Below are 71,010 nucleotides of genomic sequence, written 5' to 3'. Positions count from 1 at the left end.
AACACTGAAGAAGGGAAACAAAACCGAAGAGGACATTGTGCAAAGATGGCAGTCTGACCACTGGGCCTTTACCTGTTCATCGAGTCAACGAACCTAACAAAACAAACTGGATTTTATAAGCGAAGTTCCGTAGTAAGTTTTGCCTGTTGACTAACACATAGTTTAAAAACTACAACCAGAGAAGGAAAAAATTCTTCAATGCAATTCAGGTTTCTTATTTTGGGCACATAGTTTAGAATCAGCACCTACATTTTTTTTTGCTGGGCCTGAATGAAGCACCATGACACTATCACTTCAAGTGTCACCGACACTCCCCGCACTGTCCCACCATCAACATGGGATGAGACCGGTGCTCCAGAGGGGCGGGGAAGCACACGCTCTACACGACAGCCTCGATACAAAGCTGTAATATTTCACGAATGAGACTGAAATTTTTGGCTGCATGTTTTTAAGAATGCTATTAGACAACAAACACTTGGGCTGAAGTGACTGCTGGGGAATGCCAGGGCGAGCCTATTTCGCTGGGGGATGTGGGGGGGCCTAGAAGGGGCCAGATGGATGCATTTGGAAGAGACTTAGATATAAAGTAAGTTGTAACTTGCTTTGATGGCTTATCACAAAGAATAAATGCATATGTGCTAAATCCGGCAGTATTTATTTATTTTTTTAAAAAATGCTTTCTCTACCAAGAAAACTCTCATGGGAAAAATCTGAATACGGCGCACAACTTCTTCGTGTAACGTAAGTTCTTGAATCCTGCTATTCTTTTAAGCCAACTACCTTTTAATTAAATTTACATTTTATACTGGTCTTTGTGTTTTAAAACCAGAAATTACTTCCATTAGCTATTACGGCTTACAATTTTTATTTCAAGGCAAAACCATGTCAATGAACCACCATAACAACAGTACAATGTACAGGTTTGAGAAATTTATTTTCCAATGCAAATGGAAATTCTTTCTTGAAGGGGGGAATTGACAGACAAGCACTGTAAACATCACCATTAATGTCAAAGTTATTTATTTTTTTGTATACTGGCTGTCCAATGGCTAACAGATTTCAAATTGTAAATAGGCAAGGGATGAGGCAGGAATTTGTTAGGTCAGAACAAGGAAGAAAAATGCCAACTGATTCATCTGGTAACTGAACCTTAACCAAGAGCCTCCCTTCTGGGTGAACAAGGACACTTGGTGAGGGTCACTTTATGGAAGTGCCACAGGGACTCGCCCCATACGCGCCACGGATCAAAGCCAGGAGGAAGCTGTTCTGGGACTAAGCCTGTTTTGCTAACGTCAGATATGCAGCAGCCACGGCTTCAAGCCGGGCGCCTGTACTTACTGCTGAATCTGTTTTCCTGAATGCACTCAGGAGGACCAAAGAGAATAGAGGCTGAAAAAAAGAAAGCTGTTTCAGCTTAAGAGAGGAAATGTATAATTAGTTTACAGCTATCTCCACACTTGCTATTTTATACATAAGATTTCCAAGGTTTCTAACTCCACCACCGTTCAAACCTTCTGGAGCAAGTTCTGGTATGTTTCTCAGTTTTGCAAATGAGGGGGAAACTGGTCCCACAGCCTTGCTGAGAAAGACACTAACAAAAGGACAGCTACAAGGGCAGTCTTAAAAACACACGGATTTTTTTTCTTCCCACTAATAAAACACACAGAGAATGTTTAACAAAATGTTCCTGTTGTTAGGATCAACTCTCAGTGTGAAAGGAGGCCTCCAAAACCGCTTCACTTTTCTCTCAGCATAATTCCTGGTCTATTATATAATATACGTGCCTCATGTTTCACCGTCTGTAAAAGCGCATTATGATCTACAGAAAGATGTGGCAGAAGACGGGCAGAATATTTACACTCACGATGACCTTTTTAAAGCCACACATGAAAAGCACTGTTGCAATATACATATATATGAATGTCTGAGGCATAAACACGTTTCTAAAACATTTCAAACTGCAGTACTTAGTGAGGCTTTATCATTTTCTCTTTTAAGCAGTACAGTGCCTCGTACATAAGCTGACCAATTGCAAAAAAGCAGTAAATAGGTATTTTATAATTTTGCTTACCAACCTCTAAAGCTCACCTTTATTCTGCTACATTGCTACCTATCTTTAATTCCTTCTAATTAACAAAAGGATATGTAAAACTTGTTCAGTATATGGGAAAAGGGATGTTAACTTCTCCACTTTAATTAGCAACTTTAAAATGCCACGTGGGTTTTTGAGGAAAGGAAAATGTACTTTCTGCTTTGCCCTAACTATCCCTTAAAAATCTAGAAAGCATTTTTCAAGTTTTCCTAAATTGTTCGGAGACACTTATTTTCTTGCAAATTAATTCTTTTTAACTCCTTATGATAGCTTTGAATCCCATAAAGAAAGATGAATTATCACACACTGAGCCCAAGCTGTGAAACAGGAGGAGACAAATAGAGACCCCTACTGTGTTTAACAATGTAGAAGAAATTCCAGACGCAATAGAAAAATTTTGTCCTTTTCCCTAGACCTCCAAGCGTGTGAGCCCCGAGCTGGCCAGTGGAGGGCACTCGCGCGATGCTGAACGCCGGCACTGACCCTGACTCCAGCCCTCGTCGACTCAGTGGCCCACATCTCAAATTGGTTAAGCAACGACCACCTGTGGCCTAGTCACCAAAATGTCTTCTGTTGAAAACATTTGCAGTTTTTAGTCTGTGTGGTGAAGCACCAGGGAGGAAAACACTGTTTCCTTTATGGACACTCACAGACGGAGAGCTGCCACAGCGCTCACACTTGTTTTAACTCTCTGCCTCGATGCTGTATCAAATAATAAGATGTTTGTTACACTCAAGGCTGCACAGTACTTCTTTCATTTAGATGTTATGCTGTCATCATGCCTACGATACCTACACATGTATGGCTACACCGAACAAAAAACACAGGAACCTGAAAGGTGTCCACCAATGCAAACAATTTCAATCGAGATTCGGTGAGGGGAGAAAACAAGGTCGGTGCAGGGTCGTTTTTGGTTAAGATGCTGATGGCCGAAGCTCAGATCGAACACATGGGATTGACTGTGCTTCCATGACGTGCCTACTAAAAGTTCCCACACTACTACCCAACCCTGTCATTTTCAAACTCACTAAGGGTAAGAACTAAAATAGGCAAAACCATTATCACACATACAAACACCTGGATCTAAATAGTTCTGAAATGTACAAACTACATCGTGTCCAGGAACAAGGCTCCCAATGCGCTGTGACCATCTTGCATGAAGGGTTATTAAATCATTTCCATTATTTGTCAGCACTTCATACTGCTCCATTTCTGTGGGCAAAGTTTACACAGATGCCAAAAATCACCCTGGAAAAGCCACCGCCCTGGGCCCCTGGGCCCCTGAAGCCAGGGGCTCTGCACGGTCGCAAGTCACAAACCAAACCGTCAGACGTTGCTGCGAGGAGTCCCTCTCAAAGAGGACCAGGAATGCCAATAAGTAAGACAAAGTGGCACGGCGCCTGCAGGGTTAATTACGCAGTTCAAGATGTAATAGCCGCACAAAAGAAAACCCTTTTCTCTTCTTCTGTAAGAACTATAAACACTTGTGCTGAACCAGACGTGCATTTGATAAGCTGAGCAGAACGGAGCACACTCGTGGGTCCCTAGTTAACACCCAGATTCAGCGTTAACACTTAATGCAACAGTGCTGACTCCTGTTGCCAAGGTCAACAGCACAGATGCACTAATTGTATTATGAGCTTGACATCTAGTGGCCACCCCGGGCAGGGCAGGGCAGGCAAAGGTTAAGTCAGCAAGCTCCTCACCGCACCAACTGCCCACCTTCAGGGAGAGCGCCTGGAAGCTGCCAACACGGCGACCCACCTGCTCATGGAACCCAGACAGCAAGGCTGGATGCGGTGCTGGCCCGAGGGCTTTCTGGGAACGCAGTGGGGGTTGGGATCCTAGATGGTAAGCGTTAACTAATTTGGGGGTGACTGGAAAAGACAGGCCCACGGAGGGCAGGATTCAGACACCACGCCGCGTCATCAGGTCTTGGTGGACAACGATTCAGCCGCGAGAATGCTTCCCTTTAATTGACAGGCAAATCCACCTTCGTTTCTAACATAAATAGAGCCCATTACATTATTTTATTATTTCCATTAATGTTGCACGCTTTCTGTAACATGACTTGCCTTATTACTTTGCTTGGAAATCACAGCCAACTACATTTTAAATCATAAAGGTGTTCAAATTATAAGAGAAAAACCTGAGGACAGGACTTTTTAATATGTGGTTTATTTAAAGTAATACTGAAACATTTGGCTTTTTAGATAGATTTTATTTATGCCTGATTTTTATATGAAATGTGTAGCAAGGTAACATGTTACACATGTTAGGATGTCAAACATGTCCCACCAGAAGTAGAATTAGCTCTCATCTTCATGAGACAAGTCTAAGATACGGTGGTCTTATTCCAGCAACTAGTCAAGAAACGTAGGAACTAAAAAATGACAAAATAAAAAAACCTTCCCTGTTTTAAATATTACTCAAATACCATCCTCAAAACTCTCTTGCAGCATTAAAAGAGGCTGCACACCTCACTAGCAGCTGAAAATATTGTTGTTTTCCTTAAATATAGATCCGGTGCTAATACCTTATACTTCAGAATGCTGAATTCCACCTGAGGTTCAGTACCCAGAACTCAAACTGCTGAATTCCCCCCAAAAGGAAATGCTCTTAGAGCTACCTTGAGATGAATGACAAAGCCTCTTAGAGACTGCAGTGGAAAATGAAATCTGACCCACTTTGGCCCGCTTTTGCCATCATCTTGTATACAAAAAATAATCAGCTTGCTAAGTAATTCCTGCTGTTGGTCCCTACCTTCTTCTTTCTCTAGCTCTGAGCAGATCTGAAAATACTGGATCATGCATATGCAGTGGGAGTTTAAAATGTACATAAAAATACCGTTACATAATCAGCTCCTTCTCTGTAAGGTGGGAATTAACCGTCATGCTTTTTGTCGACCACCCAATCATACATTTTTAAATAGGTGAAGTTTTTTAAATGTCACTTTTAAAATAAATGTTTGCAGATTCTTCTTTTTCCTTTTTTCCCCCCTTACTTAAGTTACCTACTTTTCACCTTTCTTGTTTCAGAGAAAACAATCTGCCAGCTAATGTTAGAAAGTGGCTTCTGCATTGTTTCCTTTTGGAATGCTGAATTGTAAATGTGTGGTGTGTGTGTGTGCTGGGGGAGTACTCAAGGCAAACCATGCATAGACAGATAAAAGAGAAAAGCTCTTCACTGAGGGCTGGTGGCCTTCTTCCCCTTAATTTAAACACAGACAGTCTGTGAATACCACTGCTAAATTCTTAAATCACATGCTCACCACATTTAAAAGGATTTTTAAGATAGCCATAGGACTGTGAAGTTGGCAGAAAATAAAAACACACTTTGAAGCAATTAGCACTAACAGTGCAGGATGGCAAATTGTTTTAGATTACAATATTGTTTTGTTCTTCCTTAAATACATACTTCTTTTCTAAGGACAGTAAAAATGCATCTTTCTTAAGCGTATTTTATAGGGTGAAGGACAGCAGCATTACACCTTTAAAGTTCTTAGAGTACGAGTGTTGTTCTGGCATTAGAAGTTTTAATTTTTTCTTAGAACAAAAATATTCAGCTGGCTCAAGGGATTTCATTACTGGTGACATATTTAACTGAGTCATAAAGCCGCATCACATTTATTTCTGAATTTTCAGAAATAGGAGTGAAATAATTTGCAGTTTTAAAAGATAATTTCTAGCGGGAATGTCACAGTCATCCTTAAAATACATTTCCACAACAGGAATAACTTCAGAACTTTACGTAAATCATTATAATTTTCATCCTAGACACACCATCATATTTCATTCCTGCAAGGATAAGGTTTTGGTAGCAGTGAAGCAATTTTTGGATAGCTATCTTTTTATGGCTTGCCTAAAAACCAACCCTGAAAAATAAGTCATATTTCTTTTTAAGGAAACAGTCTTTTTACTGTAAGTCAACATGACTGTGCATCTTTGACTCTACCATATTTTGCTAAAAATTTTGTGTATTTTGTTTTTCTTGGCATTCTCGACAGCCTTCAATTTTACTCTGTGCAGCTGCATTAATTAATGTCATACCCAAAGTGATACAAAGGAATTATTTACTTCATTCCTAAAACACAGTAAACTTAGCTCACTTATACCTTCATGCATGAGGCTGTTTATTTGCATTGCATCTAACAAAATTTAAATGTTGGGACTATCTGATTCATGTTGTAGTAATTTAGTTTTCACAACCATTTATCTTTAAAAAATATTTTACTTTGTTGTCTTACTAATGATCAGTAGACCCAGTAACATACACATGAGCATTCCCTGGGTGAACAGACAACACTATCTTTTATGTTCCAAGAACAATCAGCTTCAGAATAATTAAATCAGAAAGAACTATTTTTTAAAATAGTTTGCCTAAACTATCCTTAACACAGGCTGAGGAAACAGAAACACAGCACTTCACTAAGGCTCAGCCCCAGACAGACTATTTTTGGCCTGTTGCAAAATATGATCAGGAACCGTGGCAATATCTTGATTACAACTTGGAATGAATCTGAAAAAACACAGGCTTGACAAAAACTTTAATCCTCCGTGGGGTAAAAAAACCTAACTATGTTTCACCTCTAAACAAATTCAGTAACAACAAGGAGAATTCAAAAGGGAACTCGTAAATAATTTACTCCATCCTAGGTTTTCAAATACAGGCGATACACCCCTCAACATGCTCACCACGCTCACATTTCTGAAGTGAAATTAAAAATGAATAGCAGTGCCTCAGCTTGTTAATTGTTAAATACAAGGGGTTTTACTCTAGTAATTAAAATATGCTTTAATAAAGGGAGACATTGCACATTTTGATAACGACCCTACAAAGCTGAGAAGTATTTACATTGTTGCATTTTGGGGAGGCTGTGAAAGCCGATTTTAAGCTATTCAGGAGCCACAATAATGCAGCTTTAAAATTCCTCACTGGGATGCAATGTAGTTCTTTTGAAGGGAAGACTGTCTTTCTCATTCGGCAGAAATAAACCCATTCATTTGATCATGTAGTCATTGAGGGCAATACAAAACAAACCAAGTGTGAGAAATTCTATGTGATGAAGTAAACAAAACAAAAAAATCCATTTCCATGACAAAAAGATTCTTTGTCCTTAATCTACCCACCATATGCAAGCGTTTCTTTTTTGCGTATCTCCTGTTCTAATCTTGGGCGACCGGACTCCGCACAGAGGACCTCTATACCTCCGCGGCGACAAAAGGCCCAGCGAGCTCACGATTTTAATTCACTAATTCCTGCGGGTCCCAAGCATTTCCCGCTTTCTGCGCGCCGACGCGACTGCGGACCTGCCCCGTCAAACTTTTCGGCACCCGGGGAAAAGCTCCAAACTTCCCGGTTCCGCAGGAAAACGCCGAGGCGCCTCCGCACGGCCCACGCGGCACCCGGGGCCGCCGGCCGCGAGCTCAGGGACCCTCGGCGCCCCGGGACCCGGCCACAGGCGCCCCGCCCGCGGACCCCGAGGAGCCGCCGCGCGCCGGGCCGGGGGCCCAGGACAGCGGCCGCCGTGCGCGGCCACCCCCGGGCGAGTCCCGGGGCGGCCACGAGGAAGGCCGGCGACGCGGGTTTCCCGCCGCCCCGGAACGGCGTCACCGGCCGGCCAGCGCGTCGGGACCTCGCGGCTCGCCGGACGCCCCTCCGTCCGGGGCGGGGGGCGGGCCGGGGTTACTGCCCGGGGCGCCGGGCGCCGAACAAAGCTGCCGGGCGGCGGCCTCCCCGGACGCGTGCCCGCCGCTGCGCCCTCCCGGGGCTCGCCGAGGCCGGTCCGGCGTCCGGGCGCAGGGAGCCCGGGGGGCGGCGCGGAGGCGGCGGCGCGGACCCTCCCGCCACGCCCGCGCGCCGGCCCCATCGGGCTCCGTGCCGCCTCGGGCCGCGGCGCCGACCCCGGCGCGCAGCTCCCCAACTCCAGCCGCCGAGCCAAGTTTACTTGCCGGCAACTCTCCGCGCCGCGCGCTCGGCGGAGGCACCGGACCCGCGCCAGCCTGTCGGGGCCCGCGGCTCGCGGTCGACCTGGCGCGGGTGGGGGGGGTGCCCGGCCGCCTCCCGCCCGCGCTCCCCGACCCGCCACCCGGGTCCGCACCCCTCACCGTGCTCGGGGGCCCCGTCCGGCGGCGGCAGCTCCTCGTCCGACTTGAGGTGCTGGGGCTTGGCCTGCTTGCGCCGAGACATGCTGCTAGCGGCGCGCGGGCCCCGCGCGGGGCAGCGGCATCAGCGGGGCGGCCGGCGGGCGGGCGCGGGGCGCGGGGCGCGGGCGGCGGCGGCTGCGCGGGCCGCGCATGGGGCGGAGCAATTAGGCTGGTGAATAATGCATGGCCATTAGCGGCGGGCCGCGCCGATTGGCCGGCCTCCAGCGGACCCGCGGCCTATGCAAATGAGGCCGCGTTCGCAATTAGCGGCCGCGCGGGGCCGAGGCGCAGGCCGGGGGCGCGGGCCGGGCCGGGGCCGCCGGGCGCCCTCGCATCGCGTGCGCGGGCCGAAGCGGGCGGGCCCGGCCGAGGGCGCAGGCGGCAAACTTTGGCGGCGTCCGCGCGGCGCCGTCTCCGCCGGCGCGCCGGGCTCGCCCCTTTATAGAGTGTCTGCGCCGCCGCCCGCGCCCCGCGCCGCCCCCCCCTCCGCAGCCGCCCGGCCGCCCCTCCCGGAGCGAGCGACCGCGGGCAGGGCTCCGGCCCGGCGCCTTTGTCTGCCGGGCCGCTCGGGCGCCGCGCCTCCTGCGCTCCGGGGCGCGTGGGGCCGACCGGCCGCCTGCGCTCCTCGGCGGCGGGGCTGGCGCGCCGGGCGGCTCGGCTCAGGTGCCCCCGCTGCGGACCTTCTCTCCGGGCTCGCGTCCCTCCGCGGGTCCCCGGCGGCCGGCCCGGCTCGGAGGCTCGCGGCCGGAGCGGAGCGGAGTGCGCACGCCGGGGTGGCGGGACTTCGGCAAGACCAACTTTCCGGTTCGGAAGCGGCGCGGGCCGCGCGGCTCCTCCCCTCCCCACCCCTCGCCCCCTCCCCTCCGCCCCCCGTCTCCCCGCCCCCCCCCGTCCCCTCCGACTCCGGAGCGCCCGCCCCGCCCGCCGCCGCCACCGGGCCGCCTCGGCCCTCCGCCTGCCCTCCCGCAGGGCCTCCCCGCCGCCAGCGGCTCCTTAAATCCTGGAGGAGGGAGGGGGCCCGGGGCTCCGGGGTCCCCCACCCCGTTCCGTTTCCCGACGGGTTGCAGTGCCGGGGCGCCTGCGGAATGGGCAGGGGGCGCAAGGTGCCCCGAGGCCGCGCGACTCAAAGTTCCAAGTCCATGAAAGTCCCCCGCTGGGCCCTCCGTGTTCTAGGACTTTCGGGGGGTGACGTGAGGTGGGGGGGCAAGTGAGGGGGTCGCGCCGGTCCTAACTCGCCCCGCACCCCGCGGCCGCCGGCGCGGCGCGCTCTCCGCACACGCCCCCCCCTTCGCCGGCCGTCACACGCACGCGCCCTGTCACCGCGCGCGCACCCCCACGCGCAGCCGTGCACGCGCGCCCTCGCCCACTCCGGTGCCGGCACTCCGCGCGTGTCCTGCATCCCCGAGCGGCCACCAGGATGTGCCCCAGGCCCCAGTGTGTCCTTTTTCATTGACTACATCTCTTATTTTTGTCTCACGAGTGGCCTTGTCAGGTCGAAGCTCCGGCACAGATGGCCTCGCAGCGCTTCCCCTAGCGTCGTGCGCCGGCGGGAAGCGGGCGACCCCCGCCAGCCCCGAGCGCGAGCGTGCCGAGGGCTGCGAGCCCCTCGCGGGGCGGGCGAGCGCGGGCGGGGCCGTGTGGCTGCGACCCTGCGCCGCTCGCTGGGCTCGCCGCGGGCTTCTTTTCCGTTCTAGAACCTTCCCGCTCGCCAGCCGGCCTTCTCCCGCCTGCCTGTAATTGTGTAAGTTTCACGAAGCAACAGCTTTGGGCTCCAGGAAGAGCCCCGGAAAATGAGAGGAAGGGCGGGCGCGGGTTGCAATCGCTCCGCACAGCCCCCCGCGGCCACTTCTGCCAAAAAGCAAAACATAAATCCGTAAGGTTGGTTTTTGTTTTGCTTTTTGGTGGCGGGCGTATTCATTTAGGTGATTTTGTTTTTGGAAAGAAAACATGGCAAATAAAAGATGTTCGAAACTAGAGTTGTCTCGCGCGTGCACAGTCAAGCTGCGGGGCGGTATCTTCACGTCGCCCTCGCCGGCGAACTTCTTCCCGTGCGGCGGGCGCCTCGGGGACGCGGCCGCATCCCGCGCAGAGGCGCCCTGCAGCGGAAAGTTTGCAGCCGGCGCTTTGGGGCGGCCGGGCCGGGGGCTCTGCGGGGAAGAAGGGCGAGGAGAGGCGGGCCGGTGGGAGAGGAAGGGGCCGCGTGCCGGCGGGGGGTGGGGGGCGCGTGCAGAGCGGGGAGCTGCCTGCAGAACCCGCAGGGGCCGCGGGGGTCCGGGCAAGTGGCGGAGGGCGAGGAAGGCGGCCGGCCCGGGCCCACCCCGGCGGAAGGCGCTCCGTGCGCCTTTTGTGAACTGTAATTCTCTCTTTTCCTTCCTTTTAAAAATTGGACTTTGGGCAGAAGAAGCAAATGTAGGTTTCCGCGGCGTCCGAAGCCTCCCCGAGGAAGCCGGAGGCCGGCGCCCCCGCGGCCCGCGGCCCGGCCGCGCCGACTCCTCCTCCCCGGGCCTCCGTGCGGGCCGATCCCCACCTTTTTTGTTCCTAAGGCCGCCGGTCCGCCTCTCCCCGCCCCCCACCTCGTCTCCAACGCACTGGCACGATTTCCCTGGGTCTTTCTGGGACTTGCAAACGCAACTGTTTAATCCATCGACTGCTTTGCATTTTCTCCGAGGTGAGGTCCTGGGAAGGACCCCAAGTCCCTCCAGTGGAGGCTGATCTGAGACCCGGTCCTTCATCGGAAGGAGCGGCCTTCAGATTGCGTAGGGTGCCCGGCGGGTCAGGCTGTACTTTCCGGCACTGGGCGGCGGTGGACGCAGCAGATCGCGCTCGGTGAGCGGCAGGAACGCAGGACTTGGGGTCCCGGCGCGCTGCCCCGCGTGGGCGCGGTTCTCGTCAGGCGCGGGCGGAGCGGCTAGGGGAGGTGCAGGCTTCCCCGCGCCCGCTGCGAGCACGGCGCTGGGATTTCGTTGAGAACGTGGAGCACACTTGGACTAAAGGGACAGGAAGGCTGAGAACCGGGGACCTGCCCCCACTGAGGAATGTGGGTGCACATCAGTAAATCCTGTGGCGCACCTTTTACAAACTGGCCTGGGTAAACAAGATCAATAAAAAAAACTTAAGCTTGAAAACAAAAGGCGGGTTACCTCCTGACTTACCTGTTCACCCTTCTCGCCCCACTCCACTGGGTTCTGAAACTTTTAATTGCTTTTATTTGGTGCAACAAATTTTATGGAAGCATATGCATCTTAAGCTTGAGTCACGACAATAGATTTATTGCGAGGTGACAACATGTCAACGGAATATTGTCCCGGACGAGGGACAGGATGTGGCCTCCAGTGGCGCCCAGATTAAAGGCATCCGCGGTATGTGCACCAGAGGTGCAGACACCGACTCTCACGCGGCGCGCACACACTTACCGTCACATGACCACTGTCTATTAAAATATTGTAATACCTAAACACTATTGAAAAAACAAAAGTTGCTTTTCTTCCCTGTAATTAAATCTAATTTGTTAATTGTCTTTCCTCTTGCAATGTTGTTTTCATCTTAAGAGGCGACACGTTATTATTTTGTCTGCTTAATAATATTATTTACAAATTAATACTGTATATTTTACATTAGTGGAACGTATAATTAGGTGTTTGATGTAATTTGTATCACTTATTCAGATAAAACAGAAAGCCTGTCTGCAAGATTGATCTGACATGGGGAGGGTGAAGAGTTGGTGCTATTTTGAACGTCCCACTTTACTCGGCTGCTACCTGGCTCCCCGTCCACAAAAGACCGTTTTACATAAGGTGCTTCTGACACTTTATTTACAGTGTGCATATTTCCCTAGCCCTTAATACAGAAGGAGAATTTAAATATTAGAGCTTTGTTTCCTGTCTCCTTTCATTTCTTTCCCCCAAACCAGAGTTTCTTTCTTCTTCTCATTGGCCTTATCTCCCCCTCCCCAAATTTTGTTTTGTGTCCTTACTGTTAAATGCAGCATGATTTTGTGTCTTTAATGCTGTGACAAGTGACCGCTAATTGGTTCTCACTCGGGCAGAGATATTACCATACTAATATTATTATTGGTAAGAAGAGGTAATTGATAACGCCACCTGCCACTCTGGGGCAATCAGGATGATAAATGTTTCCATCAACAGGAAATCTGTGCGTGGTGTGCCACAGCCCAACGCAAACAGCATGTCAAGTGCCAATTATAAAGATGTTGCTTTTCTATTACATGGAGGGGGGAGCTAGGAAACATGTAGCCAAAAATTATATTTACGCCTTTTCCAAGCTCCTTGTCTTCCCACTTGAAGGTAACTTCTCCCATAAAAATAAAACGCTCTACTTAATAAACCAACACGTAGCCAACTACCCTGTCGGCATTCCACACACCTCCTGCTGTCACCTTCTTGGCTTTCCAAGCTATTGAGATAAATACGTCGAAATATTTTTAATAGGTAGGAGCCACAGAGGTCTTTGTGCGGCAGCCCTGCCTGCTCATTCCAGGATGGCTTACAACTTCATGTGTACGCATCACAGGCTTTCCTGTGGCTTTTTATGTCACATAGGCGGTTGTCTTCACCCTTGACGTGGAAGTTCCTTTCGTGTGCCCTTTTGGGCTGTGTATCTGGGCTGCCTGTAGACCCAGGAAGGGTCCTCGGCATGTATGATCACATAAATAATGCTGGCCAGCTAAAACTTTGACTCCCTTGCCTATAGGGAGGCTCAAACGATTATTATTAGCTTGCATTATTAGATGCAGGCCTCAAAAGGCGAAATCAGCTATTGATAATTGCAAGAGGTATACAGCAGCTACTGTATCGATCGGCTTGTCCCTATTCCCCTGGTATGGGAGAGATAAGAAGACTAACTCTTTACTGCAATATAATTTCTTTTGACCTATCTGCTTGCTACAGACTTATGATGAATAGCTGGAGTGGTTAAAGTCCTTTATCACGAAAGTTACCCCTTGATATAATATTGATTCTTTATAACTAGCTCCAAACACAAAAATCAAACTGTCCAGTTGACCACCATCACCATCAATATCATCACAAAGCCTCTGGAATAAAGATCAGCGCCGGCCTGAGAGCGCTTTCTATAATCTTCCCAGCTAATCTTTATTTGCTGATGATGAAAAGAAAAAAAGAGGGATGGGGGAGAGGGAGCGGCTGTCATTCGGAGGAACGCCGCATTTGTGTGTAGACAAGCGGGGCCCAGACCAGGCGGCCGCCCCTCGGAGGAACACGCGGTCAGCGCGGCCGCGCCCCGCGGGGCTGGACTCCCCAGCTCCCGGGGAATGGGGAGCTGGGAGGCCCGGGGGGTCAGGAGAGACAAAAGGGGCTCCACGCGAGCTCCTGCTGGTTCCAAATCTCCGGTCCCACGTTCTTGGCGCTCCCGGGGTCGCAGGCGGAGAGGGGCGCCTGCCGGGTGGGCTCGCGTCTGCAAGGGCCGCTCCCGGTCCCCCCTCCTTCCCCGCTCCCACCGCGCCCCGCCGAGGGGCTCCTCGAAGGCCACCGTGCCCTCGCCTGCTTTCCCCCAATTAAGGGCACTTCCTGCCCCCGGGAAGCCCGCGCGGGCTCGAGCGCCCGCGGCGAGTGTGCGTGCGGGGATGCGGGCGCGCGTGTGCCCTGAAGTGTCCAGGCCTGTGTCCAGGCCGAGTGTCGGGAGGAGAGGCGCCGGGCGGCGTGGCGTGGACACCACGAGGACCCCCGCCCCGGCCTCCTCGAGCCTCCTGGGCCCGGTGGGCGCACCTGCAGGCCTCCCGGTCCCCCGGGCGGCTGCCTCCCGCGACCCCTTCACTTGACACCCCCCCACTCCCTACCCCGCATCGCTGCAGCTCCAGGCGTCGCTGACCAAAGGGGCCAGGGAGGGGCGGGGGCGTAAAGGGAGCGTGGCCGCCCCTCCCCCAGCCTCGCGGCCTCCTCCTTAGCGGGGACGGGGTGCGGTCCCGCGGGGGCTGGGCGCACGAGGGCCTGCGAAGGGACGCTTGGGCTCCACTCTGGGGGCCAAGGCTGTGCTGCCCGCTCCCAGTCGGTGCCGCCTGAGTGAGGTGAGGCCCGGCTCCGAGGGGCTGAGCCGGGGACGCGCGGCCTCTGGCCCCAGGCTGTTCCCGCTCCCTTGCTCCGCGGCACCCCTGCCGCTCTGCCCGAACCCCGGGCAGGAGCGCTCCCCACCTCCACCCAGAGCCCTGACCTCCTCAGGGTCACCGGGGTGCGACCCCGTTGCCTCCACGAGGGGCCACTTGGCTGATCGCAGCCCGGGGGTGAAACCCCACAAGTAAATTCAGATGTGCGCCGCGCCTAGTGGTCCTGGCGCTGGCCCCGCAGTGGGGACGGGTCGTGGGTGCCTTGGGGGCTCTTCTCCCGCTGGGTGAGCGCGCCAATCCTCGGCGACACGCCCTCTGCAGAGAAGGCGGGGCCATTCCCGGCCCAAAGCGACGCAACCAACGCGAAGGAGGTGCCTCCGACCCCTGGCCCGGCTGGAGAGCCCACCTGCTCGTAACCTGTTCAGAGAAGTTTTGGAAAGCAGGCACCCCTTTGAGGTGACAGTCACCATTGGTCTTGGCTTCCTCTTGATCACAACTGTCGTTTGCTTTGGCTGGAAGCTCTGCAGAAACTGGGTCTGTAGGCCGGGGGCTCCCCCAGGGTCCCGAGCCTCGGTGGTGGGGACAAGGGCAACCGGGTGCGGGTCCTGTTCTCCTTCCTTCTGGCCGTCTGACACGGGCTGTTGGCAGGACAGGCCCACGCGGGCTGCCCTGGCAGGTCAGGCATAGGAGGGCTGGAGCAAGCACCAGGCGGCTCAGAGCCAGTCCGCACTCTCCAGAGGTAAGATGGCCTCGTGAGGCAGGAAGAACAGCCTGGTCCTTCAGCCCTGTGGTGTGGTTCCGATAGCTAAGCAATAAGCAGGCACATCCAGACGCCTGGGCTGCCAGCTTGCTAAGGACTACGCCTGGGTGGTGGGGAGACTCTGGGGAGGAGGGGCTTCTCCGGACCTCAGTGAGCCCTGTCCAGGAGGCACCGAAGATCCCGCACGTGCCTGGGAGGCGGCGAAGTCCTCATAAGCACAGTGTTTCCGCTGCTCTTCTGCCCTGCTGGCCGCCGCCAAGCAATTCGCTTAATAACGCATTCTGTTCCTTGAACTGTATGTTTGCGTCTTCCACACTTCTCTGTTTGAAATCAGGCCTGGTGGAGGTGATGTAGAGCTCCCCCGTGCTGGGGTACACTGTTCCCCAAAGACACAGTTTGGCTTGGAATCAGAAAGTCAAAAAAGGAATGATTTATCAAAGTGTTGATCATTGGGTGGAAAGTGGATTTGCCTAAAGTCTTGAAATATTTGCTTGCTATGCTTATGAGCTCTGTTTTAAGAAAACCTATTGAATTAGAATTCACCAAACAGAAGGTTGAGGGGACCAGTATTTGCTTTAAAAAGGATGCTTCACTTTCAGGAGTATTAGTTGCAGGTTTATCTCGGTTGCCAGAGCTGCAGCGTGCTGAGAACCATGCAGCACTCACAGTGACACACCGAGTTCACAGAGCCAGGCTCGCCCACCGCTGGAAGAAGTGTGTGAGTGTCCTCCTCGGGAGTGCCAGCACCGTTGTTTTGTCACGATCTTTTCACCAGAAGGGGCATCTCTGCTTCCCCGGCAGGCAGGCAGCGGTGGTGTTAGGCCTCCTGCGGCCTACTGAGGGAGAGGCGCCCTCCAAGACAGAGATGGGTGGTCGGCTGGAAGGAGGGGTCTGGCATGGGGAAAGGCAAACGATAGTGCAGGTGTTAGTGACAGTCAGGGCCTAGAGCGACTCCGCTGGAAAGAAAGTGGCGAGAAATCTGACCCTGGAAGGCAGGGAGAAAGGGTGGTGTGGGAAGGAGGCCGAGAGACTGCGTGGGTGTGGAAGAAGGGAGAGGAGAGAAGGAGAGAGGAAGGGGCCTCGGGCACCTGGGTCTCAGCACGGTGGGCTTGCTCAGAGGCCCTGAAGGGAAGTGAGGTTGAAAGTGACACATTCACACGAGTCATGTGTAATGTGGCAGATGCCCTCGAACTACAGGGCGCCTCCGCCGTGGACATGCTCAAACCACAGATTCATCCACTTTGCACAGGGTGAGCCCCTTCACCCAGTGTGCCACCTTTAACCGAGGCATCGCCCTGTGTTGCAAGGCATTTCAAGTATGTGTGAAGACAGTGTGGCTCTGAAAGTGTTTGGTGAACACTTTGGCTGTCATCTCATTTTCTCTAGTTGCATCTCTTCAGTGAATCCTGAGATTCTGGTCCTTCCCATACAATTTAGCTCTGATTAGATTTCACATTCTATTTTCCTCGACTTCATTTCACAACCAGCTTTTGTGTACCCAGGTCAGAGGTTCACACTCACATCCTCTGCTGGGACTTCAGGGCCAAGCGGGCCTGTAAGCATTGCTTTGAGTGCCCGCCATGTCTGGCTCTGTGGGCTCCAGGGCGGGCCAGTGTGGTCTAGGATGAAGAAACACAGCCCCATGCTCTGGTCTCTGGATCACCACCCGGTCTCTGTTGGGTCTCCTGGGCTAATTCACACGCACCAGCCTCTGGCCTGCCACCTTTCTGCGCCTCACCATCAGGGCACCTTTGCTGCAAACGTACAGCAGGCCTCCTGTCAGGGGCCTTCAATGCTATTTTGTAATTTCCTTCATTTCTCTGACTGCTCTGCTTGTCAACCCATCTTACAGCTGCATCCATGCAGACTTAGGGCTTTAGTGACACACCCAAGGTCATGTGTTTGTAAAGAAGCCTGCGCTCATTTCTGTCTTTAATTGGGGACCGAGTCAACCCTTTGTGCCTGATTTTAGAGACAAGATGACATTGCAGGAGGGCGATGGGCCCTCAGCAGACGCAGGGTCAGACCCACTCTGTGCATGTCCTTTGCAGTCTGCGTGGGGTGACGTGTGGTCTCGTGCAATGCCCGCTGCTCACGTAGCTGTGGGGGTGCTGTCTTCCACTCTTAGGGGTATGTGTATATTTAAAACATCATGCGGACACATACAGGCCCCGAGAAATAGTCCTACGTCGTCACATGATTGTGGGTGATGCTGTCACTTCATGGGAGGGCTGGGACCTGGGGCTGTGCACCCCCAGAGTGTATCCAAATTATGGGTGTGATGAAGCTCATCTATAATGGAAAGGTGCTAAGGTTCGACAGTCTCAGTGACCAGAACATGGGGGTCAACTCAGCACCCACACTCTCCCTCACTGGGACTCAGAGGCCATGTCGCCCAAAGTAGGGACATGCAGGGCACTTGGAGACCCTCACAGGAAGCATTTTTTGGTCAAGAAATCTGGGAAACGTTGCCACCTATATAACCCTCCTGGCCTCTTCCCAGTGAATCCCAGCATTTAGAGGCCCTGGGATGTCCTACAGTCCAAGGAACCGCTCCTTAGTGTGACTCGTCATTCTCTGTTCTGTCTGGCAGGTTTCACATCTGCCCCCTTGGGCATGCTGCGGAGGCCCGGAGCGGGGGACACTTGTGTTGTGGTGGGAGGGGTCCCTTGAATGCATCCATAGGAAGTCACTCCTTGGCTGCAGAGCCGCTGGTAGGGGGGCCACACTGCTCACAGGCCCTGGGAGCTGGGTTCTCACCTGGGCCTCCTGTGCATCCTGGGGTGTTCAAGGCCCCTGGTCTCTGCTCCCCGGGTGCAGAGGCCCCTCTAAATGGGTGGTATGGGGGGCAGCCCTCTCCCCAGGAGTGAAGGTTCAGGCACGAGGGGCGCCTCAGACCAGCGTGCTGGACCAGCTGAGTTCAGTGTGATGGCAGCTCAGGTGGAGGGAGAGACTGGCAGGTGAGGTTCCACAGAGGCAGGCGGACGGGCCTCATGCAGCACTCACAGTGGGCGCGGGCTGTACTTCCTCCCCCTGGCTCTGCAGCGATGGAGGGCATGGTGGGGCCTCCAGATGGGGCAAAGGTGATCGGCAATGGGCGCATATATATGCAACTTCACACCCAAGTGCTAATTGGATAATAATAAGAATTATTTTTGCTACATGACATTTCACAGATTTTTGAACTTGTTAAAAATTAAAATGCTTTTGGAAAATGTAGCCTGTTTGAAAAATTAGCTTCAAGAAACAGGTTTAAAAAATCACGGAAGAGTAAGGACAGCAGCATGTTTGTGCAAGGCGAAGTGCTCCATCCCCACGTCTGTCCTGCCCTGTGGTCCCTCACATCACCGTCATGGTTACCCGGCTGTGACCTGGCATTTCCTTGTTCCAAGGGCACAATACACACAGAGGACATGTTCAAGGTCGCTGCATAGCAAAGGAAGGTGCTTGGTGGAATGGTTGAAGCACAATGACAGATGACAAGCCGTGGTTAACACAGGGGTGTGTGTGCACGCGTGCCTGTCTTATGCATGTGTGTGCAGGTGTGTGTGTGTTTGGCAATATGAGGATGGGTAGAGCAGGTAAGATTGTTGAAGGTGAATATCAGGTGTCGAGTAAGATAAGTATCTCCAAAGTTATAAGGTGGCTCAATGGGAAAACTTGATTTAACTTACAAAAAATCATTCTACACTTTTGGGACACACATTGATTAAATGGACCACAGTGTCCCCAGCTTGTGCTTTACTCTGGAGAAATCTAACACCTGGGGGAGAAAGGAAAAGCACACTCCTGTTTTTATCGTTTGGAGTGTTAACTGCCTTCCAAGGGCTGCAGGTAGTTTACTCAATGTTCATAAGCATTTTTAAAATTTCAGTTTAGGTGAGTTACATGAAAGAAAAATTGAGGGTTCTAATTTGTATTTTTGTACATGAAACTCCCACTTGTGACTCTTCAAACCAGAAGAGCAACCACTCATCTCAGCTCTTCCTATAACCTTTTTCCTATAGACAGACAAGCACACTCAGGGAAGCGAGCAGCTCAGGTCGGGCTTTGTGAGCATAAGTCCTCTGCCATCGCTGTGCACCAGGACCAGGATCTATTCTGATCATCCTTTACTGACCATTGTTTCTGCCGTGTGTGGGCCTGGCAAGAAACTGGGGGGCATTGAGGAAAACCAGGTGTTATTCATTCGATCACCACTGTCATGTGTCAGTCTGTGCCACTGTGGCCACGCACGAGCTGCGTCCCAGGGCTGCAGAGCAGGGTGGGCCCGAGGAAGAGGGTTCTCTGAGTGTGCAGAGGAAGCATTGTGCGTCGGGGTGAGAGGCAGCTGGCACAGACGGGCTTTCACTGAATCAGCAGGTCCCCTCCAGTCACAGGACTCGGAGACGCGGTCTTCCTGTCCTGGCTTCTTTTCAGTTCCACAGGAGATGGAGTTATTAACACAACCGATGATTAATTTTGGCCAGTGTACATTACCTATTTTGGATATTTTGCAGACATTTATTTGTATCTCGATCTTATACACAAAATTTATTTACTGGTTTATAAGAGGTCTTTTTTTCTTAGTTTTATTGAGGTACAATTGACAAAATCACAAATAAAGTGTACAACATGGTGATTTGGTATATGCACACGTGTAAAATGATCACCCATCCAGTCGACTAACACACCCCCTACCCCACATCATTACCATTTATGTGTGTGCTGGGCAGCTTAAGATCCACTCTCGGCAAATTTCAAGCACACGACACATTTAGTAACTAGTCACCGCGGTCCCAGAACTTGTTCATCTTGCAGCTAGCTGGAAGTTTGTGACCAGCATCTCATTTTCCGCACCCCAGCCCCTGGCAACTGCCGCTCTACCTTCTGCCCCTGCGAGTTTGGTGTTCTCAGAGCTCTCATTCAGGCAAAGCCATGAAGTCCTGGCTTATCGCACTTACATAATGCAGCCCAGTTTTGCCCACGTCACGGTGGCAGCGTCTCCTTCTCTCGCTCCCTCCCAGCCTGAGTGGCAGCGTTGCCTGTTCATCTGTGGGCGCACACCTTGGGCGCGGCCGTGTCCGGGCCGGGGTGAATGACGCTGCCGGCCCATGGCTGTGTGGCGTCTCTGCACCCACCGATGATGCTGATGATGACGCGCCCCTCAGGGGCGCTCAGAGCTGAGATTGCTGACCGCCCGGCAGTTCTATTTTTTGCTTAGTGCCATGAGCAAACGCGTTTAGATTGTAGGCGCATTTGAAGGAAATGCCAAACAGCGAATGTAAGCGCTTGTCTGGGTGTAGGGGCAGGAGAGTGCCTGGAGAAATGCTGAAAACAGAAAAATAAGAATGAGTAAAAATGAAACGACATATAAATTATTCCATAGATCTTGTCTATGTTATCTGATTCCCCAAATCTTTCAGTTTGTCTAGACATTTTTTTACGGTGCTGAGATATATACTCTATCTCAGTATATATTATATATATATATATATATATATATATATATATATATATATATATTTACACATACTTTTTTCTGATGTTTTAAAAATGAAGCCCATTTGGCATGTTTTTATGAAAAGCGAATACATATACTAATATTTTTCTGCAGACTGTACACCCTTATAATTTACTTTTTGGTTGATTACTTCAGTCTTTGAACTTTTAAAAGGCAAGTAATAAGTCTTTTACACAAGGGAAGATGGTAGATGAAGCAGATAAATGAAGAATTGTTAACTGCCTTAAGCCCCAATATATCTTAATCCAAACTCTTGCCTCTAAAAGTAACACAAGATAATATATTTTAAAAATTAGACCATGCCCACATGTGTAAAGTTAAGTGGGAATATAAGACAACTATTCTTACAATTGAGGCATAATATCTCATATCTTTTTGAAAACTATTCCCACCTTACTGACTTTATTCATTCTTTCATTTTGCTGTACTCTGTCCATCAGATTTTGGCTGAAAACCTTCAACATAGAATGTATAATATAAAATACATACAATGTAAATTATATAATTCTAACCATGTCCTATGGATATTCTTTGTGTTTTGTGTTTAATTAAGAACTGTGATATATTTGGGTAATTGCTCTAAAAATCACCGAGCGCCTCCTTGTCGCTGGGCACCTCGCGGCCCGGCTGCATTGTTTTATACTCACCTGTTTCTGCTGTTTCCTGTTCCTGTGTTAACGCGATGAGGCTTCTCCAACATCCCTTTCCAGATTCTAGGTTCCTGCTGAGAACTCTCCTCATGAAGTGTTGTCCTTCCAGTCACGTGGGGCTTGAATTTTACAAAGACTTTATAAACACAAACATACTAATTGCTCATGCTCCGTATCAACACACGTTTCAGTTATGTCAATGCAGAGAGATAACTTAGTTGCTATTATCTTGTCACATGACACCAACTTCAAAGCAAATTAAAATAACACCACATTGTGACTCTTTAAAAATCCCACCAAACCCTCAACACCCAAAAAGAAAATAACCCTATTAAAAATGGGATACAAATCTCCCAAGAAGAAATTCAGATAGCCAACAGGCATGTGAAAAGATGCCTCACATCGCTAATTATCATGGAAATGCAAATTAAAACCACCATGAGACATCACCTCACACCAGTTAGGATGGCAACGTAGAAAAGACTAGGAACAACAAATGCTGGCGAGGATGCGGAGAAAGGGGAACCCTCCTACCCTGCTGGTGGGAATGTAAGTTAGTTCAACCATTGTGGAAAGCAGTATGGAGGCTCCTCAAAAAACTAAAAATAGAAATACCATTTGACCCAGGAATTTCACTCCTAGGAGTTCACCCAAAGAAAATGAGATACCAGATTAAAAAAGACAGATGCACCCCTATGTTTATCGCAGCACTATGTACAATAGCCAAGAAATGGAAGCAACCCAAGTGTCCATCAGGAGATGAATGGCTAAAGAAGATGTGGTACATATGCACAACGGAATACTATTCAGCCATAAGAAGAAAACAAAGCCTACCATTCGTAGCACATGGATGGAGCTGGAGCACATGCTCAGTGAAATAAGCCAGACAGAGAAAGACAAATGCCAGACGATTTCTGGTAGGCTATAAGGGAGAAGCAAGATTAAAGGAACAGAGCAGCGGCAGACTCACGGAGCGCAAGAAGAGACTGGCGGCCACCAAAGGGAGGGTTTGGGGAGGGAAGGGGATTGGGGGGCATCATGATCGGCACACACAATATACGGAGGCCGCGGGGAAGGCAGTACAGCACGGAGAAGACAAGTGGTGACTGTGGCATCTCACTACGCTGACGGACAGTGACTCAGTGGGGTGTGGGGGGGACTTGATAATATGGGTGAATGTAGTAACCACAATGTTTTTCATGTGATACTTTCATAAGAGTGTATATCAATGATACCTTAATAAAAAAAAAATCCCACCGAATTGTCAGGGTGTCCGCCGTCAGCGGCACCTTCCTGAGCCCCGGAGGCCACTTGTGCGCCCGGATGAGGGCCAGGCCCCTACTGCACGACTCCTTTCTCTCCGTATTACTTCTAGGAAGTCGGTGCCAACCGACTGTCTTTAGATGTAATTTCGCCAGGGATTCTGTGAGGCCCTGCCATGTGTGCGAGAGATGCCGGAGAGCCCCCGGGGCCTGGCCTGGAGGTGCTCTTGCTTCTCAGCGCAGAGTACTCCCCAAAGCGGTCCCGCCTTCCCGGCCCCTTCAGGAGCTTGCAGGTGGGCTGTGTCTTAGGTGGAGTGGACCGGGGCAGGATGGTCTCTGGAACTGTTTTCTCACGGAATGAATGCTTCCAGGTGGTGCGGCTGCAGCCGGGCCGTGTCCCCCTGTTCTTGGGACAGAGCCCAGGGGCTGGGTTGGAGGTGTGTGCACTTCATATCATAAATCCCGTCCTGTTCCTGAAGGATCGCAGGCTAGGTGCTTCCTCTTTTACGTACCTCTCAGCGTACCTTCTTTGAGGGAGAAACCTTATTAAAATCCCCAAAAGAAAAGCACCATTTGTGCCTGGGGTGGGGTGGGGGCGGTTCTTTCTGCTCAGTGTGTCCTGGGAGTCTGATGCCCTGAGTGATATTTAAGCACAGTGAGGTTTTCAGCGTTTGCCCCGGGGCAGGATCCTTCCCCCCTCAGAAGTGGCTGTGGTCTCCCATCCCCGGGGTGGTGGGGGGCTGGGGTCAGCCGCAGAGCTACTGCCCCTGGGGAACCTCAAGATTCAGGAGCGAATTCTCCTCATTTAAAAAGTAAACCACACTTATGTTGTTTTGAACACAAACTATTGATTTATATGTGGCCAACTAGACAAAACCTGTATTATTCTACGTCCTCTGAATTTCTTTAGAGATCAAAAGTACATTTATTCTTGGATGTTGTGAGGTCTTTGAACGAGTAAACACGTCACCTTCAGTATTACCAGAAAGGCTCACCTATGTATTGCCACGTTTGACACAAGATGTTACTTAATGAGAAGAAATTGTGGTTGACCTTTGAACCCGTGCCCTGCCCTCTGCTTTGCTGAGCAAACAAGGCAGTAATTACACAGGCGGCAGGGCTCCCACTGCAGGGCGGAGGGTGCAGCCTTGCCCGGGGTGCGTCCAGGTGCTGACGGGGGGCAGTCACCTTCCAGGGACCAAGGGCAGGACGGGTGACATCTGGCTTCAGTGGCCCTCGAGCTAAGCCTGGCACAGGTCCGACTCGGTTCTCTATCAGCAGGAGCGGTAGGTCCGGCTTCTCCTGCCGGGCACCGCAATTGCTCTCGGAGGTGAGCCTGTGCGCAGCTCTCCATCGTCCACTGCTCAGCTCTCAGCCCTGGTCAGCCCCGGGGGGCTTGTGGCTGGGTTTAAGCTGGTGAGTCGCATTCTCTGCTTTACACCTGGGCCCAGGCAGCCCAGTGGGGTCTGCAGGCAGGTGGGCGGGTCCTTGCTGTGCCCTCACCTGAGAGGACAATGACTCTGTCTCCTGCATCGCCTTGGGGCCACACTGCAGCCTACGTCTGGGGCGCAGCCAGCTGGCCTGGGTCGTCAGCATGTGGGTGCCCACCTGATGCCCCACTTGTGGGTGCCTAAGTGCAGGCAGCATTTTGTCAAGTGGACTGAACATGGAGTCCTGGGGGCCAGGACTTGGGTCCTGCCTGGAGTGGCCCAGTAACTGGGAGCCAGCATCCCTTGGGAGTGCCCTCCTGGCCCAAGGGGGCCACACGCCCAGGTGCATGCCCTCCACCTCGGCCGCACCCTCACTCTGGGCGAAGGGCCCCCTTCCTCCGGAGGGTCTTAGAAGAACTGGCTGCGGCTCCCATCAGCGTCTCCTTGCTCCCACTCTCTGCGGGGCACACCGGGGGCCTCAGGCTTTGGAGGAAAGAAGCCTTCCCCAGAGAACACGACCCTCCCGGGGAGGTGGGTGAGGGGGAGTGGGGGCGACGTGCGAGCAGGAGTAACAGCCTCGCCCCGTTTCTCTGGGCTGGGCTGCCGCCCAGTTTGCCCTAACCACAGTCCATGTGGCCATGCTCTTGGGGCCGCCCCGTGCGGGCCTGCAGTCCTGTCGTGGCGTCCCCAGGGGGGGGTTTGCAAACTTCCGTGTCATTTATTCCGCTGCACTTTATTACAGACACAGGTGAGTGGAAACGCCTCACACCACACAGGCAGCTGGAGGGGCCAACTGTCACCATGTCACCATCGAGGCAATAACGATAAAAACCTGGGCCAGGGAGGCATGCGGTCGCGGGTCTGCCTGAGGTCCCGCGCCCTGTAAAGGCCGGACAGCCCAGCCTGTCTCACGGAGGGGGCCTGAGGGGCCGATCTGCCGAGCTACTGCAAGGAGGCTGGGGAACCCCTCGACCCTGCAGCGGGACGCCAGGAGCCTGGGATCCAGGGGCAGGAGAGGCTCCAAATTTGCCAAATCGAACTGCAACCCAAAAGGCGAACTGAATGTAATGTGCACATCATGTCTTGTCCGGGGACACGCTTGTTTTGAGTTTGTGTCCTCACAAGCAGGCCCCTGAGAACCAGTAATTGCACACGCTCCCGGGGTCTTCCGTGTGACCATGTGGGGCCGTGTCGCGGGCCTGCAGCTTTCCGGGAGTGTGGGTCTGTGGTCGCCACGGCGTTGGTGCTGCGCACATTTCGCAAGTGTGTGGTTGACTTTTTATTAGGTAATTTCTCCGCTGAGGTTTTTTTTTTTTTTTTTTTTTTTTTTTTTTTTTTTTTTGAGAGGGCATCTCTCATATTTATTGATCAAATGGTTGTTAACAACAATAAAATTCAGTATAGGGGGGTCAATGCTCAATGTACAATCATTAATCCATCTCAAGCCTAATTCTCGTCAGTCTCCAATCTTCTGAAGCATAACGAACAAGTTCTTACATGGTGAACGAATTCTTACAGAGTGAATAAATTCTTACATGGTGAACAGTACAAGGGCAGTCATCACAGAAACTTTCGGTTTTGATCATGCAATATGACCTATAAACCATCAGGTCAAATATGAATATTCATTTGATTTTTGTACTTGATTTATATGTTGATCCCACATTTCTCCTATTATTATTATTATTTTTATTTTTAATAAAATGCTGAAGTGGTAGGTAGATGCAAGATAAAGGTAGAAAACATAGTTTAGTGCTGTAAGAAGGCAAATGTAGATGATCAGATGATCAGGTGTGTGCCTATGGACTAAGTATTAATCCAGGCTAGACAAGGGCAGCAAGACATCCACGGATGCAGAAGATTTCTCTCAAAGCAGGGGGGGTGAGGTTCTGAGCCTCACCTCTGTTGATCCCCAAATTCTCACCTGATGGCCCCCCTGCGACTGTGCCTGTCTTAGGTTGTTCCTCCCTTGAGGAATCTTACCCGTCTCTGGCTAACCAGTCATCTTCCGGGGCCATACAGGGAAATGTAAAGTTGGTAAGTGAGAGAGAAGCCATATTGTTTGCAAAGGTTAGCTTTTTACTTCTTTGCAGATTTATGCCCTGTGGCTTCTATGCCCAGCACTTGTCTCAAGGTATCTTTACCACCTGGAGGAATTATGATACTCGGTAAATTCGATATGAGGCACGAATTCTATTTAAAGTTTGTAATTAGGAAGGAAGAAGAAAAGCTATAGATGTAGCATATGAAGGAAACTTGGGAGGATTGATTATTTCTTTGACATATCTTCTTGTATAGTACCTTAAGTATGTATAGGTTTTAAACTACTAACTAATTTGCACACACATATTGACATAATAGGAATACGGTGACATAAACAAAGCAAATCTATAATTACCAGCCATCTCCAGTGAAGCCAAGAAAACCATTTAGGCACCCTAGGCATTTGTGAAAATTTATCTATGATATGATGGATATTTTCCAACTGTACTTGAACCATCAGACAAATTAAAGCAGCCCATTTCTGGGATCTGTTCACATCCCATATGTTCTTTTAACCATAGATAGTCTATAGTCATGAGATTTTGGGGTGCTACAACTTGCACCCCTCCCAACTCCTGGTTGAGTTCCAACAGTACAGATCCAGTCAAATTCGTTGTCTCACTGTATGCACATGCCAGCCTAGACATCTCCCTCCTCCTTCTTATGGCAAGTCCAGGAGATGGTGGGCTGGATGCAGCCACAACCGCAGCATCGTCCGGATCCCTGTGGAGGCTTTTTGATGATCTTCCCCCGGCACGAGTCCTCCAGAGAGTGCTGATGCCGGAAGCTCCTCCTCATATCGTATCTTAGTTCATTTTCTGGGTATCCAAGCTAGGCCTTGATCTTCTGCATAGAAACAAACAGACCCTTTGCCCACACTTTGACATGCCCTCTATACCACTGTGCAGAACTCATTGGAGGTCAGCACACAGTAACTGCTTTTTTTTTTTTTTTTTTTAATTAAGAGAAAGGAATATTATCAGAAAAGAGTACCTCCATAGCTGATCATCTGACACCCTTTAAGTGATCAACATTAAGGATATTTAAAGCATGCGTTGATCTTTGATTTACCAATAGTTTTATCCTGTTAAGGAGTAATCCCCCTTTTCTTTCTTTCTTTCTTTTTTTTTTTTTTTTTTTAAATTTTTAATCTACACTTACCTGAAGAATACTATGTTTACTATGCTCTCCCCTATATCAGGTCCCCCCTAACAACCACATTACGGTTACTGTCCATCAGCTTAGCAAAATGTTGTAGAGTCACTACTTGTCCTCTCTGTGTTGTGCAGCCCACCCTCCCCTTTCTCCCTCCCCCCCATGCATGCTAATCTTAATACCCCCCTTCTTCTTCCCCCCCCTTATCCCTCCCTGCCCACCCATCCTCCCCAGTTCCTTTCCCTTTGGTACCTGTTAGTCCATTTTTGGGTTCTGTAATTCTGCTGCTGTTTTGTTCCTTCAGTTTTTCCTTTGTTCCTATACTCCTCAGATGAGTGAAATCATTTGGTATTTCTCTTTCTCCGCTTGGCTTATTTCACTGAGCATAATACTCTCCAGCTCCATCCATGTTGCTGCAAATGGTTGGATTTTTCCACTTCTTATGGCTGAGTAGTATTCCATTGTGTATATGTACCACATCTTCTTTATCCATTCATCTACAGATGGACATTTAGGTTGCTTCCAATTCTTGGCTATTGTAAATAGTGCTGCGATAAACATAGGAGTGCATCTGTCTTTCTCAAACTTGATTGCTGCGTTCTTAGGGTAAATTCCTAGGAGTGGAATTCCTGGGTCAAATGGTAGGTCTGTTTTGAGCATTTTGATGCACTTCCATACTGCTTTCCACAATGGTTGAACTAATTTACATTCCCACCAGCAGTGTAGGAGGGTTCCCCTTTCTCCACAGCCTCGCCAACATTTGTTGTTGTTTGTCTTTTGGATGGCAGCTATCCTTACTGGTGTGAGGTGATACCTCATTGTAGTTTTAATTTGCATTTCTCTGATAATTAGCGATGTGGAGCATCTTTTCATGTGTCTCTTGGCCATCTGTATTTCTTTTTTGGAGAACTGTCTGTTCAGTTCCTCTGCCCATTTTTTAATTGGGTTATTTGTTTTTTGTTTGTTGAGGCGTGTGAGCTCTTTATATATTCTGGACGTCAAGCCTTTATCAGATCTGTCATTTTCAAATATATTCTCCCATACTGTAGGGTTCCTTTTTGTTCTATTGATGGTGTCTTTCGCTGTACAGAAGCTTTTCAGCTTAATGTAGTCCCACTTGCTCATTTTTGCTGTTGTTTTCCTTGCCCGGGGAGATATGTTCAAGAAGAGATCACTCATGTTTATGTCTAAGAGGTTTTTGCCTATGTTTTTTTCCAAGAGTTTAATGGTTTCGTGACTTACATTCAGGTCTTTGATCCATTTTGAGTTTACCTTTGTATATGGGGTTAGACAATGGTCCAGTTTCATTCTCCTACATGTAGCTGTCCAGTTTTGCCAGCACCATCTGTTGAAGAGACTGTCATTTTGCCATTGTATGTCCATGGCTCCTTTATCAAATATTAATTGACCATATATGTTTGGGTTAATTTCTGGGGTCTCTAATCTGTTCCACTGGTCTGTGGCTCTGTTCTTGTGCCAGTACCAAATTGTCTTGATTACTATGGCTTTGTAGTAGAGCTTGAAGTTGGGGAGTGAGATCCCCCCTACTTTATTCTTCTTTTTCAGGATTGCTTTGGCTATTCGGGGTCTTTGGTGTTTCCATATGAATTTTTGAATTATTTGTTCCAATTCATTGAAGAATGTTGCTGGTAATTTGAGAGGGATTGCATCAAATTTGTATATTGCTTTCGGCAGGATGGCCATTTTGACGATATTAATTCTTCCTAGCCATGAGCATGGGATGAGTTTCCATTTATTAGTGTCCCCTTTAATTTCTCTTAAGAGTGACTTGTAGTTTTCAGAGTATAAGTCTTTCACTTCCTTGGTTAGGTTTATTCCTAGGTATTTTATTCTTTTTGATGCAATGGTGAATGGAATTGTTTTCCTGATTTCTCTTTCTATTGATTCGTTGTTAGTGTATAGGAAAGCTACAGATTTCTGTGTGTTGATTTTGTATCCTGCAACTTTGCTGTATTCCGATATCAGTTCTAGTAGTTTTGGAGTGGAGTCTTTAGGGTTTTTTATGTACAGTATCATATCATCTGCAAATAGTGACAGTTTAACTTCTTCTTTACCAATCTGGATTCCTTGTATTTCTTTGTTTTGTCTGATTGCCGTGGCTAGGACCTCCAGTACTATGTTAAATAACAGTGGGGAGAGTGGGCATCCCTGTCTGGTTCCCGATCTCAGTGGAAATGCTTTCAGCTTCTCGCTGTTCAGTATAATGCTGGCTGTGGGTTTATCATATATGGCCTTTATTATGTTGAGGTACTTGCCCTCTATTCCCATTTTGCTGAGAGTTTTTATCATGAATGGATGTTGAATTTTGTCAAATGCTTTTTCAGCATCTATGGAGATGATCATGTGGTTTTTGTCTTTCTTTTTGTTGATGTGGTGGATGATGTTGATGGATTTTCGAATGTTGTACCATCCTTGCATCCCTGGGATGAACCCCACTTGGTCATGGTGTATGATCCTTTTGATATACTGTTGAATTCTGTTTGCTAATATTTTATTGAGTATTTTTGCATCTACGTTCATCAGGGATATTGGTCTGTAATTTTCTTTTTTGGTGGGGTCTTTGCCTGGTTTTGGTATTAGGGTGATGTTGGCTTCATAGAATGAGTTTGGGAGTATTCCCTCTTCTTCTATTTTGTGGAACACTTTAAGGAGAATGGGTATTATGTCTTCTCTGTGTGTCTGATAAAATTCCGAGGTAAATCCGTCCGGCCCCGGGGTTTTGTTCTTGGGTAGTTTTTTGATTACTGTTTCAATTTCTTTGCTTGTAATTGGTTTGTTTAACTTTTGTGTTTCTTCCTTGGTCAGTCTTGGGAGGTTGTATTTTTCTAGGAAGTTGTCCATTTCTTCTAGGTTTTCCAGCTTGTTGGCATATAGGTTTTCATAGTAGTCTTTAATAATTCTTTGTATTTCTGTGGAGTCTGTCGTGATTTTTCCATTCTCATTTCTGATTATGTTGATTTGTGTTGACTCTCTTTTTCTCTTAATAAGTTGGGCTAGAGGCTTATCTATTTTGTTTATTTTCTCAAAGAACCAGCTCTTGGTTTCGTTGATTTTTGCTATTGTTTTATTCTTCTCAATTTTGTTTATTTCTTCTTTGATCTTTATTATGTCCCTCCTTCTGCTGACTTTAGGCCTCATTTGTTCTTCTTTTTCCAGTTTTAATAATTGTGATGTTAGACTATTCATTTGGGATTGTTCTTCCTTCTTCAAGTGTGCCTGGATTGCTATATACTTTCCTCTTAAGACTGCTTTCGCTGCATCCCACAGAAGTTGGGGCTTAGTGTTGTTGTTGTCATTTGTTTCTATATATTCCTTGATCTCTATTTTGATTTGTTCATTGATCCATTGATTATTTAGTAGCATGTTGTTAAGCCTCCATGTGTTTGTGAGCCTTTTTGTTTTCTTTGTAGAATTTATTTCTACTTTCATACCTTTGTGGTCTGAAAAATTGGTTGGTAGAATTTCAATATTGTGGAATTTACTGAGGCTCTTTTTGTGAGCTAGTATGTGGTCTATTCTGGAGAATGTTCCATGTGCACTTGAGAAGAATGTATATCCTGTTGCTTTTGGATGTAAAGTTCTATAGATGTCTATTAGGTCCATCTGTTCTAGTGTGTTGTTCAGTGCCTGTGTGTCTTTACTTATTTTCTGCCCGGTGGATCTATCCTTTGGGGTGAGTGGTGTGTTGAAGTCTCCTACAATGAATGCATTGCAGTCTATTTCCCTCTTTAGTTCTGTTAGTATTTGCTTCACATATGCTGGTGCTCCTGTATTGGGTGCATATATATTTAGAATGGTTATATCCTCTTGTTGGACTAAGCCCTTTATCATTATGTAGTGGCCTTCTTTATCTCTTGTTACTTTCTTTGTTTTGAAGTCTATTTTGTCTGATATTAGTACTGCAACCCCTGCTTTCTTCTCACTGTTGTTTGCCTGAAATATGTTTTTCCATCCCTTGACTTTTAGTCTATGCTTATCTTTGGGTTTAAGGTGAGTTTCTTGTAAGCAGCATATAGATGGGTCTTGCTTTTTTATCCATTCTATTACTCTATGTCTTTTGATTGGTGCATTAAGTCCATTTACATTTAGGGTGACTATTGAAAGATATGTACTTATTGCCATTGCAGGCTTTAGATTCGTGGTTACCAAAGGTTCAAGGTTAGCTTCTTTAGTATCTTACTGCCTAACTTAGCTCGCTTATTGAGCTGTTATATACACTGTCTGGAGAGTCTTTTCTTCTCTCCCTTCTTATTCCTCCTCCTCCCTTCTTCATATGTTGTGTGTTTTGTTCTGTGCTCTTTTTAGGGGTGCTCCCATCTAGAGCAGTCCCTGTAGGATGCCCTGTAGAGGTGGTTTGTGGGAAGCAAATTCCCTCAGCTTTTGCTTGTCTGGGAATTGTTTGATCCCACCATCATATTTAAATGATAGTCGTGCTGGATACAGTATCCTTGGTTCAAGGCCCTTCTGTTTCATTGCATTAAGTATATCATGCCATTCTCTTCTGGCCTGTAGGGTTTCTGTTGAGAAGTCTGATGTTAGCCTGATTGGTTTTCCTTTATAGGTGACCTTTTTCTCTCTAGCTGCCTTTAAAACTCTTTCCTTGTCCTTGATCCTTGCCATTTTAATTATTATGTGTCTTGGTGTTGTCCTCCTTGGATCCTTTCTGTTGGGGGTTCTGTATAATTCCATGGTCTGTTCGATTATTTCCTCCCCCAGTTTGGGGAAGTTTTCAGCAATTATTTCTTCAAAGACACTTTCTATCCCTTTTCCTCTTTCTTCCTCTTCTGGTATCCCTATAATACGAATGTTTTTCCTTTTGTATTGGTCACATATTTCTCTTAGTGTTGTTTCATTCCTGGAGATCCTTTTATCTCTCTCTATGTCAGCTTCTATACGTTCCTGTTCTCTGGCTTCTATTCCTTCAATGGCCTCTTGCATCTTATCCATTCTGCTTATAAATCCTTCCAGGGATTGTTTCACTTCTGTGATCTCTTTCCTGACATCTGTGATCTCCTTCCGGACTTCATCCCACTGCTCTTGCATTTTTCTCTGCATCTCATCCCACTGCTCTTGCATTTTTCTCTGCATCTCATCCCATTGCTCTTGCATTTTTTTCTGCATCTCTGTCAGCATGTTCATGATTTTTATTTTGAATTCTTTTTCAGGAGGACTAGTTAGGTCTGTCTCCTTCTCAGGTGTTGTCTCTGTGATCTTTGTCTGCCTGTAGTTTTGCCTTTTCATGGTGATAGAGATAGTCTGCAGAGCTGGTACAAGTGACCGCTGGAAGAGCTTCCCTTCTTGTTGGTTTGTAGCCTTTTCCTGGGAGAATAGCGACCTCTAGTGGCTTGTGCTGGGCAGCTGTGCGCAGACAGGGCTTCTGCTTCCTGCCCAGTTGCTTTGGGGTTTATCTCCACTGTTGCTGTGGGCTTGGCCTGGCTGGGGCTGTTCTTCCAAAATGGTGGAGCCCCGTTAGAGGGGGAGCAGCCAGGAGACTATTTATCTCCGTAAGGGGCCTCTGTGCTCCCTGCTGCCCAGGGGGTTAGAGTGCCCAGAGATCCCCAGATTCCCTGCTTCTGGTCTAAGTGACCTGTCCTGCCCCTTTAAGATTTCCAAAAAGCACTCTCCAAACCAAAACAACAACAGCAACAATGAGAGAGGGAACAGAAAGGAAAAAAAAAAGAAAAAACACGCGATTTTTTTTTTTTTTTTTTTCCTCAGGTGCCGGTCCCAGGCACCCGCGCACTGGTCCTGCTGCCCTGTCTCCCTAGCACCAGGGTCCCTGTCCTTTCAAGGCTTCCAAAAAGCACCCACCCACCGGTCCCGCAGGGAAGGAACGCTCAATATTCTTGGTCCTCAGGCACTGGTCCCACGCACCCGCTCACCAGTCCCGCCGCCCTGCCTCCCTAGCACCGGGGTCCCTGTCCCTTCAAGGCTTCCAAAAAGCACTTGGCAAAAAGAGAGAAAAAAAAGGGGAAAAACGCGCGATTTCTTCCGTCCTCAGGTGCTGGTCTCAGGCACCCACCCACCGGTCCCACAGGGAAAAATGCGGGATATTCTTTGTCCTCAGGTGCCGGTCCCAGGCACCCGCTCACAAGTCCCGCCGCCCTGCCTCCCTAGCACCGGGGTCCCTGTCCCTTTTAGGCTTCCAAAAAGCACTCGCAGAAAAGAAAAAAAAAAAGGGGAAAAACGCGCGATTTCCTCTGTCCTCAAGTGCCGGTCTCAGGCACCCGCCCACCGGTCCCGCAGGGAAAAACGGGGGATATTCTTTGTCCTCAGGCGCCGGTCCCAGCCACCCGCTCACCAGTCCCGCCACCGTGCCTCCCTAGCACTGGGGTCCCCGTCCCTTCAAGGCTTCCAAAAAGCGCTTGCCAAAAAGAGAAAAAAAAAAAAAAAAAAGGGGAAAAACGCGCGACCTCCTCCGTCCTCAGGCACCGGTCTCAGGCACCCGCCCCCAGGTCTCGCAGGGAGAAACGCGGGATATTCTTTGTCCTCCGGCGCCGTTCCCAGGCACCTCCTCACCGGTCCCGCCACCCTGCCTCCCCAGCAACGGGGGCCCGTCCCTCTAAGGCTTCCAAAAAGCGCTCGCCAAAAAAAAAAAACTGCTCCGGTTTCTCTCCACCCGCCGGGAGCCGGGGGGAGGGGCGCTCGGGTCCCGCCGGGCTGGGGCTTGTATCTTACCCCCTTCACAAGGCGCTGGGTTCTTGCAGGTGTGGATGTGGTCTGGATGTTGTCCTGTGTCCTGTGGTCTCTATTTTAGGAAGATTTTTCTTTGTTATATTTTCATAGCTCTATGTGTTTTTGGGAGGAGATTTCCACTGCTCTACTCACGCCGCCATCTTGGCTCCCGCCCTTCCGCTGAGGTTTTTAATCACCAGTTTGGGTAAGGGGCTGTGTCGTGACCGGTCAGGTCCTGTGGAGGGGCTGAAACAGCTCCTGCCTGGGGGGGAAAGGGCGGTTTGGGGCAAGCGCCCCTCCCCGCCTGCCCTGTGGCTACTCTGACAGACGACGTCGTGATTCTTATACAAGAAAGCATCTCTTTCTAGGCCTATAAGAAAACTTCTTGTGTCCTGTTGTGCTTCCTGGAAGAGCTGTATTTGTGCACGAGACTATTGCGACCCCCCGAGACAGGCGTGGCTAGTGCCCAGCCCCGGAAAGGAAGAAGCAGGCAGATATGCTATTTTTAAAAAAACATTTTCTTTGCAAGTTTTACCTTTTTCCTGTAAGCCTAAAAAGATGACACATGTCCTAGTGCCTCGCTGGACATTAATCCTGGGGCACCGAGAGGGTCACCAGCAATGACTTAATCCCCACCGCAGCGCGACGCCCCATCTCCATCGTCCCTTACTTGGGAACGCCGAGGAGCTTTTTCAGTACAGGCAGTGCCTTGGGAGAGCTGGGAGTGCTGCCCGGGCTCGAGATCTCAGGGGGACTCAGCATGGCGTGCTGACCACAGGCACAGCCTGTGGAGGGACAGCGCGGTGGGACGTCCAGGCCACCTGTCCATCCCACCACTGGCTGCTGTGTGCCAGGAGCAGCCCGGCCGGAGACGGGGGCAGGGGTGACAGGCTCTGATGAGCAGAGGTGCACAGCCAGGCGTGCTGCCCCTTCTCAGGGCAGCTGGTTCAGCAGCCGTGGTCAAGGACTTCAAAGGTAGCTCCTCCCTTCTCATTTTGGCAGCTTTCCAAAGATGTCCCTGCTCACGAGGAAGCCATCTCCTTGGAGAGCTTGGGGGCCCTTGTCCACAGGCAGGGCCAGGCCCCCTGACACCTACCTCCCTTCCTTGGGGCCCTGCACACACTGCCCCCCAGCTGCTGGGTGTGAGCTGGTGCCAACCTGCCCTTGGGGCCGTCAATGATCCAGGTGGGGAGGCTGAGGGCCGGCAGGCACAGGTGTCCCTCCGCTGTTTCCCTGAATGGGCGGTCACTGCAGGCTGGGCAGCAGGGCTGCCTTCTGTCAGCGTAGAATGGACCGGCATCCTGGGGGAGGATGGGTGCGAGCTCGAGGTTCTCAAAGTGAGGACCGTTGCCTGGGCAGTGCAGGCTTCAGCGGGGACTTCCGCTGTCAGTCATCCCAAAGAACAGCGTTCAGTGACACAGAATAGGGGGCAGGCAGCCACAGTGGCAGGAACTTCTCTTTCAGGGGCTGTTGGTCTGCGCAACCGGAAGCAGAGACCAGGTGGTGGTCTTCAGCAGCCACACACTGAAGCCCAGGGCAGGAAGGGAGGCAGGGTCTGAAAGCAGGACCGGGGCATGCGAGAGGGTCAGGCTGTCTGTCCAGGTGGCTTGCCGTCTGTACCGAGGTGCTCCATTCTCAGAGCTGGCGTGCCAGTGGGGCATGTGGGATGCCCATTGCTCAGCTGTAGTGGAGAAATACACGATGGGGGCTGGGCGTGGTGACCCATCTACAGAAGTGTGTGATTCTTACCTTTATTCTGTGTGGTATATGAATTCTGCATTAGCTGAGCATGACAACAGGAAAGCTAGGAGGTTTCTTGGGAGCAGGGCTTTGGATCAATGGGTGGAAGCACATTGGAGAGCCGTGGACGGGAATTGCTATACTGTAGACATTGACATAAAGGCACCTCTGTCTCTGGGGGACAAAAGGAAGGGACAAAAACCTCACTGGCCAGCCTGTTGTTAGAATTCCACGTCTTCACTGACCTTGGGTCACCCTTGACCGCCAAGACCACAGTGCTTTGGTGTGCGATGCCAAAGTACCTCGACACACAGCAAAGGAGAGATGCTGGGACAGCTCAGCCTCCGTGCACCAGGGGCTTTTTGTCTGAGTGAGGAATCTGTCCAATTTCTTTGGAAAGTCAGAGTAATTCTGAAGTTTCGTCTTTGTTTTGCAGCTGATACAAATACAGCAAATGTGGGAGACTCCTCAGAGTGCAGTCTAACCCACGTTTGTAGCTCACAATGAGATCTCCCATCTACCTGGACACACAACAGGAAGTGGACCGAGCCGCGTTGGCCAGATGCTGTGATCTTTCCTCTTTGAGGCCCAAGCCAGCCAGGTGGCCTTTCCGTCCCGCGCGTGAACCCATCAGCCTCTGCGCTGGTTTTCCCTAGCATCGTGACGTAGTGGAAGGCAGGAGCTCATTGGAACTCTCACACCAAAGACGGAATTGACCATTTATTCGACAGCTTTTGGGGGATCACAGATAATGAGATCATACCATGCAGCCTCCGCACTTTGCAGATGAGGAAATTGTTGTGGAGAGACCGTGCGATCGGCTTATGGTCACGTCTTGTGGTGGGCATGCTGAGCTTTAGTGCTGACTTTTCCTGGTGGGCAGAGGTCCCGGTGGGCATGCAGAGGGCCTCCCCTCTCTGAGCGTGTATCTTTCTCCAGCACCAACTTTCAGACTCACCCTCTTATCAGTTCCCATGGCAGCCACAGGGAAAACCACATTTAGTGGTTGAAAACAACAGGTTTGTTCCCTCACTGTTTGGAGGGTGCAAGTCCCCAGTCGAGGTGTGGGCAAGGCCGTGCCACCCCGGAGGTTCTTGGGGAAGGTGGCCTGGGTTCCTCCCTGGTGTGGTTGACAGTCCTCGCATTTGGCTTCTTCCTGTGTGACTGTCTCTTCTCATAAGGACACAGTCATATTGGATCAGGGCCACCCTAATGACCTCATCTTAATTAGATCATCTGCAGAGACCCTGTTTCCAAATAAGGTTACAGTCACAAGTACTGGGAGTTAGGACTTCAGAATATCTACTGGGAGACACAATTCGACCCGTAATACCTTCACAAAAAGGAGAATCTTACACAAGTAAGTACATTTATAAGCAAAATGATTTGGTTTTTGATGCAAAAAATCAGACTCAATGTGTGAAACTGGGCTAGTTTGGAAACTCAGTGAATTCCCTCTTGAGAAGAGCAGTTCTTAGGCCCTGAGGAAGGTGACCAATCATGAGACGGGCAGGGTGCCTGCAGGCAGATGGCCGTGCGGCCTGTGTGATGTCGGTCATAGGAGTGACCTGGGCACGCTGGGGTTCGTGCCCGCAGTTCCAGTCACCAGGGCTCCTGCCGGGACTGGCCTTGGCCCCTGGCCAGGCTCTGGTGATTCCAGGTCACCTGGCAGTCACCCAGCAGGCAGTGTGGTCGCTGGAGGTGTCAGGCCTTCAGGCTCAGCCCAGGCTGAGTGAGGACCTTCATGTCAGTTCTGTCTGGATCTGGGGAAGGAGGAGCCCTCCGTCCACTGGGCTCGGACACAAAGCAGAGCACCCCCTGAGCCGGCGGGAACGGCTCCTCCTGGGAAGGCACGTGGTCGGCCTGTATGCAGCTGCGTCAGCAGGAGGAAGGCGGCCAGCCTGCTGCAGGGTCTGCTGGCTTGGCGGGGATTCTGCTGTTTCGGGATGAGCTCCTGAAGGCACTGCCCACTTGGCACGGTGCGTGAGGAGTTGTCCGGTGCTGCCTGCTGCACTCAGCCAGGCACCTGCGTAACCAGGGGTACGGAGGCGTTACACGTCAGTTTTCACAGCCGATTTCCCCATCGTGGTTTTGGGCAGTGACGTGGTTGATCTGCATGACCCAGTGGTGCCTCTGGCATCTGGGCCTTGACTCTGAACAGCCAGATCGGGTCTCTGCCCAGCCCTTCTTGCTGTTGCATCGTTGCTTTCCCAGGTCAGCTGTGCCTGGGGTCAGGTATGCAGACAGGGGGCAGCGGGAAGACCAGGTGATGGCTGTGATGTTGGGCAGGCGGTTGTGAATATCTGTCTTGGGTGGCCCAGCACCGGAGTCCCAGGTCTCTGACCTGTCCTCCAGCGAGTCAGCTCCTGGGTGGCTTGTGTCTGCATCAGCCCTGGGCTCTGCTGACCGTGGGCCAGTGAAACAGATTAAATGCATTCACCCAGGCTCCTCACCAAGTGAGCAAATTTAGGAAAAACCAGGGTGCAGCTCCCGTCACATACCTTGAGAAGCGTTGCTGACACATTCCCAGATGTAAGGGAGCGGGTAGAGAGGCGTCCTCCAACTGTGGGCCGGCAAGTGTGCCTCTCTCTGGAAGGCACTGTTTGGTCGGTGATGCAAGTGAGACTAAGCTGCCTTTTTGGGTCACTGCTCAGTAAAACGCAAAAGCATAATAAACACCTGCAAGCCGGTCAGGGACACGACAGCCCCTGCAGCTCAGCCCTCACGCCGCGAGCCCCAGTCATTCAGTGCATGTGCGGCCAGCAAGGATGACGGAGGACCCCCCTCTTGTTTTGTTTCGTGATTCAGCCTCGTGCACCAAAGGACAGAAACTGGGTTTTTATAGGTGGGACTGAGTTTAGTGTTTTTCCTATAAAATAATTTCCAGAAATTTAGCTTCAGGCTCTCTTCTCTGTCTGATATAGGAGTCCAGAATCAGAATTCATTTTTTTGGACATCCATAAAATGCACAGTTCTCATGGCCAATGAGGACCCCCTGGCGGGATCCTGGCGCTGCCACCCAGGCCTGCTGCCCCCCCATGTAATCCCCTCCTTGGCCTTCCAGCCCCTGCCTGCTGCTGCTCATCCGTGCTTGGCTCCGGGCTCTTCCCTGTGGAGACACCTAGCTTCTGAGGCCGTGAGAGGCCACCGTCCGTGTGCCCAGCAGTGGCAGGCCTTCACTGGACTGTGGGGAAATACATGAGGGCAACGTTTTGTGCATTTCTGCATCCGAGCTTGGGCTTAGGAAGGGCAGAGAGAACGTGCCTTGCTGCGCATGTCAGGGTCCCTCTCCGGCCCCTGGAAATAAGCCTTATTGTGCACGAATGTGCCCCACTCTGTGAAGCCGCGCTGGGAAGCGACAGCGACCAGACTAAAGCACTATACATGCTGGAGCATTGCTCTGCCTTCCCACTTTGGTCTTTTCCCAAAGAGGTCTCTGATTCTGTTTTTTAAAGTATACTTTATGAACTTTTAAGAAATTACAGAAAAATGTCTTGCACTTTCAATTTATTTCAATTTAATGGTAATGGGATGTTCTAATTTCTTGTCTTCAAAAAGTGTTCCTTCTTCCTCCAAATCTTCCCAGAACTTCTTGCTCAGATCTTCAATGTTTATTATTAAGATTCTTAAAATAAACCTGATGTTTGAATTTTTGACACACCATGCAGGGCCACTGGCTTTTTCGGTAAAAGCAACGATACCGGTAAGATATTGATTCCCTAAGATCTACGGGAGATGGCAGGTTGGGGTTAAGTGCTTAATCGAGTGTGGAGGGGGTGTCACTGCCGAAATTCCACATAATTTAAGGATCATTGAATATAACAAAAAAATCAGAAATGTGAAGTTAAAGACAACACATTTGTTTCCTTTTATTTTTATTCCTATGTGAGAAAGAAACAGAAAGTGGGAAAAACAATGAGTGGTTTTAGCATTCAGTTCTTACAAGAGTAATTTTATTCTCTCAAGGTGAACATACAAAATAAATGAGAACAAAATAAAATGTAAGGAATATTTAGACTTAATCCATATGACTCAGTGATTATGTTTCTATTAATACTTTGATCTGCAATTGAAAGTAGGAATATTTTCACTTGGTCAATTTTGTGTCTCTGCTTCTCCTGTTTTGGGCAGTAGTGTAAACAACTGGCATCTAAGGCAGCCAGAAAGCTTTTTCCCTGTGAGAGAGCATACTGCTCATGTACAATCGCTTATATCGATGCAGGTATATTCTTTAATGCACACACGGGACTGTTCCGTACAGACACGCATCTCTCCTCTTATTCTCATGCCTGGGCTTTGCTACTACAGCCGTGACTTTGGCACTAAAAGAAAAGATTAATTGACTAATGGCTGCACATTGGGCTGGCCTGGACATTGTTCTGGGGCTTTGCTTCAATTCTGGTGGTTACAGAAAAAATCCTCTGCAACAATGTTATTATTGTGATAAAAAGAAATACTTGTTAATAACTAGATAATTTTAAGAACTTGGGGTTCATCCATCTGGTAATCTTAGTTGTGATTAAGGAGGAAATCCTAATGCCCATTATTCCTAATGACAAGACCAGGCAGGCTTAAAGCATTAGCTGGCGGAGGCCACTGAGAAGAGGTGATGAAGGATATCAGCAATCTCAGCCGCAATTGAGGAATTGGCCTGACCTCCACACAACAAAAGTGATACAAAAGAATTACACCCTCACTAAAGTCTATTTCCTCGTATAATCACACAAAATGATTTTTCTTAAATATGATAATAAATCACAGCAAAAAATCAATGTGGCAGGGCCCAACTGCTATGGTCTGATAACGCATCAATCAATATTTAGTATTTAGATTTTAATTAATACATAGCCGTGCAGAGGCTTTTTAAGAGAGAAATATTATCTCAGATAAAAAATCCGGCACTGTTAGCATGCAGAAGTTGTTGGTCATATCTGTCATTGATCAATCTGTGGGAGTTGTGATTAAAAACCCTTGAAAATATCAGACAAGTGGGTAAAACAGATTGAACCAAAAAGAAATGTTGTCGGCATCTCTGTCGGGAGCCGCCTGCCCCGGAGCCGGAGGAGTCGGAGCGGAGCTGGGCCCGGCTGCCAGGGGCACCCTTCCACACCGATGCGGGGGATTCGGGCGTCCTGAGAAAATACACACTGAACTCTTTGTTGCCGAATCAGAATCAGAAATTTCGAATTAATGTGCCTTGTTCCTACCACCCTCATCCTGCTCTTACTAGTTGTAGTTTGGGATGAACATTTTCTTTTGATGATCCAGTATTTTAAAACAATTTCGTATTGGTAGATGCACGTTGATTTTAGTTGCACTTTCATTTCCCACATGCCCCTAGACTTAGGATGACGTGGGCCGTTATGCCTGATGCGGTACCTGGAGGAACAGAGACCTTCCTTTCCAGCCTCCGAGAGAAGACCTAGCTTCTCACCTCCCACTGGCCACCCCCTGCTCCCATTTGGGCCACAAGTTCACAAAGCCAATCCGTGTGGAGATGACCCTTGAGGCTGACCAGGCGTCTTACCAAGGAGAACATTTTCCCAGATCTAGCAGTTCATGCAAAACACACGTGCACAAGCCTTGAAGACAGAGCGCTTGCTTCTGAGGTCTTCCAGGAAGATGGTACAGGGAGCTGGCAACTTGCCCCGGGGAGGGCTCCACGGCTTCGACATGTCCCTCTTGAGCCAGCCCCTCACCGGCCGCCTCCTCTGCCCTCCTCTGCTGTTCTCCCCCTTCATGTCCCTCTCCCGAGCCTTGGGGGGTGATGCATAAGCCTGGACAGACACCTCCGCCCCGCAAATCCAAAGTCCGAGGAAATGTTGGCCCCAGTGGGTCGGTGCCCAGGCTGAGAGGAGAGCTGCCCTCCAGGTTGTCCGTCCCTGACGTCTCTGCAGAGGCTGCTCCTTCCCTGGGGCTGGATCCCCTCTCGTCTATATTTCCTAGCTGCACATGGTTTTTCCATTGAATTGGGGCCAACCCAAGCCCGTGGTGGTCCCTGTGAGGGGCGCTCAGAGGCAAGTTGGTGTCACACGGCTGCGCTGTGGACGAGCCAGGGATGTCACGGTTGCTTTAGGAGGACAGGGCAGTCACAGATGTCATGAGTGAGGGTTCCAGCAAACGGGGCTCTGGGGCTCGAGGGCAGCATGGTCCCCAGAACTGAGGGCAGCTTCTCCAGGCCACGGGCTGACGTGGCATCCAGGACCCAGGAACTGGGCACGAGACAGTGCCAGCCCTGTAGACCTGGGACACCTGGCTAAGGTCCAGGCCCCTTCTGACAGCTGGCCTTCATTTTGGGAAACGAGAGGCCCCTTGTCGGGTCAACAGCCATGAGTGATGACAAGCTCAGTTTTCTGGGGCCAGGAGTTAATGGCATCAATGCCTGCTGGCGAGGCACCGGGGGGAGTCGTGCATTCAGGGCCACCGGCCCCTCAGGTCATCAGACTTCCTGCCAAGGCCCCAGGAGAGCCTCCCAAACTGGGGTTGGAGCCCAGGCAGGGTCACTGGGGGGGAATCCGGGCCATCAGCCTTCATGCTCACTAGAGGGAAGCTGGCCGCTGAGGGAAATGATCCAGTTCTCACTTATTAGTCGGATGGCAGCAAGGGCTAAAGACATTCCCTTTTTAGCCTGACGGTTCTGCATTTTGGACCTTTAGCCAGACAAACGTGGACCCTCATGAGTCCAGGTACCTGTCATGGTAAAGCGGCAGGAGATGCTTCAGTATGTGAGGACGTGTCCAGGCCTCAGGGAGACCCAGGGCCTGCAGGTGGCTGTGTTTAGAAGAATATTTAATGACACTGGCAAAGCTGCCCCAATTCCATTAAAAATGAAGAACAAAACTTTAAGAACTGCCATGTGAACGTTCTGTGGAGGCGTCACAGTGTTTTCTTGGAAGCAGAAGAGGAGAGTTCGGTGGTGACCTATTGTTGAGTCTCTGCCTCTGACCCGTCCCACGGAATCCTTTCCCTGCCCACTCTCTCAGGACCGTCAGACCCTGACGGCTTCTCTCGCTGGTGTCAGAGTGCGTGTCCTGCCCCTGCCCCGGTATTAGGGTCTGTTCACCCTCAGTCCCACAAACCATTAGGTAAGAATTTTAAAGTCAACTGCTTAGGCAAGTCCCATGACTAAGCAGAGTCACCGGACAGTGTTGAGTACATACCCTCAGAGTATTTAAGAAAGAAAAGTGTTCAGTAGCCACATCTTTAAATATAGACCAACTTTCCTTATGTCTCAAATGGGCTTCTCCCATTCCTATGTGTCCCGGACGGTGCTAAACACAGGGAGGGTCGGACTATAGGCCTTCAGGCTCCTGGAACATGGTAAAGGGGTTGGAGTGACCCTTTATTTATGTTAGAAATGACCTCTCTTTTTTTTGCAATAATCAGATTAAAATAATACTCATGCTCAGGATGAGATTTCATCTTTACAAATATAAAGTGAGGGAAGGGCATTTATTTGTAGAATATGAACAGCAGTCCGTCCCTCAGCCTTAGAGCTGTCGTCACTGAGGCCCTTGATCCTCTGTCGGGAGGGGTCTGTGGGGTCGCCATCAGAGGCCTGGCCGTTGCGGGGCCTAAGGCATGGACACTGTCAGTGCCTCCTGGTGCCACGCCGCCTCCGCCCCTGTCTGTCTCCCCACCGGGAGGCCGGAGCTAGTGTCAGCAACCCCTTCCTTTTGTGGAGGAGAAACACCTCCGTGTGCCCCGGGAAGATCAGCTCTTAGCCTGCAGGGCCTGATTCCAGAAGCCCAGCACAGAGTTCGGGGGGCAAGCCGTTTGGATTGCAGTCCCATCTGTGGTCAAGCCCAGCTTGGGGAGGGAGGTGGCCCACGTGCCTTGGGCAATTTGTTTTTCCTTTGCCTTTTTTCTGCTTCAGGAGAGGGAGATTTTTGGTGTACTTTGCAGGTGGTGAAGTCCAGGTGTAAAACAAGCTGTGTGTCTCCAGGGGCTTCCGGGTGGGCTGTGTCGCAGGGCGTGGGCTGTGGGGCTGTGTGGGCACCCCGGGCCCCCGCTGGGGTCTGAGGGCATCAGCCCAGCACTGGCCTGTCCAGGCAGAGCCAGACTGTGGGGGCAGTAGTGCTGCTGGAGTTTTGGGGGGGCTCCGAGGTGGCTCCTGTGATCTGGGACGACTGGTAAGCACGCTTCTCTGATTCTGTTTTCCACGTTTTTGTCCCTCTTCTCCTCATCCAGCAAAGTCACCATCGGGTGCCGCCCTGGACGCCTGCTAGGCCCGAGGGTGAGCTTCCCCGGGGCGGCGTCAGTGCGTGTCACGGCATGTGACTCATGCTCTCCTCTGCCCGGCGCAGGAGCAGCTTAAGTAGTGTCCTTTTTGAAACTACAAATTGCTCCCTGAAATTAAATGTTAGACAAAAAGATTAGAATTTCAGCAAGTATTAATTTTTAATCAATTCTAATAAATGGACTGTTAAGAATTTTCCTGAGAAGCCTCAGGCTGAGTTCCAAAGCTGGGGGCACCCCTGAGCAGACAAGGCTCCCTGGCCATCGTGGGCGGGTGTGGGGTTGAGAACCCCCACAGGCGAGCACTGCTGGCCAGTCACCCAGAGTTGTTACTGCACAAGGTCCAACCTTGGCCACGGAAACAGCAGGGCAGGCGCCCACTTCAGGACTGGGCTGGGTCCCCTGCGGGCCCCGAGGAAGACTTACGTTTGTAGTGGCCAGCTGACGATGCACCCGGAAACCAGTGCGCAGGTCTGGGCTGGAGGCGTGCTGTGGGGTCGGGGAGACGGGCGTGAATGTGGTGCGGAACTTCGACTTGAGCATCATGTGTCCAGGGAGGGTCTTTCCTTTTTAAAGGAAGGTGAGAAAGGAGATTACAGCCAGGAGAGACGTTTAATAAGGCAGAATCGCGCCAGCCGAGCCCCTCAGACAGGCTCTCTGGGAGCTGTGCGGCTCTCACCTGATGTGTCTTCGTCTGGCAGTCTGGTTGAGGCTCGTGTTTGCCGAGAGAGGGACCCTGGGTGTTAATTTCTTGGCCGGGCTGGGCTTTGAGACAGGAACTTGAGCTTTGGAGGCCTGGGGACTCCGTATTGCACACTGAGGCTCCTGGTGTCCACCCCAAGCCCGAGCCAGCCTCCGAGTGGTGACGAAGGGGCCAGGGGCCTGCATGTAACTCTCGTCCAGCTCAAAAGAGAAATGCCAAGGGGCGAAACCCAGGGGGCTGAGCGCTGGGGACGAGAAGCTTGGTGACAGATGAGGGTTCGCAGCAAGGCCCAGGCCGCGGCGTGCGCCTCCTGCCCCTTGTCCTGGATGCCAGGCCAAACACCTTCTGGCCGCTATTCTGCCTTTGGAAGGGGCAGTGATCACTTAGATGAACCAACTCCTAAAAGATGTTTATGAGACAATCAGTTGGAAACTGGACGTTTGATAATATGAGGAAATCATCACTAAGTATTTAAAGTCTAATCATGGTAATAGGCTATTTAAAAAAGAAAGGATGTTCCCAGATGAAATGTTCTGTCTGGGATTCACTTTACTTATTTTTTGACTTTTCATTAACTGCTTTATTGAGATATAGTTGACAGAATAAGCTGCACAGATTTAGATTGTACCATTAGATAAGTTTTGATGTTTCTATGTATCCACAAAATTGCCACCCTCGAGACGGCGAGCCGCCGGGATCCGGGTGGTGAGGGCAGCCATCACCGGATGCTTCCCTTGGGTCTGCGGAGTCTTTGTAGCTGCTCTTGCTTTTTTTTTTTTTTTTTTTTTTATTGAAGTGTCAGCTTACAGTATTATGCTGGTCTCAGGTGTATAGCGCAGTGATCCGGTAGGTAGGGACGGTACAAAATGCTCACTGCCACTGGCGTTGTTACCTGTGTCAGCAAACCAGTGCGGTGGGCAGGAATCAGCCTCCGCAGCGCTGCGGCCTGCTGTGGACAGCTGTGGAAGCTCGCTGCTGATGGAACAAGTATTTCATTCGATTACCCTGTTTTGTGCATGTTTGAACATTTCCACAATAAACTGTTTATTCTTTTGAAGGTTGTACCACAAGGTGACAGCTGAGGTCAAACCCAAGGTGTCAGCCCTGGACCACCACCGGCCCCATTTCTCCATAGGCTCCCAGGAAGAGTGAGATTGAAAGAGCCACCCCTTGCTCTCGCTTTTGCACGTGGCTGCGTGCACCCCAGCTCTTCATCAGCGACTGGCTCTGAGACAGGGTGTGGTCAGGCCGTGGAGACGTCCTTCAGATTCTGTGGTGAAGGCCGCTACCTTTCAGAGATGGCGTCCCTGCAGGTGCTCTGCTCCCAGTGAATCTTCATCTCGACACCACTAAGATGTGACCTCGTTTCCTGCATCCACGCACGGGAAAGTGTGGGCCGAGCGAGGGTCCATGTTGCTCGAGCCGTGGGTTTGGAGACGGCAGCCAGATGTGCACCAGCTCCTGTCCTCTGGCCCCCCCGCTCCCCTGCTGCCTTCTTGGGCGGTGCCAGCCTCATTCGGGACTGATTACTGCCTCCACCCCCACTGTGTTCAGTTTACTTGGCCACAGCGATGCCCTTCCTGCAGCTCAAGTCCCCGGGAAGCATGAGAGTCCTGCCAGGTAGGCAGCGAGTGCAGGGACTGGAGTTCAGTTGTTTTATCTTCAAGGAAGTTTGGGGGCCACCTTCCAGACTTGGGGATATGCATGTGGACCTCCAGGGAGACCTTGCCCCCTGCGCTGCCTGGGCGCTGCCCCACGATTTCCCGGGGCCGGCTCTCACTGATCTTGGATTCCACCTGCATGTTTCTGATGGCGGATGGACACTATTAGCTCACTGCCAATGTTGAATGGATGTCAGTTACTTAACAAGGGTCACAGGTTCTGATTGGAGAATCGGGCTAATGGCAGTGACACCCATGATCTCTTAGCTGTCGTCACAGGGAGCAGGGACCCTGCACCTCTCACTGGTGGCAGCCCTGTGCATTTTAGTCACCTTGATGTGAATCATACTCCAGAGCTGGAGGAAGTGTTTATTTTTATGTTGGTAAATTGTATGTAAAAGGCTGTTACTGAATAGATATTTTTTCAAAATTTAGTCTATTATGTACACTGAATGTTTGTGTGTTTGCCTAAATGGAAAATTGTCTTTTGGTGAGATGAAAAGCATGCAATATTTCAGTTTCTTATGGTGCATGCACCTGTGAGCGCGCTTGTGTGTCTGCGTGTGTGCCTTTGTGTAAGGGTGTGAGCACATGTGTGTGCATGTGTGCATATGTGTAAGCCTGCATGTGCATGTGCGCCTGAGTGTGTGCATACGTGTAAGGCTGTGTCTATGGGTGTGCATATATGTAAGGGTGTGTGCATGTGTATGCATGTGCGTAAGGGTGCGTGCATGTGTGCATACGTGTAAGGGCATGTGTGCATGTGTGCCTGATGTGTGCATATGTGTAAGGGTGTGTTGTGTGTGTGTGTGTGTGTGTGCACAGAGGGGAGGAACACAACCCTGTGGAGCACTGATGTTGCAGGTGTTTCACGTACTGTGTTTAACACCCCCCCCCACGGCTGCCTGGGTCTGCGGCACTGTCCCTTCGCTTTACACTAACTGCTGTTTGGCCATTTCACAGAGAATGTGCTTAGGCTTCCTGGGCCAGGCCACTTGTCTAGGGCTGCGCGGCCGAGGAGCAGGGCCGGGCTGGCCGGGTGAGCCCACACCGTGCCCCCTGCTCCTCCTGCCGCCCTCCACACAAACACACTGAGAGCCGGGTTTTCTCTCCCACACATACGAGCTTAAGCACGCAGGCAAGCAGTGCCCCTTCTGCCTGACTCCTGTGTGTCCAGCCTGCATCCGGGTGTGAGATGGGTGCATTCATGGAAATGCACCCTGGCCCTTCCGCACACATATTCACACCCAGATACTGAGACTCCAGGACCAGGCAGGTACATATTCGTTCCTCAGATAATCAGAGGCACAGATAAAATAAAGCTTCCAGTTGATGGACAGCCGGCAGACAGGGCTGTTAGTTTACGTAGGGTGTAGGCAGAGTCGGCTGGAAAATTTTGATCACTTTAATTTACTATATCCAGCGTGTCTGCTGTCCTCGGCCGGCAGTTTTATCAAGCCCTGTGAGGTGGTATTGATTTTTTTATTTTCTATGTAGGATAAGAAGACAGAGTCAGGAGCACGAGTGAGTGCGGGCCTGCCTCCGGCCGCTGTGCGCAGCAGCTTATTGCAGCCTGTCGCGTGTGGTTTCAAATGATGCCCGTGTGTCAGGCCTGCTTGGAGCGATGAGCCAGGCGAATAACAATGGAGGGGCCCCATGAGAAAGACTGCAAAGGAGAAGGGGGCAGGGGAAAGGGAGAAAGTGTCCGTGAGGAGGGAAAAGGGGAGGCTGGGGGCAGAGTGTCTGTGGCGGGTGCCCCTCCGCACATTCCTTCGTAGTCTGGGCAGGTCTTGGCAGCCCCCGCGGAGCCCGCCTCCGGGCCACCAGGCCTCGTCCCCCACCGCACCCCTGGCCCTTGTGCACCTCCCGCACTCAGCCCCTTTCAGCTTCCGGGCTTCTCTGTGAGCATAATAAACTTGACAAAAACAGAGGCTAATGTAGGTTATTTAACGATATGATTTCTCCTGGACTGCGGTGGAAAGGCAGAAACGGAATGAGAAGCATACCCCCAGGAGTTCAGCCTCAGGATTTTGTTGTTCTAGATCTCAGGGCTTCACTTATTTGCTTTGCCTCTGAGGAGGCCGGCTTGTGGCTTCTGCCCGCTGGCCACTGGTGGGCCACCTGGAGGGGGGAGGCCCTGCCCGGTAGGGGTTTTGCTCTGCAAGTTCAGCTACCGGCTCTTGGAGGCACGCGGGAAGCCGGCCAGTGCCTGTCACTCACATGCAGGACGAGTTCCCATCGGTCTGGGTGGGCCAGGATAGGGCGAGTTCACGCAGGTGCATTTAGGTGAGTCCTGCGGAAACAGCCTCCGAGCCACAGAGCCACGCAGACTCTGGACTTTGGGGAAGAAGTGGAGGCTGCTGAGTGAGAGGCTGGCTGTGGGCGGGCGCGTCCTGCGGACAGTCACGATGCAGGTGCATGGGGCCCTGCCCTCTTGCACCACACAGCCTCCCGGGGACACTCAAAAGACCCCACTTGGGATGACCATTGAGGACAACAGGGTATATGGGCAATGGCACCCTAGATTTCAGAGGGAATTTGAAATAGGAAATCAGTAATGCAGTAACGGCTCAATTCCCCCAGTGGTCTGTACGTACAGACAAGAGGGACAGGGTCCAAAACACTGAAGTGCAGTGGGTACTGGTGCAACGAGAGGAACTTTGAAAATAGGCCAGACAGGCATTTTGTAACATACTCTCCCTTCCCCCCAACTCTCAATTTTAAATACTCTTAGTTTATGTGAGAGTGACTCGAATGCCAGTCCCAAAGTGAGAGTTGCCTGGGTGATATCATATCAGGACTTCCTTCAGAAACTCAAACCATGTTTCCATGTGGAAGGCTGTTCCAGAAGGCCTTGCTGGACACATATGCGAGGCAGGGCTAGGTTTAATTTCAGGGTCTGAAATTGTCAGTTATGGACAAAAAAGAGTGTTTGGATAGGGCACGTGCACCAAAAACCTGCAAAGAGTAATTTGGCAGCTGAGTTATTTAGAACTTGCTCCTTTTTCAGCCCCAGTTCTGGCTCCGCTATGAAGGGTTTGGCCATTTTGTGTCTCTTTGATGCGTAGTAAGAGGGTTGAGGACGTTAAATGTGCCGCATGCAGGCTGCCTGCCCACATTTGCTCCTAGCTGTCCCACGAGCTGTTGCGTGTGACTGTCCCTGAGCAGGTGTCTGGGACATACTTATTATGTAGTATGTGAGAATCATTTGTGAAATCATAACATAAAACTCCCTAGAAACAGGGTTCGGTAAAATATGAAGTTGAATCAGCAGTGGTACAAATTAAACTTTAAACTAGGAACCTTTGTTAAAATCTTCATGGTCAACATTTGACCACCAAATAAAGATAAGTTCATCATAGGGATTGTGCACGTAAACATCTGAAGTTTAAGTCTGATAATGTGACTAGATACTTTTGTTTTTTAAAACATAACTTTAATCTTAAAGCTCTATTTTCTGTAAAACGGATGCAAGGGATCTGTGACTGACCAGGTAATTCCCGGTGATGATCACAGATGGTGTATTACACATAGGTTGAGGCCTGATTTGATTGGAGTAAAGTTTCAGTTAGATAAAGTTAACGCATGACTTTAGAAAATGTAGTTTGCCAAAAGTATTTATTTTGCAAAGAGACTGATGCCTTATCAAATGAATCAAGGCAAGTCACCCCACCCCAATTCTATTGAAAATCATAACATGACAGAAGAGGCTTTTGTAAGCATTCTGTGGGCTCAGATATTCAAACGCTTTCTGAATCCTTGGTACTGACTTCCAGAGCGCCAAGCAGCTCAGGTGAAAATGGTTTACTTAACCCCAAAACACATTATTATGAGGGAACTGGTGGATTCTGCCGGCCAGAGACGTGTGAGAGGAGCAGAGATGGCCATCTGTCCTGGGTGTGTCGGCCGCACTGCTCGGGGCTGCTGTGGACCCGGCCCCTTGAGGCTCCTGCGGCTTCAGCCCCATTGTTCTGAACTCTCTGCGTTTTCCAGCCTTTACCAGTGAAACGGGGCCCCCAGACTTGTTTCTGCAGAGGGACGGAGAACAGCGTTCGCTTTCAGCAGTTGCATTTGTTTCATTTTTATTTTTTCTGTAAGAGTTCTTGTTTGAAAAATTAAGGGCCTTGGATGAAAAAAGAAAGTGATGCAATATAAAATAAAAGCAAACTAACTTTATTTCATGTTGTTAAAAGTGACTGTGTGTCGCCCCTTCTCCTTATGCATCAGAAGATAAAAAATTATGTTTTAAGATGACTTGTGGTGTACGATAGTGACTTTGTCTCACATGCAAGCACGGATTTAAAGTATGCGTAGAAATTGCCGACCTGCTCTGCGAAAGTGGAGGATATGCTTTCTACCTTCAGAGCTCTGGTGGGCTTGGAAGTATTATTTGTAATACAGTGATTTAGTCCCCTTAGTTTAAAAGGCCATTTTGCAGTTGAAGCAAATTGCTTTCCTTACAATATATGGGTCACTTTATGAAATAGGCAGGGTCAGAATGGGCAGAAAGGGCCACTGCTTGGGCAAGTCATCCTCATGTGACCTTAAAAAAACTGAAGCTCCAGCAATGGGCTGAGGCCATGTGGCAGCCTGAGGTCTTGGTGAGCTTACTTAGAAATCAAATCCCTCTTTAAAGGAGAAAAGGCTCATTGGGTAAACAGGGAACGTTTCCCTTGCCCACGTGCCCCCACGTTGGGGATGCTGAGCACAGGCTCCAAGGGGGGAGCTAGGGGTCCGGCCTGGACAGAGCCCCTGGTGGGAGAGGAGGCCTGAGCCCCCGGGTGGCCCCAGCGGCCTGGCCCTGCTCTCTTCCATGAAGGGAGAGCGGGAAACCTGCCGGCCTCTTCGAAGCGTGTTCCGTCATGTGAGGGAGGTCTGAGGACAGGTCTTGAACACCGCCAAGTGCTGTGCAGGCAGAAGAGATTTCCACCTCGGCCCCCCTCTCTTTCTGGCCCCGGGCGACTCCACGACCCGCTCTTCGGCCGGCCCTCTGGGACGTGCACAATCACACTTTGTTTTCAAGAAGAAGATTGATATGTAGCTGTGGATTCCGGGATCATTTAAAGCGCTATTTGAAAATCTGACCCTTCATAGCAGACAGATGCTCTCAGGAAATGATAACAATGAAATAATAACAATAATGAGAACAATAAATGTTAAAAATGGAAATAGGCACATTACAGTGATCGCTTAGCATTAACTGTTGGTGAGAAAAGGAGACTCTCTAAAAAAAGGCTTTCTTTCCATTCAAAAGACAGACCTGAGCATTTAACTCGGATGAATAAGGGGGAAAAAACAACTGAAAATGGAATAAATGGCTTTGGTTTACCCAGGTTATTTCTAAACAGTAATACAAAGAAGTGGTAGAAATAATTTAGACATATGGATAAGAGCCTTCAAAATCAATAGTGATAGAAGAAATGAAACATATGCTGATGCAATCAAACAGAATTGAATTTCATACAAATGTTAGCAAATCTATATCAGATTATCACAGCAAAAACTTCATTTTCATTGATTTATAATGTATTATTATTGTTTCCACCAGACTGCCATAGACAGCCATTTAGCAGCTGCCAAGTGCCTTAAGGGTAAATAAGGGGTACATCCCGGGTGGGGCGGCTCATAGACGCTTAGGAGGCTAATAACTCAGGGGGGCAGGCGCAGCACGGCAGCGCGTCTTCACTTGTTCCTTCGAATCACGTTAGATGATTCTTTGAGACTTTTGGAGAGCATGGGACTGTTAGTTGGGTGTTCACACATGAATGAAGGGGGGAAGAAAGGATTGTAACATAAACATTTAGCGAAAACGCCGCGTGAGCCCATGTGCACCTCACATCCGTATCCATATCCCATCTCTACCTGTGAATGTGAGAACTATCCACACCAATATTGTTTTGGGGACAGCTGATCCTCTGTGCACGGCTTTTTTTTGAGACCCACGCTGTTTAGTGCATGCTCCTCTGCCAGGCGCCTGTCCACGGTCACGCTCCAGTGGAACAAAAGGGCCCTTCCCTTCCAGATGCGGCTTTCCCAAACACCCATGATCACAGGACTGCTTTCTAGCATCATCTGAGCAGTAAGGTCTGCTCTTTTGAAAAGGGATCATGTGAGCAGTTACCTTAGCAAAAATCTATGAGCTTTTTAAAAATAGAAATGGGATTAATAACAATGAGTTAGGTTATTACATTGTTAGTTTATGGCTTTAAGAAATAAACTAGTAATTTGGGTATTGATTGTATTCCTTCACTGAAAGTAAGTTTTTTTAGTGAAAAGTGAACCAAAGTAATTGTGCCTGTGCCTTAAAACGTGATCTTGTTTCACAATCTGTTAGACAATCGGCTTCAAGTTCCATAATTACTACCTAGACAAAAAACCCCAGGTCATTTCATCTCTTTCTGCAATGACCGCATGGACTATGGCAGGCTTGCTAAAGGCTGCTCATTAAGCAGTCGTGATAATCTGCTTGTTATTTCTCATGCGCTATGGAGAGTGGTGGGTCAGACAACCGGGGTAGCAGGAGTAAGCCCCAGCTTTCATCAGGTGCCAGCGCACAGCCCTGCCCCTTTCCTGTCCCCGGCGCTACTGCAGAAGGAGGCGGCGCCCACTGGGTTCTCCCCTGCAGTGGGGTCGGCGTGCGCTGAGACAGGAGTCTCTGCCCGGTGCCGCCTGCATGTGCACAGAGGCACAGTTCTCGGGGTCATCTCGGTGTCAGCTCTGACGGGTCCCAGGGACCTGGTCCTGGCATCACTGTTACATGTGCTCTAGGTGAACGGGGAGCATGAGCAGGAGAAGGTGGGGCTCCGCATAAAATGCCCTGTGGAAACTTCAAGAGCAAATGCTTGGGTGGCCACTTGGCCCTCCTTACAACAGGAAAACATGAATCCACAGGCTGGCTCGCAGCTGTTCGCTCTGAGTTCCTGTGTCTCCAGTGTGGGCCACGGTCCCAGCGGGAGACGGGTGAGGCTTTGGGCCGAGGACAGTACTTTGGCCGTCAGAGGCCCCAAGGTCAAGACCTGGCTTATTGTATTTTGTTTTTAAGCTTAAGGGTGAGATTTACATCCGGTTAAGTGCTCAGATCTTAAGTGATCAGTCTGATAAATTTTCACAGTTTTCTATGAACGACTCAGAACAGAATACAGCATCGCCATCACCCAGCAGTCCTGTGGGCAGCTCTCCAGCACGCGCCCCTGGCCGCTGCTGGCTTCCAGAGCTGTGCTCCTTGCCTTTCCCAAACAGCGCCCAGCAGCCGTCGGCCGTCTTCCTGGCGACACACTATGGCTCAACCGCGTGCTCACGTATGTCAGGGCCGGGCCCCTTGTGTTGCCACGTTAGTTGTCACTTTTTTTCCTTTCTCCTGTGGCCTCTTCTGGGACATGAAGGCTGAGGCGTATTTAAGGAATGGGATGGTTACAGGGTAAACAAAGGGATTTTACCACTAAAATTCCGACCCCACGGTGGCCAGTGTATCCTAAAGGCTCGGTCCCTCTAAGGTGACTCACCTCAGCGATGCCCCGCGACTCCCTTCCTCTGTCACGTATCTCTAGCGCCGTTGCTCCTGAACGCAAGCTCAGCGTCCACCTGCCTCCGCCGGTACCGGACGGGAGAGGACGTAGAACTCCAGGAAACCCAAGTCCTGGTGCTTTTTTCCCAGAAATTGACACACAGATCCTCAGATTCAGGGGGAAATGCAAGGGACTGAAGAAGCAAAGCAATCTTGGAAAAGAACAAAATTGGAAGATTCGTATTTGCTGATTTGAAAACCTGCTGCAAAGTATAGTGAGACGGACAGTGTGGTTCTGGCACGAAGACAGGTAAACAGACCAGTGGAATAAACTGGAGAGCCCAGAAATACCCCTTGCATATACATATGGCAATTGATTTTTGACAAGGTTGCCAAGAAAATTCAATAAACCATTTCAACAGATGTCGTTGGGACAGTTGAATTTCCATATGCAAAAGAGTGGAGTAAAGCACCTACCTAACACCATACACAAAAATCAAATATATCATAGATTTAAATCCAAGATTTATAATGATAAAACTCTGAGAAGAAAACTGGAGGAAATCATTATAACCTTGGTTTAACCAATGGTTTCTTGGGTTGGACATCAAAAGCACAAAAAACAAAAGAAAAAAATAAATAGATACATTGGACTCTACCCAAATTAAAATTTTTTTCCTGCCAACAATTCCATCAAGAAAGTGAAAGGACATCTCACAGAATAGAAGAAAATATTTGCGAATCATACATCTGATAAGGGACTTCTCTCCGGGATATGCAAAGAACTCTTACAGCTCAGAATAAACAAATAGCCCAATTTAAACATGGGCAAAGGATCTGAATAGACATGCAAGGAACACGTATGAATGGCCAACAGGCGCATTAGAAAATGATCCACATCACCAATCAGGGATCTGCAAATCACAGCCACCAGGTCTCACTGCTCAGAAAGGCAAGTAATAGCAAGTGCTGGTGAAGATGTGGAGGAATTGGGGAAGGTAAAATGTCACAGCTACTGGGCAAAACAGTCCGGATGCCCTCACCAGGCTTAAGCCAAGAGTTGCCATATGACCCAGCGATTCGTTCCTAGCTATGTTCCCCAGAGAAGTGATAACATACATCTTCACAAAAACTATACAGGCTTGTCTGTAGTCCCCAAGACATGGACACATGGGTGTCCTTCTGCTGATGAGTGGTGAACAAGGGAGGGTTACTTGGCAATAAAGGAATGAGGTGCTCATTCCTGTGATAATGAGGATGAATCTTCAAAACTTCATGCGGAGTGAAGAAGCCAGTCCCCAGAGGACACGTGTTGCATGACTCCACGCAGGAGACACATCCCAAACAGGCTCCTACAGGCAGGAAGATGAGTGGTGGCCGGGAGCCGAGGGCTGGGGCACAGTGAGGGATGCTGAATGGGGACCGTGCTTCTTCTTGGAGTGAGGAATATACTAAAGCCATTGAACTGTACACTTCAATGGCTGAATGGGTGAATTTTATGAGGTCTGAGTTATGCCTCAGTAATGTTATACGGAGGGAACTAGGAAGTCAGATCACCCTGTGACCTGCACTTCCAGGATGCTTCCAGATGTTAAAGGGAAACGGTGCTGTGATCCAGCAGGGGTAGCAGGGATTTGGGTAAGGCCACGTGGATTTCGTTACTCCTGGCCTCCTCGGGCTGTTCTGTGGGGACCCCCAGTGGTCTCCAAAGAGGGTCCAGCATGTGTGGTTCACAGCACATGGGGGGAATCAGACAATCCCGAGGGCAGGTGCCTCATGGGACCCTCCTTGGGGACTGTCGGCAGAGTGTTTGGTGTACATATGAGTGAAGAGAAGCCTGGAGTCGTGGTTACTGTCTCATTAGGGTCCGACTGCTTCTCTCTGCCCCTGCTCAGTGTTAACCACTTCCTGAACCTGTTGCTTGCCTGCCGTTTCCCTGTTTCCCCAGACACAGCCTCTGCCTCCCGTTCTTGGTAAGGATCCGGGTCGGGCACTGCTGTAAAGCCAGAACAAGGAAGATGGGTAACAGATTTTCTCAGAAACGTCTTATGAGACAACTGAGCTATAACCTCTCCCCTTCTATTAACTAGCAGGAAAGACAGCACCTTCCTCCTGACCATGTCTGCCCTACCCTAGCATCCCATTCATCCCATACATTGAACAGAGTGTGGTGAGATGCCACGAGGCGAGAGGCCGTGGCTAACCTGTCAGAACCACACGGCTGCAAAACCGTGACATGGAAAGCTGGCCCCTGGAATCTCAGGCACAGGCTTGGTTCTGATTTTCTACTCAAGGGCACGCGTGAGCTGCCTGCGTGGTGGTGGTCTGGGTGGATTGCCCTCGCTGCCGTATTCAGACTGCCAGCATCTGCTGGGCACCTCGGCCCTTCCTGGAACAGATGGCCGTTGAGAAGAATGGACGACTAAGCTTGCTCTGCAGGCTTTGCTCACTAAAAACATGGCAAAAGGCACAGGGAAACCCATGTCTTCAGCGGTTTTCCTGCAACTGCTTTCAGGTGAAGCAATTTTCCCTCCTGGGCAGCACTTCAACATGTGCAGCATGCCGCTCGGTCGCGTAGCACACGTCCCGTGCCCCTCGTGAAGCACGTGGTAAGAGTTCCCTCAGTCCCATCCCTGTAATTCTGTAAACAGAGGCACACGTTAGGCAGATTTAAAAAATGTTTCAAGAATTAAGAAACTGGCATGCCTCGATTTTATTTCTTTGACTTTGGACATTTTTGCTTCTAGAAGTGCATGTAAAGCTTCTAGCAAATTCAGTGGCAGGAACACCAGGTGGGTGTTTGCTGCAGCCAGAGATTCCAGGTTAAATTCCCGCACGGCGCTGGTTCCATCATCCTGATTAGACCTCGTTTTCACTTGTGAAGCAGCATAAATGACAGGCGCCGATTTGGCCGCCGTCCTGTGGCCGCCTGCTCTGCGTGTTCCTGTCTGCTAGCTCTTCCCGGGAGGTCGGGGCCCTGCTCCCTGGGGCACCCCGTGGCTTGCCAGCCACATTCTTCTTCACCAGCCCTGTCACAGGTGAAGTGGATGACCACCTTCACTGTCTACTTCCAGGATCTTTTTATCACCCCCAAATGACCGGTGCCCCTCAGCAGCCAGTCCCCATGCCCCTCTTCCAGCGCAGGCAGCCACTGTGCACTGCCTCCTGTGGAATTCCACACAGAATGGAAACATATAGAAGGTGGCCTTCGTGACCGGCCTCTTTCAGTCGGCACAGTGTTTTCAGGATTTGTCCACGCTGCGGGGTGTGTCTGCACTTCACTCGTTTTGTGGCTGATTGCTATTCCAGTGTGTGGATGGACATGCCTGTCACCCATCAGTGGGGGCATCTGGGCAGTTTCCATGTTCGGGCTGTAATGAAACCCGCTGCTGTGGACAAGTTTCTGTGTGGATGTTGTTTTTCTTTCTTTGGTCACACCTGGAGTGGAACTGCTGAGTCGTAGGTAATTCTAAAAGTTATTTTTCATTTATTATAACTTTAATGGAAGCAGGCATGACAGCAGGTGTACAGAGCAACGTGGCCACAGGTACAGCTGGGTACCTATGCGTTGTGCCCATTTACATTCCCCCTTGACTACGACGAGCTTTCGTCTGGCAGGGCCTGCCGGGGGCGCACAGCTGACCTACTTTTGGAAGCTGCAGCTGCTGCCCGGCAGGCAGTGATCCTGTCAGCCTGGATCTTAGGTCTGTACTCCACCCTCTGGGCCAGAGCCCAACACCCACGGCAGCTCTCAGCTGGGGGTTCCGTTTAAGGGGCCGTCCTAGCGGAAACCCGTCCTCAACCGGCTCACTGCATGGCTCCCTGCGCAGGACTCAGCCACCCTCTCGCTGGAGCCCTCCTGTGGGGCTCTAGGGCCCCGCCTCGTGCCTCAGGCAGGCCTGATGGAACCCCAGGTTGCCCAGCTAAGCGCTCGCTCCTGCAAGCTCCCAGACCCACGCTCCTTTGGGGCAAGTCTGCTTTGCCTTATGCACCCGAGTCCCAGAGGGACGCCTGCAGTACACAGGGCGGGCACTTGGGGTTTACTGAACGAACCACCCATCCTCAAGCTTTTGTATTTGGGGCCCCTAAGGACATCGCAAAACATGTCCCCCTTTACACATTTTTAAGTGAACATCTGAGTTTTTTTCCATCATAAATTTAGCTAGTTGCAAAGATGCATTTCCATTATATTAAAACATACTGGTCATTTAAAATTAAATTTGTACAATATCCTTAATATGTATCATATGGAGTCTAAACACTACAGGATTTGGTACATCCTAATGTCCACTTAGGAATACAGGAAACAGATTCTTCTTTGACAGTTGGAAGTTTAATATTACTTTTTTCCTTTATCCAGTAGGAATTTACCTTAATGTTATATATTATGTTTGAAGTTTTTTGTCCATTATCTTATCAGTTTTCCGTAAGAAAAATATGCATATACTTAAAATAATTTAAAAGATTTAGTATCCATACAGCTCTGACTTCTTTTGGATTTATTGGCATAATTATTATAAGAACAGGGCTGATCAAAACAAAGTAAACAAATTATAAAATATAAGAATTATTTATCATTTATAATAAATATTAATAATTATTAAACATAGTAATCAGAAGGGTATTTATTGAGATGCCCTGACTTTTTCCTATTTAGTTGTGTATTTGTGCATGAATGTTTCACATCGCTACAACAGGCTGCAGTTCTTACTCAAACCTATTCCTGTTTTTATAGGTGTGAATACTGAGAAACTTGTTAAGTTTATAGAAATGGAAGGGACTTACACATTCGATTCTCGAGCTCCTTCCGAGATAGTCGCACGGCTGTCTGTCCGCAGAGGCGTGTCTGATGGACGGTCTGCTCAGGACCCAGGCAGGCCTCCTCCTGCTGCACTGAAGGCGGGGACTTGGAGGCCAGGGCCGGGAACCCCGGGGGCGCGCTCACAAGGCCGAGTCTGGGTGGAAGTGCGGAAGGATGTGGAAGGCACAGGTGTCCACGCAGACCAGGGCCCTGGCGGGAGGTCAGTGCCTGCGGAGTCCCGGCCCCGGGCCGTCCTCTCAGCCTGGCGGGCGGCAGGTTGGCGCCTCCAAGGTGCCAAGGCTCGGAGCCCCGGTAAAGAGGGGCAGGCGGGGACTGGGGTGTCCCGGCGAGTGACCAGAAGTGGGGGCAGGGGGTGCCCCAAGGCAGCGGTGGCCCCTGTGGATGGGAAGCCAGCCCCAAGGCGGTGAGGCCCCGGGGGCGGTGGGCACCCCATCCAGGTGGGCAGAAGGTTCCCGAAGCCCCAAGCGATGCCACGGGCCTGGTGTTCGGGCTTCTGCGGCCGTGGGGTCAGGCTGGGCCCGGGCGGTGCCCAGACCCCAGAAGGCGCGGCGCCAATGCGGCCGCAGGATGAGAGGCCGGGGGTCGGGAGCCCCAGGACCGGCCCCGCGGGTCCCGCAGCTCTTCCCCGGGAACAAGAGGGCGTCGGGGCGCCGTGGGGACGCGCAGGGGCGGAGCCGGCCGGGCGTCGGGCGCAGGCGTTTGGCGCCCGAGGCCGGAGCGGCCGGGGGCTCAGCAGCGCGGCCGGAAGGGGCGGGAGCGCGGCCGCGCCGCGGGGGGAGCCGCCGGGACCGCGCAGGACGCGCAGCGGGCGCGCGCCGCCGGCACCAAAGTGGGCAGTGCGGCTGCGCGCAGCCGGGGACCGGAAGCGCCCGCGGAGGGCACGTGGCCGAGGGCGCGAGGCGTGTGCACAGATGGGGCCTGGCGGGCCGAGCAGGACGGCGGAGCAGGAGGTGTTCCCGGGCCCACCTGGCCGGGAGGGGCTGGGACGCAGGTGGGTGCTGGACACTGGGGCTGCCCCCGAGGGGCTGGGACGCAGGCGGGTGCTGGACACTGGGGCTGCGCCTGAGGGGCGGGAACGCAGGTGGGTGCTGGACACTGGGGCTGCCCCCGAGGGGCTGGGATGCAGGCGGGTGCTGGACACTGGGGCTGCGCCTGAGGGGCGGGAACGCAGGTGGGTGCTGGACACTGGGGCTGCCCCCGAGGGGCTGGGACGCAGGCGGGTGCTGGACACTGGGGCTGCCCCCGAGGGGCTGGGACGCAGGCTGTTCACACGCGCAGGAGCGGATGCCGTCGGACGGTTGCAATTCACGATTGAGAAGGCGGCTCGGCCTTGAGTTTATAGGGCAGAAAAGTCTTAGGAGACTCCGCCCGTCCTGGGAGTGCCAGGCACACCTGCACCACCCACGCCAAGTGGGCCCCTGGGCTTGCTGTCCAGTTAGCGCGTGTGGGGGCTTCTCTGTGGTTCATGTTCACGCACCTGTTCTCGCTTAACTCTGCCCGGCCAGTGTTTGGAGAAGTTTGCGACAAAGGGAGAGATTGGTAGAAGAGCTGCAATTTAACCAGGATCATTCATTAACCAGGATCGCTTATTAACGGGGTGAACAGTGGTGGTTCTCAATTCTCATCATTAAGCTAATTGGCTTGAGAATTCCTTTGCCTAAATTTGGTTTGACTCCCGTGAACTTCTTATCCTGTAAGGCAGAGGTCGGGCAGCCACTCAGTGACGTATTATATTGAAAACTAATTTTCACCGTGATCACAGTTCGCCTCCAAGCGGTGCCAGGTCCTTAGGGTAGCAGGCATAGTGTCTGCCGCGTGCATCACGAAGTGTTTCAGAAATGCCTTTTCTGGGTCGTAGTTATAATCTGGTGGAAATAAGGAAGTCTCTGTTTAGGAGGACTTAACTGCTGCCTGACCAGCTGAATGCCCTTATAACTCTCCGTCCATAGGAATTCTGGAGAGGGTTTGGGGGTTGGACGGAGATGTACTATCCTCTCTATTTTCCTTTAATTTCTCCACCATTTTGGGGGGGGCATGGTAGGTGTTTGCCTTCACCCCAGTGACTCGGAGGCGGCGGGTGGCTGAGAGGAGCTGAGGAGCCGTGGGCGTTGCGGGAGGACAGGTGTTAAAGAGCTCAGGTGTGGCTCAGGTTCCTCTCCTCCCCTGCAGCCCACAGTGCAGACACCGTTTTATTAGAGAAAATGTCAGTTACTTGTCAGGTCAGGTGGAACTTTCCTTTGTTTTACTGTTTATTGCATGACATTGATCCTGATCTGGAAAACCAGGCTTCCTCGGGATTTGGAGACACTTCCATCTAACTTTGCACAGGTTCTGTGCTTGCGATGATACTGTGTTTGCTTGCCAGGTAGGGCAGGGGGGTCACTGTGCTGGAAGACACGCAGGGGCGGTGTTTTGAGGTCAGATTTGGATTTTATTCCCATCGCTTTTGTTTTCATCCCCACTGAGTGGTAGTGGATGAAGAAATCGATTTGAAGTGGCTAAAACCAGATGTTCCTGGACTCATTCCCAGACGAATCATTTAACTTTTCTGTACTTCAGACGGCGCTGTGCTTTCTACCTGCTTCTGGAGCAATTAAGTAGCATTACAGCCCTCATTCACACGGCCCCAAGTGTGGGGGGGACATGTTACTCTACTGAGGCTGAATTTGCCAGCAAATCAAAGCGGACTTCCCCAGAGGACAAATCTTTAAAGAATTAAAAAAAAAGTTAAGGAAATATTGTATTGTACATTACTGATGGAAAGAGTCCTGACATGCATTTTACAGTTCCCTGCCTTTCGAAGGGGAGATGGTGGGAACAATGGGTATTTTAAAGATGAATGCAGCATCATTAGGGATGTTTGACCATGTGGCAACCTTCCCCTGCACATAGCACCCCACCCCTGCCACGCCCTGTCTGCCAGCTTGTCCACAGTAGCTGGGGTGGGTTGGCCACTGATCTTAAAGATGCTTACACTGGCAGGCACCCTCTGGGCCTTGTAGGGGGGGTCCAGAAGCAATGGGTGTGCCCTGGGCCCAATTGCAGACAGTTACCGTGGGCGTTTATGGACCTCATGGGGCTCACATAGATGCCCTTGGCACCTCCACCAGTTGATCTGGGGTCAGTGACCCCCTGCCAGCTGTGCAGCTCACAGGCCATCTACAACACCCTGCATGGCTGCTCCCAGAGGCCAGATGTGGTCACTTCTAAGCCCTCATGATTCTGTGATTCCATAGCTTAAATATCTGTACTGATGAAATTTGGTGCAGGAACAGAGAGAAATTTTGTTTGTATGAAAGCTTAGCTGAAAGCTTTGGAGACTCGAAGTGCTAGAATCGATCTCTGCCGTATCAGGTCTGGCAAGGCAGCTGCAGAGGGTTTGTGAGTCTTAAAGGCAGATGGACGGTGCACAGGAGAATGCGTGTCACCCTGTGCATGTCCTCGGTCTCAGGGCTACCCTGCCACTCCTGAAACGTCTGGGTGGATGTGTGGGTTTTCCATGTGTTCAGCAGGTCTGTGGCGCCAGCCAGGCATCTGTCAGGTCAGGCCAGTTCTGGCACCATCTCCCTGGACTTCACATCAGGGCCGAGAGGGACAGTCTGCACGCCTGCCACTGAGAGCCCAGGTTTTCTTCTGACGGACTGGCCACGGACTGGGGGTTCCCACGCGCCCTCTGGGTGTGGCTATGGAGGGATTCAGGGGTGTTCAGAGGCTGGGATCAGGGAAGAAGGAACACCAAGCCCTCCATGTGGGTTTGCGCCAAATGGTCTTTCCATTCCCATTTCGTGATGTGGGTAAAGATCGAGAGGCCTGGATTCATAACTTCAGATTCAGGGAAGACAGGGAAGAACAAAGCACAGACGAAACGGGATGGAAAGACTTAGGGGCTCCAAGTCCCTGGCTGGTCCCGGGCAGGGCTGCCCCTGTGTGTGCCAGGTGCACAGACTCCGAGGGCCACCACGTCCCACAGCCAGGTGCACCCACCTCCTCCAGCAAGCAGAGACCAGGCAACACAGCCTCCAAGATGGGAGGGACCTGCCAGTGAGGCCAGGGCCCGGACGGAGCTTGCGGGGAGCACCCCAGGGCTGGCACGTGTGGGCCACGAGCTCTCACAGGCCCGCCAGGTACCTGGAGCTTGGAGCCAGGCCACGTGGTGCCGACTATGACCGGGCACCTGGACCATCACAGCTGATCCTGCCACTTCAGAGAGACAGGCCAGTGCCATGCCAGGCTGCAGGTGTGAGCATGGATCCTGTTGTCCCAGAGGGAACTCTGAGCTCACTGCAAGCTGGAAGGGGGAGAGACCCAGGGAAACTCGAGGGTGCTGTCTGTGATTTGGGTCATTGCTGCCTCCATGCACCCTGTTTCTGGGCCGGAGCACCACCCTCACCCATGGCTTTTGGCCCTAATGTGTAGGAAGAATGTTCAGGTAACTGTCCACACAGTCAGATAGATACCAACCTGCCTTGCTGCTGTCATAAGTCAGGACAGGTGTGTGAGCCTGACACCCACTTTAGCCCTGGGCACAGGGTCCTGAGCTGGCTGGTGCCCCCACAAGGCCCGCACCTGCTCTGGTGAGCAGGACAGTTGGGCTCCACAGCTGCTCTGCAGACACAAGCAAAGTCTGCAGAGTAGCTTGGAAATTTACAGACGAGGATGCATGCCGAAGCTCCAGCTGCAAGATCTCCTGGGTTTGTGATGAGTTTGTGATGGGCTGCTTGGGGCGGTGCAGTGTGGATGCTCATGGAGCAGCCCTGGCTTGGTGGTGGGAGTAAGTGGAGCACTAAACAGGTGCAGGTGGTTACATGGAGCGGCTGCCCCGGTGCAGAGACACTCTCCCCGCGCGCGGGCGAGAGACAGCAGTAACCTCAGGCTAAGGGAGGCGGCACAGCTGAGGGGGCTCGGCATGCACATGCCTGCAGGTCCTGGAAACGCTGGCGTTTTGCTTGGAGCGGCTTCGGAGCCTGCCGCCTCTGCCAGGGTGTGTGCCCACCCGGGTGGCACTGGCAGGTCATGGGAGGCTTTGAGGACTTTGGCACAGTGTGGTAGACGCTGTCAGGGCGGTGCACAGCCGCTGGGAAAGGAGAGTGGGTGGAAGATGGGCAGTGACAGGGCTTCGGGCTCAGCCTCCCTGAGAACGGCCCTGCTGCCCAGCAGTTTGGGGACCTTGAGGAAGGAAAGCAGGCGCTAGGGTGAAAACTTGTCCCCTTGAGGCTGGGCAGGCTCCCATGGGGTGCACCTCTGCCCTGGTCCTGCCAGAGAGGCCCCTGAAGGAGCAAGCCAGCCAGGCTCTGGGTGCTGTGAGCCGCACCTGTGGAGAAGTGGGGCTGCCGGTGGGTGGAGAGGCTGGTGCCCTCTGCGTTCTAGCTCCGAAAGGGGCCTTGGCCGGGCGCTGCTCCACCTCCTGTGCCCCTGGGGCTCAACTCTAGGAGAACGGCTGAGCAGCCACGCTGCCCTCCTGTGGGTAGCCTCCGGGCCATCTGTTCTGAAGCCTCCCCATTAGGCCAGAGGCTCTTGGGGCCTCTCTGGGGAGCTGGGGTCCTAACCCTCCTGCTGCCCAAGTCTCTGGGTGTCCGGTGAAGCCACAGACCTCTTTGCAGGAGGAGATTTTAAGATTCACAAAATATGTGGAGGTGTACGGAGGAGCCACACCACTCCTCAACACACTGACCAGAGTGCCAGAACGCCCAGCACAGCAGGTAATGGCCCTTTACAGGCTTTAATCAACGATCATACAACACGATACGGCAGCCGGCTGAGTGGCCGCCTCACCTCAGGCAGCGAGGACCAGTGATGGCACTTCAGGGCACCTGCCACTGCCGCCCGGCTGGGAGGCCAGGGGTGGGAAGGGACCTGCAGTTCTCTTCTGACGGCCACAGGCATGCTCTCTGGTGACAGAGGGACGTTTGAAATCTTGGCTGGAGGCCCATGCCATGGGGCTGAGCTGCCCCTTCTGTGTCTTTTAGGTCATCTGGGAAGCAGACGCCAAAAGCTTTGCTGGGGGGGATACTATGGAAGATGAGGAAGGAGGGTGGGGAGGAGGAGCTGGGCTTTGGTGGAGCCCTGGGGGGCCGGCCATGTGCCGTCCTGCATTGGGCTAGTCTGTCCGGTTCTAGAACACTCCATGCCTGGCCATTGGCTGGGAGCACGACGTCAGTGCGTGTGGGGCATGCGGGCTCCAGGAGGGGAGGGCGGAGGGGGTCTGCCTCCAGGCCCTTGGAGTCTTGGGCCCCAGGCTATGAGCCCTCAGCCCAGGAAAGACAAGAGGCATATTTTTTTAGGCCACTGACCCGCGGCTGCCAGCAGGGATGCCACCTGGTCACTTGTGGGCCCCAGTTTCTCACGTGGGCAGCCTCCACGGTGGACCCAAGCTCCGAGGTGCCTTTTCTCATTTTCTTCTACCAGAAGCGCCCCTGTTTCAGTTGCTTCATTGGGGCTTGGTGTCTGCCTGGGCTCTCAGAGGAACGTGGAGTAACGATTTCTGTGAGATGCCTGTGGTCTTGGAGGACCACCTCCATGGGAGGGTTTGAACTTTAACAGATGGCTCCTGAAGCCATGATTTTTGGAATCTCCAATGAAAGAACTTTGGAAATCATTTGTCCCAGGCAGGGCAAGGCTGCTATAAGAGCACCACACACAGGCCGGCTTACAGACAAGTCAGCCATTGCTCAGCGCGGAGGCTGCACGTCTGAGGTCAGGGAGCCGGTGTGGCCGGGTGTGGGCACTCCTCCAGGACTCGCTGTGTCCTCACAGGGCAGAGGGGGCAAGAGTCTCTCTGGGCCCCTCTTACAGGGCACTGGTCCCACCCGTGGGGCTCCGTCCCCATGACCTGCTGGCTCCCAGAGGTCCCGCCTCCTGATACTGTCACCTTGGGGGTTAGGACTTCAGCATCTGAGTGTTGGGGGCACAGACATCAGACCGTAGCACCAGGTAGCTTTCATGGGAAGGTCATGTGCCTTGTTGACGGTGAGCTGATCCCGGTGTGAGCTGCTGGCTGGCCCTTCTCTGGGCTGTCCTGCTGTGTTCCTACAGGGTGGAGGCATGGGCTGCAGTGAGGGGTGCACGGGGACAAACCCAGAATTGACATGGAAGCTTTCCCTCACGGCACTTCCCTCCCCCTTCAAGAGCCGTGTGGAGAGGGGACCACGCTTTTTTAGGTGGGGAGTAGATTTAAAGTTTCCATCACTGGTTGCCAAAAACCCAAAACACTGAAATTTGGATGTAGCAGAAAACACTTTCCTGGCCAGTTTTTACTGTTATCTATTATATGATTGCAGGGTTGTTTTGGAAACTTATTTTTACTGGCTTCTGTTTTAAGAACATTTTGGGCAGATTATCTGTCTTGTCACAGCAATCGTAATTGTTAAAAATGAGGCTTTCCTTTGCCACCAGCTTCAAGCCCTGGTTCTGCGTCAGACAGGCCTGGGGTCGTTCCAGAAGGTCCTAGGAGTTGTACCAGAAGGTGTGGGGAGGACGGGGGCTGGGGCAGCAGGGGAGGGTCGGGGGCTGTCCAGACAGTGGTTCCGCGGCCACTGGTAGGCATATAAATATTTCAGGCTCTGGTGCGCAGATTTTGGTATTTTATCTCACTGAGCCGTGGCTTTTCTTTTTTCCAGCATCACATTCTCACTCTTAGAAATAGTGATGCCTAATTTGCAAATATGTAGAGTCCATCATTTTAAAATGTAATAACTCATTTAAATTATAACTGCCCAGGTTTCTTGGCAATGTCTGTGCAACTCATGAATCCAGGGATGTGAGACTGTCTCACTTACGTACAAGTTATTCTCAGACGCGGTGACAGTTTATGGGTACCCAGTTGAACAATTAATGAAGCGAGTGGATACGATGTTTTATGGACATCTAATTAGATATTTATTAATTTAGATTTTGTGTATTTTGAAGGATGGAAATGAAGATGTGGCTCATCTAGTTAATCAAAAAATTTAGCGTTCAGCAGGTTTTACATACATGGTAGAGATTAAATAGCATTTAAAATTTTAGCTAATTGTGTATGTATTTATATAAGGACTTGTTCCAGAAGAAGGATTTGAGGTTTCATCTAAATGAGAAAAACACTAAAAAACAATGAAAATACCAGTACAAGGGGAAGTAAAGGCAGAATTATAGTATGTGCCGAAGAGAAAGGACTGTGCTCACAAAGGTACAGCCGTGAAGCCCCACCCACGCCTGGGGCCCCTGGCCGTGAGCTCCCTGGTGGTCAGCACCATTCTCAAGATGCATCTATTCTGTATGATTAGGTAATTACCTAATTATTATTTATATGAGTAACATTGGATCGTGTATCTAAATATATGAATAGGAATAATATCCTACTATCTATATGATTGACAAAATACCCATCGTCTCTGAAAACAGGGTCCTGGTGCTGGAGGGGAAACAGCTCATTCCTAAAAAGGAAGATACCGTGTGTTTCTTGTTGAGTGTGTGTTTTTTTTTAACCACGACTCTAAAGGAGCCACGAGCAGGGATGTGTTTGCTGCAGCTCATCTCCAGCGGGCGTGCTGTTGAAACTTGAGGGTGTTGCCCTGCAATTCAGGGTAGGGATGGTTTGTGCCTTGGAGCAGCTTAGGTCCAGGTGCTTCCTGCCGTCTGGAGTAGTTGGGACGGTCTTCACTGGGCATTTCCTCAAGATGGCCAAGGAATAAATCATCTGTGTGACTGTGCTCAGGCTACCAGTACTGCTTTTGCCTTTTTCTGGTTAAATGTATGTTGTTCCGGAAGGTGGTGTATATAAATATATACATTTATGCAAGGATGTGAATCTCATATACATCCTTAGGAATCTGATTGGAACTAATGTAAACAGTATATTCTGTTTTTAGCTTCTCAGCCCAAATGTAATAATCATGAATGAAGCACCCAGTGCATGGCAAGTGGATCAGAAATAACATACTTTTTTCAGCATTGTACCAGCTCTTCATATTTTTTTTGCTGAAGAAATCAAATTTATTTAAGATATACTTATAAAGTTTTTATCATTTGTGTATAAGGAATGGGAAATACCTTATTTCATGTGAAAGCACAGCCTCTTAAATATCACTCTTCATCGACACTCATTGGAGACATGAAGATGTCATTAGGAACCATAAGCACATATTTTTAGGAAATCTTGCACTTTTGAGACAATCATTTTGCCAGATTGTATGTGTTATATTGGAATTATGTCTAAATTAAAATACAAATCTCCAACCCAGGAACTCTCTATTCATTGTCTCATACAAGTATGCACATTGTTAATATTCAATTAACTAATAATAATAATGATAATGTAGCAATATTCAACCTCCATTTGCTTACACACTCTACATATACAGTAATTGTAAAAGCATATCATTTCTTAGATTATGTGTTGTGCTAGGATAAAATGTGTCATCATCATGAAATTAGAGTTAATGGCAGGAAGGGGACCTCTTTGATGAGCCCTCCCAAACCCCTGCACACACCTCTTAAATGCACCTCATTATGAATTCATTTTAAGCTTCATTGAGTCCCAGAAATTAATTCGACATAACTTTCATTGTAAGGCTCTGGGAACTTTAATTTCAAAGGCAGGGCTAAAGTAGAACTTGTTTCTGTTTGAAGCACGTGCTGTAGACAGTGTTGAAATATAGGCAGAACATGCCAGCCATGAGCCCTCTTCTGAAATGGCTCTGTGAACACATCGTTTTGCACTTGGTTGTTTCTAAGACTCAAAGCACCTTCGACATGGTCTCTTTTGTCCCGCAGGCGTCCCTACCAGCCCCTGGAGCCGTGGGTGGGAAGGTCGCTGGTCTGTGGGGCTGGAGCCTGAGGGGATGGGACGCGGCCCCCTAAGGTGACCCTGGGATCCTCCTGCACATGATTCCCTGGCTTGTGTGGACCTGGCTTGATCTCCCACCCTTCAGGGGCATGGTGGTTTTGTTGGGAAGTAGTCAGGGCTTTGTCTTAGTATTTTCTGCAGGTCCCGTAGCGCTGGTATTTCAACGCCAAGGCAGAAGATTGGCAGCATGAATAGGGCACTAGACCGGCAATCCCTTACCTTTTAGAACCTTGGTATAAAAGTGAGCATTTGGTCAGGGAACTAAAAGTATTCAGCTTCTGAAGAAACTGAGGTTAAATGTTTTATTAACATTTATACCATTTCACGAGCGCTTCCCTTATCAAGGAATCAGCCTGGCGCTCTGCCGCATGCATCTGCCGACCCTGCTCTCTGGAGAGTCCAGAACAGCTCCACCCCAGCAGAGAGATGGCTCCTGTGGCCCTGGCAGGACATGTGCCACTGAGATGATGAAGGCATCCAGGGGACATGGTTACTGCAACTCAGAATTGTTCGTTATAGTAAAAAAAAGGGTTTTCTCACTAATAAAAAAAAATCCCAGGCGAACCCTGAATACCTCAGGAAGGGGATGATGCTATTTGGTAATTTAGAGAAAGTTATATTTGTGAAAACGGGCCCTTCAGGAGGACCCGAGGGTCACGTGCAGGGCAAGGGGGTGCACTCCAGCCCCTTTGTGCAGGGCCCTACGAGCAGATATCCCAGACCTGGCTGGATCAGCTGTGTCCACGGGTCAGAGGGCATGTGTTGAGGCCCCAGAGGCCAGGCCAGGAGGAGCCCCGCTGAGGACTCAGCTCTTCACCTGATGCCAGAGCTGCTCGCCTTGGGCTTTGTGGTCATGGGAGACAAGACACCCAAATCCACAGAGAGCGGAGGGAGCCTTGGGCGCACACAGCACCCTGCCCCTGCCCTTCCAGAGCAGTGTGCTGCTGGCGGGGATGGGCGACTGGGGTGCGGTCTGCACTCTGGGGACAGACCAGGAATGCTGAAGCCTCTGAGTGGACACCTCACCAAGCAGGGTCAGATCCTGGAAGGGGTCCTTAGTCGGTGCCTGGCCTTGGGCCCAGGGCATTGGGTGCAGATTCCAAGGTGCACCTGGCCCATGGTTCATCCCCCAGGGGACTCCAACTCAGCCTCAGCACAGCAGCAGCGCCACCGTGGGAAACCTTGGGGCAAACCCTGTTAGGTTTTTTTTGTGAATAATCATATAAAAAATGAAGTAGAAATGGGGAGCATGGAAAAGCAGGCAGGGGGCCACCACACGCACTGTCCCATCCTCAGCCAGCAGCGAGGGTGAAGGTGGCAGCCCCTGGCCCACCTGTGCCCCCTCCAGGGCCCTGCAGCCTCGCTCTCCATCCTCAGACTGCAGGAGAGGGCTGGGGGGTGGGGACGTCAGTGCAGGAAACCCCCGCTTTGGGAGGCTATGCAAGTGAGGGGGCACTTTGAATAGGTCAACGGTGCATATGGATCTGCTTTTGTCCAGCAACTAGCGTCCCTGATGTAATGGGTGAAGCATCAGTCCTCCCTGAGTGGGAGCTGGGAGTCACCGAGACCTCAGGCCCACCGCTGCTGACCTGATTACAGGGCACCTACCACGGAAGGAGATGGGGGCGCTCCGCAGCTGGAGCCTGGCACTGTTTTCACCGAAGGTGTCCTCAGGTGGCCCCCCCAACCCCTGCTGGCATGATGTCACTTCATTATTCACAGTGTTTGAAATTGTGTGATTTGTTGGAAATGAGTTGTGTCTCCCATTAGCCATTTTCTATTTTGAACATGAAAATATTCACTCCATTGTTTTTGAAATCTAGTGAGAAGAATTTTGGTTGCTCTGTTCAATTTCTGATGAAAGTGATAGATTCGCCTGGTCTGGCAGGTGGACCACAAATCCCACCGCTCTGAGACATCTGTCTGTCTGTCGAGGGCTCGCACCCATCGTAACAGAGACACTGGCCTTGGGGAAAAGCATTGCTCAGTCACACTTTATTCTCCTGGGCTTTAGACATCAACACCACTTCTGTCTCCAAACTTTAAGATGATAATCTATGTATCAGAAACCTACTCTATGTTATTCCTTACTATGGAGACGAATGGCAGTGATGTGAATTTAATACAAATGAGAGTGGCAGGTTCTAAATTCTGGCGGCTCCTGCACCCGCTGAGCCCCTTAGCTCATGCCCATCAGTTCAGTGCTGTTAATTGAAATGTAGAGAAAGGGTATTTGTGCACCTGTTTTCTAGAAGCAATTTGACAACCAAAGAATAAATGAAAAGTCTATGCAGACTTGATGTTTAGGGGACCTCATTCATAGATTTCCCATGTTTCTAGAATATTCTGTCTGGTTTCTGCTTCCCTGAAAAACATGTTAACCAATTTTCAACACTTCATACCATCTCTGGGTAACGTCTGCTGTTGAGGGCAGCCTTGATACAATTGGCTCTCACTTTCTGGCTTCATTTTGTTTATATACCTGCTTTTCCACAGTACGTGGAGTCTGGTCAGAGAGTTAGTATTCTCCCTGCTCAGCTCCTTGGTGACGTGAGGCGCAGTGCAAGCTGAGTGGAAGGAGGGAACCGGGGCTGGTCTACATTTTCTCCTTTTCCCACTGGGGCTCGTGCAAAGGAGGCTTTTCTCTTGGTAGAAATGAGCTTCGTTAGAAAGCAAAGTGAGTGTGGACCCGTGTGGCCCTCC

General features: G+C 50.7%; 1 protein-coding gene and 2 long non-coding RNA genes across 4 annotated transcripts in view; 1 reads left to right on the top strand and 2 right to left on the bottom strand.

Annotated features, from left to right (window-relative positions):
• Positions 1–8,313, bottom strand: part of SALL3 (spalt like transcription factor 3) — a 21,386-nt gene extending 13,073 nt beyond the window's left edge. For both annotated transcript variants that reach the window (XM_037007416.2, XM_037007417.2), the window contains exon 1: positions 8,200–8,313. In XM_037007416.2, the coding sequence (XP_036863311.2) occupies positions 8,200–8,281 (82 nt within the window). In that variant the 5' untranslated portion in view covers positions 8,282–8,313. The remainder of the gene's footprint in view (positions 1–8,199) is intronic.
• An 11,310-nt stretch (positions 8,314–19,623) lies between these two features.
• On the bottom strand, positions 19,624–59,217 carry LOC140843465 (uncharacterized). Its single transcript, XR_012121285.1, has 3 exons — positions 58,448–59,217; positions 21,228–21,349; positions 19,624–20,387 (listed from the first exon to the last, which is right to left on the bottom strand). It is a non-coding gene; the product is annotated as an uncharacterized lncRNA (long non-coding RNA).
• LOC140843466 (uncharacterized) lies at positions 23,614–39,153 on the top strand. The gene is made up of 3 exons (XR_012121286.1): positions 23,614–23,908; positions 24,665–25,225; positions 34,002–39,153. It is a non-coding gene; the product is annotated as an uncharacterized lncRNA (long non-coding RNA).
• Positions 59,218–71,010: the final 11,793 nt, after the last annotated feature.

The sequence above is a fragment of the Manis javanica genome, chromosome 9, assembly GCF_040802235.1.
Source record: "Manis javanica isolate MJ-LG chromosome 9, MJ_LKY, whole genome shotgun sequence".
Classification (NCBI taxonomy): domain Eukaryota; kingdom Metazoa; phylum Chordata; class Mammalia; order Pholidota; family Manidae; genus Manis; species Manis javanica.
This window is presented reverse-complemented; position numbering and strand designations above follow the sequence as displayed.